Source organism: the organism of the source record quoted next, unplaced genomic scaffold, assembly GCF_019419815.1.
Source record: "Pyrus x bretschneideri cultivar Hongxiangsu unplaced genomic scaffold, Pyrus_bretschneideri_v1 Contig9, whole genome shotgun sequence".
NCBI lineage: Eukaryota > Viridiplantae > Streptophyta > Magnoliopsida > Rosales > Rosaceae > Pyrus > Pyrus x bretschneideri.
The window spans coordinates 2,854,116-2,925,318 of record NW_025999831.1 but is presented as its reverse complement, the minus strand read 5'-3'; the positions used below and the strand labels follow the sequence as shown (position 1 = coordinate 2,925,318).

General features: G+C 37.4%; 6 protein-coding genes across 8 annotated transcripts; 4 read left to right on the top strand and 2 right to left on the bottom strand.

The window, feature by feature from the left end:
- Window positions 1-5,568: 5,568 nt before the first annotated feature.
- LOC103940184 (calcium-dependent protein kinase 20-like) lies at window positions 5,569-11,628 on the top strand. The gene is made up of 7 exons (XM_009350269.3): window positions 5,569-6,749; window positions 8,318-8,461; window positions 8,556-8,708; window positions 9,498-9,613; window positions 10,375-10,542; window positions 10,924-11,148; window positions 11,261-11,628. Exons 1-7 carry the CDS (start codon window positions 5,837-5,839, stop codon window positions 11,354-11,356), a joined length of 1,815 nt encoding a protein of 604 aa, XP_009348544.2. The 5' UTR covers window positions 5,569-5,836; the 3' UTR covers window positions 11,357-11,628.
- Window positions 11,629-26,193: 14,565 nt separating this feature from the next.
- LOC103940192 (ABC transporter G family member 22) lies at window positions 26,194-33,217 on the top strand. Its single transcript, XM_009350274.3, has 11 exons — window positions 26,194-26,348; window positions 26,962-27,340; window positions 29,504-29,577; window positions 30,229-30,464; window positions 30,586-30,741; window positions 30,910-31,093; window positions 31,183-31,494; window positions 31,575-31,862; window positions 32,072-32,356; window positions 32,444-32,551; window positions 32,674-33,217. The coding sequence occupies exons 2-11, from the start codon at window positions 26,962-26,964 to the stop codon at window positions 32,893-32,895; spliced, it is 2,244 nt and encodes a 747-aa protein (XP_009348549.1). The 5' UTR covers window positions 26,194-26,348; the 3' UTR covers window positions 32,896-33,217.
- A 2,486-nt stretch (window positions 33,218-35,703) lies between these two features.
- LOC103940205 (prolycopene isomerase, chloroplastic) lies at window positions 35,704-41,247 on the bottom strand. The gene is made up of 13 exons (XM_009350291.3): window positions 40,320-41,247; window positions 39,231-39,437; window positions 39,021-39,120; window positions 38,594-38,676; window positions 38,407-38,463; window positions 38,184-38,336; window positions 37,998-38,076; window positions 37,737-37,885; window positions 37,493-37,627; window positions 37,262-37,375; window positions 36,756-36,866; window positions 36,552-36,660; window positions 35,704-36,136 (listed from the first exon to the last, which is right to left on the bottom strand). The coding sequence occupies exons 1-13, from the start codon at window positions 41,025-41,027 to the stop codon at window positions 36,063-36,065; spliced, it is 2,079 nt and encodes a 692-aa protein (XP_009348566.2). The 5' UTR covers window positions 41,028-41,247; the 3' UTR covers window positions 35,704-36,062.
- A 221-nt stretch (window positions 41,248-41,468) lies between these two features.
- On the top strand, window positions 41,469-46,342 carry LOC103940216 (probable sucrose-phosphatase 2). 3 transcript variants are annotated; one of them, XM_009350297.3, is made up of 9 exons: window positions 41,471-41,791; window positions 42,261-42,349; window positions 42,435-42,734; window positions 42,893-42,994; window positions 43,149-43,343; window positions 43,449-43,739; window positions 45,279-45,465; window positions 45,809-45,855; window positions 45,938-46,342. In XM_009350297.3, the coding sequence occupies exons 1-9, from the start codon at window positions 41,536-41,538 to the stop codon at window positions 46,031-46,033; spliced, it is 1,563 nt and encodes a 520-aa protein (XP_009348572.2). In that variant the 5' UTR covers window positions 41,471-41,535; the 3' UTR covers window positions 46,034-46,342. The 3 variants fall into 3 exon arrangements, with proteins under 3 accessions (XP_048432321.1, XP_009348572.2, XP_018501224.2); XM_018645708.2 differs by having other exon boundaries at window positions 41,659-41,791; window positions 42,266-42,349; XM_048576364.1 differs by lacking the exon at window positions 45,938-46,342 and having other exon boundaries at window positions 41,469-41,791; window positions 45,708-45,833.
- A 4,897-nt stretch (window positions 46,343-51,239) lies between these two features.
- On the bottom strand, window positions 51,240-55,920 carry LOC125473591 (N66 matrix protein-like). Its single transcript, XM_048576658.1, has 2 exons — window positions 55,805-55,920; window positions 51,240-51,633 (listed from the first exon to the last, which is right to left on the bottom strand). Exons 1-2 carry the CDS (start codon window positions 55,918-55,920, stop codon window positions 51,240-51,242), a joined length of 510 nt encoding a protein of 169 aa, XP_048432615.1.
- A 3,342-nt stretch (window positions 55,921-59,262) lies between these two features.
- Window positions 59,263-60,047, top strand: LOC108866774. The gene is made up of 2 exons (XM_018646013.2): window positions 59,263-59,572; window positions 59,720-60,047. Exons 1-2 carry the CDS (start codon window positions 59,311-59,313, stop codon window positions 59,950-59,952), a joined length of 495 nt encoding a protein of 164 aa, XP_018501529.2. The 5' UTR covers window positions 59,263-59,310; the 3' UTR covers window positions 59,953-60,047.
- Window positions 60,048-71,203: the final 11,156 nt, after the last annotated feature.

Here is a 71,203-nt window from a genome sequence, read left to right as displayed (position 1 = left end):
GTGACGAAGCCATAAAATGTGATAGTGCATAAAAAGTGAATAAATTTGAATCTAAAAGTGTCTAAGTACCAGAGTGCGCTACGAGTGGGAGCGAACCCATTTCACACGCGATGTCAGAGCATAAGTAAGGTGCAGTAATGTGGGTAAGAATCATACCCTCAAAAATATCCATCAATACTAAGATTCGCCATAGATTCTTGTCGATACAAACTCAGCAGCTAAAACCTGGAGGGCACCAAACAGAAGGTGTGAGTAAGCAATAAAACCAAGCTTCCCAAAGATTACTACCTCTCAAAAAGTAATGCCCCTAAATGTAAAACCCGTATCGTTTTCCATAAGACAGTACAACATATATACATATATCCAAACCATACTCGGAAATGACCAAAACCACGGTTTGCCATCACATCCACCATACATTAATAAGTGGGCCAAATGAACTAAATCAATACAAAGTGATATATCAGTCAGAGTCAGCTAAAATGACATGTACAACTTATCCGTATCTCATCAATCATGGCTAGCATATAAGTCGGAGTCACTTATAGTGACCTGTACGACTTATCCATATCTCGTCAATCCTGGCTAGCATATAAGTCGGAGTCACCTATAGTGACCTGTACGACTTATCTATATCTCATCAATCGTGGCTAGCCAATAGCTCAATAAGTATACCTGCACACGAGTCGGAACCACCTAAAGTGGTCTGTACGACAGGCCTGGGTGTAATACATATAAACGCTCTAGTGCTACGATCACGTGAAGGCTGTGCGAATAATCGCGGGTCACCTACGAGTCGGAACCACCTAAAGTGGTCTGTACGACAGGACTATGCACCTACCTTGGATCCAAGGTGAGCGTAAGGTGCGGGAGGTGAACATCACGTGAAGGACTGTGCCCTGGCCACGGGCGGGAGCACGAACACCGATGTGCAGGTTTATGAGCTCTCAATACATCTCAATATAACATGTGCAACTCATGGCAACCAGTACGACCGTATCGAAGTTGCCTAACTCATAACTATAGTCATGCTATAACGCAATCGATTCAACTAGTACCATAAACTCACCTGAACTTACCTGGGTGTCCTGAGTTCACCTTTACACTTGAAAGCATTCCCAATAATTATATGCAAGTAATATACATATGAATATATCATGATGCAATCTACTACTCAACCATGTCGTAGCATTTTCAATTATAAGCAATATAGTGTGAAGTGTACAATCAATAACACCCTAATCCCAAACTACTTATTTTCAAGGATAATTATTCATGACAACCCAATTAACACTAATTTAACTAACTAATTCATAAAACTAAAACTTGCCTTAACCAATTTCCTTCGCATTATTCAATTTCCCAAGCAAGGCTTTTGTCTCAAATATTTTATGGCTGCATCTAACGTCTCGTTAGACTGCCTACGTACCCTAAACAGGGATCAAGCCATTCATAGTTCACATAGTACTTCAAGCATTCACAATAATTATATATGAAAGTAATATGCCTAATCAATTTAAAGGTGTCGATAGAACTCTCAATAATATGTACGATAAAAAGGAAAAGATGCACTCACCTGGAGTCCACGCTATGATTCTCTAGCGCACGCATCGAGGTGTCCTGAATGATTGGTCCCTGTGACCAATTATCAAATCACATCTCAGAACTCTTATCCGTAGAATATGTAATTCACATAAAACACAACCTCAACGACATTCTAAAATAGTTTGAGACCCATTGACCACAAGTCAACCATCGATCAAAGATCGACGGTAGGGTTTACAACCCTGTATAACCTGACCCAGAAGATCCGCATATCAGATTTCCAATCCGCATATCAGATTTCCAATCCGCAACTTCCAATGATCCACAATATGTTTCTAGAATAACATATTAAAATTTCATTACGATCCAACGGTCAGATCTCCGCCAATTGCCTAAAACAAGTGGCCGTGAACATTTATTTTACTAACTTACAAATCCAATTCGGGAAGATCCGTACATCGGATTCCCGATCCATAAATTCCTATGATCTTTAAATATTACGTATTATAATGTACCCAATTTTGGTGACGATCCAACGGTCGGATCGTCGATTCACATTTTCATCAAGCAATGTATCGTAACGAATTTAGGTTCCAACGATCAACCTATGTCATTCAAATAACAAAACTGAATTCAAGACATTCGACATAGCCTAAAAATAGCATTGACGGCCCACTGGCCACGCGCCGCCGCAGGTGGCGGTCGGCAGCCCCGACTCGCCGGAAAATCCAACTATTTCCAAAAATTCTCAAACTTCACAGAAATGAAGATCTCAGTGAGTGGATCAACTTTCATACCTGCCACGAAGTCCAAAAGTGGACGGAAGATGGTCAATTTTGCCCACAAAGCCGGCGGGTGCCTAAAACTTCCCGACGTCGATTCATCGTCTACGGTGGTCCAACGGGGTCAAGGTTGGTTGGGTTTTGCTCCTGGATGATGGGCTACAAAGCCCAAGTGGTGGCATCGGCCATTGCTTTGCCGATTTGCCGGAAAATCGAAAAGGGTGGCCGGAGCACCATTGATTTTCGTCAACTTTCGTGGCCTCAAACCTCCACATCCCATGGTTAATCAAGGTGGTTCTTGGGTGGGTTTTGTAGAGGGGAATGAGAGCTTCAAGATGGTGATGGTGGCATCGAAAAACTCCACCGGAGTTGGCCGAAATCGGCCTTTGAAAATGGGTGGTCGCGAGTGGGAAAACCCACGGGAAAAGCTGGGATTTTTTTTTTTTTTCTTTCTTTTCTTTTTCTGATTGGGCTTCACCTTAAATAACCAATTTCTGATTGGGGATTTAATTTAATTAACACTAAACCTTGAATAACCAATTTCGAACGTCCGTAACTATACCGTTATAATCCGGACTCGCAAACGGCTTTCGCCTAAGTGTTCACATCCACGAGTATTACGAGAATATGTTAAAAGAATAAGTCATACGTCTCTCTAGACGATGGTCAACAGAAGTCAAAGTCTTTGCCTCTAGGGCAATTTCGTAAATTCACGCTTTTAAAATAAAATAAAAACGTAAAATTTGGAACGGGTTGTCACACACACACACAGAGACACTCTCCCTCCCCTTTTGTTTAATTTTTTCCTGTTTCATCTGTAATTATCTTCAAATTTCAAAAGTTATTCCACAAACCACCCCCCCCCACCAACACCACCAACACACACACACACACACTCTCCCTCCCCTTTTGTTTAATTTTTTCCCGTTTCATCTGTAATTATTCTTGCTGAAAATATGATTTTAGCCCCTAAGATTTAATTTTCTCCGCATAAAATCCAACATAAGTTTTTTACTCCAATAAAACTCATTGACTAGATCCCACATTAGCAAAATTCATTAATTATATTTTAACTTTACACATTTAAAATTTTTTGATGCCTAAAATACCCCTATTTGAAGGTTTGATGTACATAATTAATTATATACGGATTGTAAGGAAGATTTAATGATTTTACAAAAATAAAAAATTAATTTCCTAATATATAATAACAATAAAACATGCCTAATATATGTAATAATACGTGCTTTGTTTAGTCAATCAAATTATATTTTACATATAAATGTAGGTAAATTTCACACACACACACACGTATATAACAAAAAAAAAAAAAAACATGCCTGACGTTGTAAAAATTCATGCAAAATAATTTACCTATAAAAAAATGTTATTTGATTTAGTGCACCTACTATTCAAATTTTAAAATGTTAGATGCTTAAAAAAAGCAAAATAATTTACCCAATAAATGTAAAGTACATGCAAAATAATTTACCTACATAATAAAGAAAACCCAATAGATACAAAATAATGTACCTACCTAATAAAGCAAACCCAATAGATGCAAAATAATGTACCTACATAAAAATAATATTTTTTTATTCAATACTAGTTTACCCATTATTTGTACATATAATAATAAAATGTACCCAATATATGATACATACAAAATAAAATACCTACATAATGAAGAATGTTATTTGATTCAAAATTAATTTACTTACAAAATAAAGAAATTTTATTTGGTTCAAAATTAATTTACCTATTATTTGTACATATATCTTATAATAATAAAATGTGCCAAATATATGTATAAAAATACATGGAAAATATATTACCTACTAAATAAAAGAATGTTATTTGATTCAATTTACCTACAAACTATATGTTAGTTGCTCATCATAAATTTACATATAGGTAGATTAATTAGTAGTGTATATATATATATATATATATATATATATATCTTGAGCTTATGTTAGTACTATATACATTTGAACGTGTGTATATATATATATATTATTTCTTCATTGTAATTAAGGTGAGTAATTACATTTATTAATTTATTTTGAATATTGTGGTATAAGCTATAAATATCTTGTAATAATAGGTCAATTATTTTTCTACTTGGTAGTCATTTTCAAATTTGGGTTTTATTTGGAAGTTTATAACTAGGTGGGTTTTTGTCTAGAAAATAAGACTTGCAAGGATCTATATCTAAAAAACCCTTATTCTTGTTCCCAATTGAAATTTGTTCTCTGTACATTTTTCTGGACAGTAATTTTATTCTTTTTTGTTTTAATTTTCCAAATTTCATTTGTATTCCTCAACTGACACACCCCGATCAAAAATTGGAGCGTGCTAGGTGTGCTAGCTGGGGTGTGTCATCAACTCTTTTATGAGTATTTATCAAATATAACCAGAAACTAACTCTTAATTTCAAAAATGTCGCTCTTTATAAAAACTTTTAAATATATCCAAAATTCACTTAAATATACACAAATACCCTCAAATTTGGCAATTAAATAAATTAAAGGTTTTTTAGCTACTGTTGCCTCAAGCTCCTGTCCAACTTCACCTTCGCTTCTACAGTCCACCACCACAACCCTATCCCCTTCAACCCCCTCATCACCGACATTGAGCGCCGTCGTGGTTACTGCAAGTGGGAGCAACAGAATTTCAATCATGCCTTCAGCACTTTTTTTCTTACTAATATCATTTTTAGTTTTAAATATAAAAATAGTTTTTAAAGTTAATCCACATGTCCTTATATGATTGTATTTGTGAGACCCACGTGGCATCACATCATCACACTAACAGAGCAATTGACATATTTTTCACGAAAAAACTAAAATGATCAAGATGGACAAATTCAAAGAAAGACAAAAATGATTCATGATAGACAAATTCAAGAATATTACTATTGATTATCATTAATTGTTAAGGACCATATTAAGGAGTTATGTCAATGTCACGAATCATTTTGGCCAAAAAACCTTTAATTTATTTGATTGTTAAATGTGAGGGTATTTGTGTCTATTTAGGTTAAATTTTAGATATATTTGAAAGATTTTATAAAAAATGACATTTTTGAAATTAAGGGTTAATTTTTGGTTATATTTGATAAATACTCCCATTTTATTGTAATTTTCCCGATTTTTGGAAGAAATTTTTATTCATATTTTATCATAGTTGATTTCCATGATGTATCTCGCAATTTTGCGCCTCTCAATTCGTTTTCGGACGCAAATTTCTCATTTTTGTCAATGAATTTTTAAGTGAAAAATCGAATTTTGAAAGTTTTGAATAGAACAAGGTGCAATTACGGTTTCCAGTCATATGCTGTTGGGCGCAAAGAATCGAGCTAGGGTTTGTTCAGGTCCCTGATCTGACCTGCAGATGTAGGGACTTGATTGGATTGCTTATTATTGTAGTTAATGGGACTGAAGAAGAAGATTGATTTGGATGTTGAAATTAATAGAAAGACCTGAGATTGGTGTTTTTATTATTTGATGGGGAACACATGTGTAGGACCAAATCTTGGTAAGGGTTTCTTTCAATCTTTTACTGTCGCTATTTGGCGAAACCAGCCGCCGGAAAACAGGCTTCCTCCTCCCAATGAAGGAAATAGTAACAAAAGTGGTCCAAGTTCAAATCATGATTCATCTAAAGGAGGTTCTGAAGGGAATAAAGCACTTGATCATCAGGTTCCTAAAACTATTGAGATTCCTCCTAATCCGGTCCAAAGCACACCGCCTCCAGCTGTGAAAATCGGTAATGATCCACATAAAAAAGCAGAACCTGAAAAACCTAATAAGCCGGAGGTTAGGGAGGAGGTGAGTAAGCCTCCTCAGGATGCTGACAAATCGAAGAAACCTGCTCATATGAAGAGGATTTCGAGCGTTGGACTGCAAGTAGAATCGGTGTTAGGAAGAAAGACTGGGAATATAAAGGATGTTTATAGCTTGGGCAGGAAGCTTGGACAAGGGCAATTTGGGACGACATTTCTCTGTGTGGAGAAGGAAACGAATAAAGAGTTTGCTTGCAAGTCCATTGCAAAGAGGAAATTGACAACACAAGAAGACGTGGAGGATGTTAGGAGGGAAATTCAGATAATGCATCACTTGGCAGGTCACCCCAATGTGATACAGATCGTCAGCGCTTATGAGGATGCTGTGGCAGTTCATGTTGTAATGGAACTGTGTGCAGGTGGGGAGCTTTTCGATAGGATTGTACAAAGGGGGCATTACACAGAGAGAAGGGCAGCTAAGCTTGCAAGGGTTATCGCTGGTGTCCTCGAAGCATGCCATTCTTTGGGTGTCATGCATCGGGACTTGAAACCAGAGAATTTTCTATTTGTCAACCAGAAAGAGGATGCACCACTTAAGACAATAGATTTTGGGCTCTCTGTGTTCTTTAGGCCAGGTATAATATCACATTTATGGATTAGATTTGTATCTGGAACCCATATGGAACAAATTAGGTGCAAAGATTATTGACCCTAAATTGTCATAAACCTGTGAAATAAGATATATGCTTTTGATTCATTCTTGAGCTGGTATTTAATTGGTTTTTGGTAGAATTCTCTTACTATTTCTTCCCATATCATTCGTTTACTTTGATGAGTGTAGGATTTTCGATTTTATACTTCTAGATTGAAATGGTAGTTATGTGGAACTGAATATGCTGGCTTGATCATTTTTCTCTGAATTGTTGCTTCTAAATAATTACAAAAAAGGAACCTGCCTTCCTTGCTTTAATATGTTGAATGTTTACGCTTGTGATGTTAGGTCTCATGTTCATGAAGTGAAAAGTAGTCGACCATAAGTGTGAAAATATATTATCTATGTATAAGCAAACTTTCTTTGCATGTGTGAGATCTTAGATGAGAATCTGATGAGAGGAAAAAAGAAGTGTGTAGATGGGGATATACTGGGAGAGGTAAGTGTGTGAAAGGTGATGGCAGGGTAGATATCAAAGTGGTTAAGGGTTGGGGTGTGTGGTGGAGGAGGGTGATCAATTGTTTTAACTGCTTTAGAGATAAAAATAGCCTTAAGTAATATATGAGTATGAATAATTAACTTTCATCATTGTTGAAGCTTGAAAGGTCAATGATTTTTGGTATTCTTTGATGTGAAATTGCTCACTTTTGTAATGGATTGAAATTAATTGTAGTGCTTCTAGTGAATGTTTCAGGTTGATTTTTACGGTAGAATTTGCTTTCTTTGTTTTTTGAAGTCACACTTCAAAGTTTCAAGAATTCACAAGTTTGTTTGAGTTGCTCCTGCCTATAGCCCGTACGACACTTTGTAAGAGTAATATGGACACCATGTGTCATAAGTTTGCCCTCCGTTTAATAACTCGTCACACAAATTTGCCCAATTTGTGGCTTTTTTTTTGTCAAGAATTTTGTGGCTAACCTTTTGGTTTTATCTTAATGCTATGAGGAGTTTTTCATGTATCTGGGCAGAGTTTATTTAATTTTTGAATAAATATGTTAAAAGCAAGGATTTGAATATGAAAGATATGAAACTATTGCAATGGTTATTTGTGCGGAACTATGCTAGCTAGAGGGGGTAAAGAAATACTATTTGTTCATTTTCTTTTGATGGTCGGCTTTCCGTTTTCATTTCATTTACAATTATGTACATGGGGTGTTAGATAACTCATGTTGCTTGTGTAGTTTGCTTGCACCCCTTTTGTCTCTTTTCAAAATGCTGTGAAGAGCACAAAGGATATAATTTTTAGTTAATTCTTCGAATAACCGTGCATTTGATAACCATGTCAAATGTATTGTTTCCTTCCCTTGCCCCATAGCTCCTGCAAATCAGTATGTTTTAAAGTTTCCAGTAAATCTCTGTTGTAAATGATATGTTTTTCTAAAGCCAGCATGCTGTCTGAATGTTGTCTCATTCAAACTTATTTGATCTACTTCACATTGTTAGATTGAATTCTTTCAAAATCTGAATTATAACAAAAACCCATCTTCCCAGGAGAAACATTCACTGATGTTGTTGGGAGCCCTTACTATGTGGCGCCAGAAGTACTACGGAAGCACTATGGTCTAGAATGTGACGTTTGGAGTGCTGGTGTGATCATTTATATCTTACTCAGTGGAGTGCCCCCTTTCTGGGATGGTGGGAATATCATGGCTTTGTTGTATTGAATACTCATTAATTTCATATAAAAGTTACATCTAATCTCTAGTTTTCTTCTGATGTTCTTGATCAGAAACGGAGCACGGTATATTTGAGCAGGTATTAAAAGGCGAACTCGATTTCATATCAGAACCGTGGCCCAGCATATCTGAAAGCGCTAAGGATTTGGTTCGGAGAATGCTTGTGAGGGACCCAAAAAAGCGGCTAACGGCCCATGAAGTTCTTTGTGAGTAAATTTTCTCTGCAAATTTTTAACTTTGTTGCAACCTAAAGGCTCCATTATATCATGCTATTATTGGATTATTTTTCAGAAAGCGTCTCTTAAGCATCAATCTATGTAATTAGATGGTTCAGTATGGAGCATTATTAAGTGTGAACAATTCAAAATCTCAGAAACTACAGTGGAAAGTGGTTTAGAATTTGATTAAGAAAGAAGGGTAAAATATAACACAAGTGGGCGAATTATTACACTTAGGGTTCGTTTGTAAGTGTTTTTAAAATGACTAAAAACACTTTTGATAAAATGTTTTTGGAACCAATCCATAGTAAAAATGCAAGTGAATCTTGGAAAAGAGGAAGCACTCCCAAAATCATTGTTTCTAAAAGTGTTTTCAGTCATTTCAAAAACACTTCCAAACGAGCCATTATCCCAACTGGATTTCTCTTTTCAAACCTGTCACAAGAACTAAGGACTTAATTCGTGGTAGGTTGTAAACTTTTCAAATTAGAAGCATGTGTTGGTCCAGTGATTAATTGGATAATTTCAAAGTGTACTTCATAGTTCGAAGTTAAATAGGCTTTTTGAAGTTCACTTGCGCTTTGGTGCTTGAATATCATGCTTATAGATTCTACTGTTTTGCGCATATCAATGAATTGATAATTGAACTTAGAATTGAAGGTAAATTATTGATCTGGGAGTCAGTTTTCTATTCAAACTGTTTGATCCTTACATGTTTTCGCATTTCTTCTATCATGAACCATAGCATTGCGTTAAGTAGCACTTTTGTCCTTGCAGGCCACCCATGGGTTCAGGTAGATGGCGTTGCTCCTGATAAACCTCTTGATTCTGCTGTCCTAACTCGTTTGAAGCAATTCTCCGCGATGAATAAACTCAAGAAAATTGCCATCAGGGTGAGTATACTCATCCTTAAGTTTTACAACCTTAAGGTTTTGTTTGGATGAGGGCTTTGCAAGTACCAAGGGATTTGGAATAAGTTAGTTAGAAATGTACCATTGATTGCATCATTACAAAGCGTAGGCATGGGAATTACAAATGACTCCTTTCAAGTAGTCATTTGCAAATCCATCTTAATGCATTGTGTATACAGTTTACTTGTTTCAAATCCCCCTCCTAATCTTTTGTAGTGCATTAATTTCTAACTAATTTAGCTTAAATTCCTTGGTACTTGCAAATCCCTTGTCCAAACACACACTGAAGGATTTTACAGGTCGGGTTTGCATGGTTACGACAATGTTACAGGTCGGGTTTGCATGGTTACGACAATGTCATTAAAACTTCTGCAATAGTAATACAACTGCAAAAGAAAGATCTTCTTAAAAGTTTTCTTGTAAGTGAAGTAATCTTCGGTTGTTTGTGTAGATTAAATTTATAGGGTGGGGCTATCCACACACCCTTTTTTACCACCCACACATCCCATGTTAATTTGTGTCCGTTGATCTTCTTCAAATAATTCTGACCTGACTGCCGGAAATTAAGAAGGGTGCGTGGAAAGTAAAAAGAGGTGTGTGGATAGCACCACCCTATTTATAATATGAAGAAGTAAACAAGTTTGATATCATCAATGGTAGCCCAATATTGCTGCTTGAAGACTTGTTGGGATGACTGGTTCTTTTGTTCGGGTATGACTTACCCATCTATGCTTGTTTCGTAGGTCATTGCAGAAAGCCTGTCTGAAGAGGAAATTGCAGGCCTGAAAGAAATGTTCAGGATGATAGACGCAGATAATAGTGGGCATATCACCCTCGAGGAACTGAAGAATGGTTTGGAAAGAGTGGGTGCTGACCTCAAGGATTCTGAAATCAGTTGGTTAATGCAAGCGGTAAGTGCTAGTTTTTGATCCATATAGAGAACTTTTTGTAGTCTTGTAGAATACCAAAAATATAGTTTTCCTTGTCCTGATGGATTTAATTGCACACATGCTATCCTATGCCTGTGGAGTGTAATGGAAGTTATAACAAGGGAAAAAGTAGGGTCTGCGAGAGAGAAAGTTGGCTTTTGATTACCATATTATCCTTAGTTTTGAATTTATCGATTTCTTAGTTTAAGAGAGGCCAAATCATGTTTTCTTGCGTTACAATTGATGGAGTTTTGTCGTCAATAGTATAGGGAAACGATAAAGTGATGTCAGTTGCAAGATCAGCAACAGTTTTTTGTTTCCTGATTGATGAAGGGTTTCCTTTTCTTATAATAAAATTTGCAGGCGGATGTGGACAACAGTGGTACCATAGACTACGGTGAATTCATAGCAGCAATGCTCCACCTGAACAAGGTCCAGAAGGAGGATCACCTGTATGCAGCATTCTCGTACTTTGACACAGATGGAAGTGGGCACATTACTCGAGATGAGCTGCAACAGGCCTGTGAGAAGTTTGGCTTAGAAGATGTTCATTTAGATGACATAATACGTGAAGTTGACCAGGATAATGTAATTCGACTTCCCTGCCAAAATGCATGCTTGATTTTCTTTCTCCTTTTCTTCATATGAAATTCTTATGGATATAAAATTGTTCACGATAATTTACCTTTAAACTTTTCAGGACGGGCGCATTGATTATAGCGAGTTTGTCGCGATGATGCAAGACACAGGTTTCGGCAAGGGGTTACAAAGTAACATGAGTAGAAAGGTAGCATGAGTATTCGAATTCGAGGAAGTCCTCAAGCATTAATACCTGATGTTATGTCTAGTCAACAACACAGTCCATATAGTCAATATGTACTAATATTTGCTTCTTAAGAAAAATTAACAGAAATAGAGATGCATACTGATGTAGAGATCAGCCAGATTTCAGGGGGTGAGAGAGTGTTAGGGCCCTGTTCTTTCTAGTGCTTTCATTTTGTATTTACCATTTAGTTTTGTATGAAGTATTTTCACTTTTGAAATGACTGCAAGTCATTTGTTCTTGAAGCTATTTTTGTAATTGAATCTATGTTTCCTTGTACTTGTTCGCTTATGCCCTTAATTCCACCATATTTTTCAGTTTTCCAAACTCCGTTTGATCAGAAAAAGAGATTTCGGAACTCATGAATCACTGGGTATCGTGCATCTTCCATTTACACCCATTAATCTTCATTTTTTCTTACACCGGAAATTTATCCATGACGAACACATATCCTTGAACCAAGTAGAGGTTAGATGTCACTAGATCAGATGACCATTATCGTAACCATTCGTTCGTTAAGCCATAACAGGTAATGCCTACCATCGATTTTTCATGTTGTACAATCCATCATATAATAGTGAGATTATGTATGGATATTTGCGGGAGAAGGTGCATACATTCGTTTTAAGAGAGGATATTCAGCATATTCCTCGTCCCCACGATTTGGCATAATACCTTTTTTTCTCTTAAACGCGTCGATTTGGGGGTTTAAGTTCATGGCTTAGCTTATGTTAAAAAATTCTATTGGATGCACCCGTCTATATCATACATCACACTTGTCATGCTGATGTAGTATATAAAACTCATATTTCGTTAATTCTAACCACAAACGCTAGTATGTGGACTAGTCGGACTTGCAGATCGTTTTCGGAGGTAAATGTAAACTTTTCCAAAGAAGGAAGTTGTAATTCAAGATGCATGCATCGTCGTCCTTTAAATTTGATGCAGTCACCGTGTGCGCTACGGCGAGTCCTTGAGAGTTGTATGCATCGACGTGCTTATATTTGATGCAGCCACCGTGTACGATACGACGAGTCCTTGAACAAGAGTTGTATGCATCAACATGATATAAGCTTAATTGTCATCTTCCTACATATGAATCAGCTTGCATATGCTAAACACACGTACAGAGATGTACAAGTATATATAATAGTCCATTAGCAGGGGTGCAGGACTAGCAGCCACGGTTAACATTTAAGTAGTACGTAGTCACGAATGGGGCCTCTCACATTCAAATACTAGGACCATCAATGCATATTTTTTTATTCTTAAATATCAAATTTAACAAATATTTGTGCATTGAAAATTTTGGAGACCCTGTGAAGTTCAATCTTGTGCGGTCGCTCCAGTTGCTCATCACCAGAACCGCCTTTGATCATCGTGGAGTACTGGAAAGTAAGACCCTGTATGTTGTATGCTGCTTCTTTATACCACATTTCAATTTTCACGTATGTATTTGGTGTAAAAATGAATCTGCAGTTGATTTAATTTGTTGGTAAAAGGTAAAGTTATCCCTAATATTTGATGCACCCTTGTATCTATGCATATATGCCAGTGGAACTGAGAGAGTGCAATGTCCACATCCCACAATAGTGATAATGTGATATAGGGCCGAGAGAGCACGTACTGAACAATCTAATTTGTCTAATGGACCAGCCATAGCTGTTGGCCAGAATGCTTGAAATGGAACCATGTGAATGTGATATATCCTACAAACAGGGGAAGAGAACGATATGCTTATGGAGTTTCAAGAGGCCGATTCAGTTTGTACGGGCTTTTCCAGACAATGGCTATATACTTCACTGTCATATTCTATCCGATCATGTAGACCAAACAGCGAACCGTATGCATTCATTGTATGCAGTAATTTCTTATTCAAATGATTAAAGAAATTAATGAATACCCTTTCCATTAAAGTTCAAAATTTGTAGTGTTTTTTGGTTAAGAAAATGTTTTATACTTTCGACTTATGTTGTTAGACAGATGCATACTTAATTAAGCAAATCCTTAATTTACCTAGTAAACCAAATTGGCAAGGATTCAACCCCAAATTTGGTAGTCTAATTTTCTCATACAAGCGATGTATTAGTCTGGAATGCGAGCCTTGAACTCAAAACTTCATGTGTAATTTGCTTAACTGAGTTACAAGCCCTTTGCTAAAATGACAGTGTTCTTAATTGCTACAAAACAGAAGAAAACGAAATTCATAAATTCTTTGATGGTCACTTGGCTGTGTCCCCATATATGCTACTAGACGAAAACCAACATTATTAGGATAGTTTGAGTACGTAGCATTTTCAAAATAAATAAATAAATAAAGGAGAAAACCGACATCTCCTAGTTGTCAAGAGTAAGTATAGTTTGAAACTTTGAGCAGTATTTTTACAAATAACAAGGGTTTTCTCTCAAATTTTGGCAAATTACTCCTTAAACTTTTATAATTGGCCAATTTATCCTAAATTTTAATTTTAGCCGATTACCTTTATGAACTTTTATAATTGGCTATTTTAGCCGATTACTCTTATGAACGTTTACGGGAGTCATGTAATCAGCTAAAGTTAAAGTTGAAAGCACAATTGGCCAATTATAAAAGTTTAGGACGACAATTGGTTAAAATTAAAGTTTAGGAGGAAAATTAGCCAATTATAAAAGTTCAGGAGGAGATTAAAGTTCAGTGAATAAATTAACAGCTCTTTACAAGTTTAGAAAAAATTGACGTCTCCTTACAAGCTCCTTCAAGTTCCGCGGTAAATCCAATGCATTGTGAGTAAATAGGACCGTAATTGATAAGCCCCTTAATTATTTCCCAGCAAAAGATTCCACCTAGGATACTTGTTATTTCTCTTTTGTTTTTAATTATTTTTAAAATTTTGGTTTGATATCAATAGCCCGAAGCACATGATCCTTGACCTAGCACACACCATCTTTTTTCCATTACATGTACATCTTTTGATGAACTTTCTAAAAACTTTAAATCACACCAACCTTTTAATTCAACCTTCGCTTTCAAAGCCTCTTTTTTCAGGGGATGAAAATGAGAGAAGAAAACGAACGAAAGCTGCAAGTCCCTAGACTCCCTACCATTTGACACCCTTTATTTCCTGCTGTCAATTCCTCCTCTGCATTATTTGGACCACTTAATAATTTTCGTTTTTACACTAATTTCCTCCTCTTAAAGATAGAACAGATGATAGCAAGAAAGAAACAGGCTGGTGGATGAAGGTGTCCGTCCAATATAGCTTTTTCCCTGATCTCTCCCTCGTTATCGTGGGCACCATGCATATGATGCTTATACGTGTGTTTTGTTTTTGTTTGTGTATTATGCAGGGCTAAAGTCAAATAATTGTCCAGACTTCATTTGTTTTTAATTCTCTTTCTCTATGTGAATATGAAGTAGTACTACTTGTACCCTCTCAAAGTGGATGTTCAATTTTAAATAGCAGAGGACATAAATCTGCAATACATTTTAGTGATATATTAATAACTTTTGGTTTGATTATAGGGAGAGATTATTCAATATACACAAAGAACACCGTCAAGTAATACTGTTCAACCAAAATTATAACACGAGTGTTTGTTTTTTATTAACATACTCTAAAAGTGAGACATATCAACTATATTGCGCATTCATACTATATATACAACACGTAATATAATACATCACGTGAAATGTATTATCTGAACACATACCAAATTTTCTTAACTAAAGGTTATCTGTGAAACCCTTTACTCAAAGAAGTTTCTTCAGTAGAACTAATAGTCTAATATTGCAATTATAGAGCGCAAGTGTCACCTTAACTTAAATTTGGCTCCCTTTCCTACTGTAGTGGGTGGGTCCAACAAATGATGTGAAAACCTTTGTATTGTCTTAATGGATCGAAGTGGTATACATGTTGGAATTTGAGACTCGATACCCATCACTAGTTATAGTGCCATAGCCACTTCTACCCCAATTATGTTGCCTATTCCACCATTTTCTTCCACTAGGGTTTGGGGCATTCCACTTCTACTAAATAATGGAGGCCATTTGTATACTTTTATGGGTTCATAATTGCTAAATCTTTCTTCCTATCCATAATACAAAGCTTTCTTCACATTTTAAGCTTCTGACCGTTTGAATATTTAAAAAGATATGCAGAAAGCGAAGTGTAAATTCAGTTCTAAATTAAGAAATTCATTGTAATTAATATGCATGAATTTTTTTCAATGTTGTCTGTTTAATTTATTAGTGCGCATATCTAATTTTGTTTAACATTGTATTTGATAAGATAAGAGGATGGATAATATATTTTCGTAAAAAAGAGAATTCTCCAAGGTCTGCTACGTTCCGCCGTGTTCACCTTTTTTCTCCCGTCCAATTCCTTCTGTGCTGGCTTTCTTTTTATACAGAAAGGGGGATTCGACCTTTATTGCTTGTGTATGGTCGGCATTATTGAATTACTATGCTATCAGATACGTGATCTTGAGATCCACGTGGAAGCAGCTGCTCGGGATCAACCCAATTGATCAGCTAACGTGTCATGGCAATTGTGGTGGTGACTCCACTGCCGTCAAGTCGATATGAATTGTAAGAAAGCAATTCGTGGCCCTACACGTGGCAAGGGAAGGACGGCTAGCTAAAACGTATGTCTTGCGACGATCTCTTTAGGGTTTAGCACGGTCTCTCGACCTAAAGGCTAAAACTGGCTGTCTATCCCTTACGGTCACGTCTTTGTCGCATGCCTTTCCCTCTCAAGGACGGCACCGGCCTTCGGATTTGCGATTTGGAGGCAAAAAGCTTCAACAGATTTTTCCCCTTCTGTTTTTGTTGTTATTTTGAAAAGGAGAAAATTAGGTAATGTATTCCAGGTGGAGATCATTTAGAACCTGTTTGATACTTTTCTTAAATCCAACTTTTAAACTCAAAAACAATTTTCAAGTTTTAAGCTTTAAAAATTTATTTGGTATGACTATTTTAAAAAACTGAACTCAAGACTAGCTCAAAAATATAGTCTCTTATCTAAAAACACAAAAAGTGACTTTTTAGAGTTTTTAAACTTAAACTCACTTATTTCTTTTTTCTCTCTCCTCCCCCACACTCCAAATTTATCTCTCTTTTCTTCTTTTTCTCTCCCCCTTATTACATTTTTTGTCTTTCCTCCAATCCGCTCTCTTCATTCTCTTGGTTCTTTATCTCACTCATCTTCCTTTCTATCTCTTCCGATCATCTCACTTCTTTCTCTTTCCTCTAATCATCTCTTTTTTCTCGCTCGGCCCCTTTTTTTTGATTCTCTTTGTCTAGTTTAGGTTATAAGATTTAAAATTTTTAAATCGTATACCAAATAAGTTTTTAAGTCTTAAAGAAAACTGTTTTCAAGAAAAATTCTTAAGAAATGTTTTGAGAAATTATAAATTTTTTTAAATAGGATACCAAATAAGAAATTATAAATTTTTTTAAATAGGATACCAAATAAGCCCTTAGTATTTTCCTGTACTACAGAGCAATATTGTGAGGTAGAGTTGAACACAAATCTTAGTGTGATACAGTAGGAGTATAAGCTCTTAACTTGTTAAATTACAAGCTCTTTTTAGTGATAATCATTAATATCAAACATCTCGGTCTTGTTATTCAGGAAAAAAAAAAATCTCGGTCTTATTAATCAAGAATTATGTATATTAGTATAGCTAGAACAACCTTCACAAGTTGTCGTTGAAATGATTATATTCAAAATTACAACTCTATACTGAGAATAATTTTCATCCACACTGCTATGAAGTTAAAAATCTTGTAACTTTATTTCTTGAATCAGTATTATACCATAAATTAATTTTAAATCAACCACAAAATATTATTAGTTTAGATGACTGTGGAGTAAAAAATAATCGAGAAAAATATGAAGGCGACACGTGAATTCTTGGGTGAAAAAGATGAAATTACTCTCGAGGCACACTGGAACTCCTACGCGCAAGAAGTAGACAATAATAGCTTAATCAATGTCAAAGGTGATCAAAATAGGTATTTATTCAAAATCTATTTCATCACTCCTCGTCAAATCCTCCCCACAAGGTAACCCATATTTATTCTTTTCAAATTAGGATTAATTACCAAAATTAATTGATTAATTTCCTAATTAATTTCCCAATTAATTGATTACAAGATATTATTTTGACATAATATCTTGCAATTAGAGCAAAAAACCACCACAAGTGGCCGGACCCCTTTTCTCCAAATAGGGTCGGCCACACCCCTATATATAGCCCCCCCCCCCCCCCCCAACCATTTCTCCAAAAACGTAAGTCCAATTCTCTTACAAAATTCTCCAAATTTCTCTGAACACTTTCTCCCTCAAATTCTAACTTTGGCATCGGAGGTTCTTCGGCCAAAGCCCCTCATTCATCATGGGCGCGCGAGACTCTTGGCCTTGGCCTTAGGTGTTAATTGTTTTGCAGGTGCATTTTCGTCCAAGAAGGAGAAGGCGGAAATTTGCATCCACAAATTGATGCTTTCATTGAGAGTCTTGATTTACACACTCGTAGAAGACTCTCGCATTCAAGGTTTTTCGTCTTCTTGTTCATTTGTAGATTTTTCGTATGTTCTTATTCTTGGAATTTTTATTTATAAAAATTCTTTGATAAAACGTAAAATAAAAGTGCAATGACTAGAAACTCAGAAACCACGACGAACGAAAATTCTAACGTTTAAGAATTGGGACCACGACAATCCACAAGGCTCAACACAAAGACAAATGGAACAGCACCACCACCACGAGGTGTCACTGTAGCAGCCACCACGACAGTAACCACCATGGCCACCCACGATGAGATCCAGACCCATTGTGAGCAGGGTACCTCGCAGCAATAGGCCCAAGCCCATGCCACAAGGCAGCCATCCCAGATTGAGCAGGCCACAGCCCAAAAGGAGCAAGCCTTGAAGGCAGCCCAGCTTGTTGTCACTTCAGCAACTTAAGCCCATACACCAGCAGCCGAAGCCTAGAATGCCCAGGCCCACACCACGGAGCAACGCCAAGCCCAGGCCTAGGCCATTTTGCAAGGCATGGCCTAGGCCTGCACTACACAGCAGCCGTCCCAAGCAGCGTCTAGGAGGAAACAGGCCCAGCGCCCAGGTGCACAGCACGTGGGGCAACCCACGTTAATGGCCCGACTTGCTCTAGCGATCTGACCGGCTCATACGACCCAATTCGAGATCGAACCCACTTTTGTGGCCCAGCCCATTTTCGTGTGTTCTAAGTAACCCAGGCTGGTCCAAGACCGGTTCAACCGTCCCCGTTTCAAATTTCTAGGTCGACGATTAAATCAAAGGCATTTTCACCCTATTTTTCTGCAGATTTGATATTTCCCAACTCAAATCTCTCTTTTGAAGTCTACCACACTTCCACTACTTAAGGAAATGCATTCCGTCTAAGCTCTTGCAACCTAAGTGGTGAACAACACTTGTCCCGACAAGTAATAGAGCTGACAAGCCCCTTCGCACAGTAGACAACCTTGGTGAATCAGCTCTTACAACTTGCCCTAGACGAGGTTTCTTGTAGTAGGACAAAGGCAAACGACGAACTTCTTCAGCAGGGTCTCGGCAAGTAGCTCATCGAACAGCCACAAACCGAGCGTTCGAGCAATGTACACTCTCGGCTAGGCTCTCGAGATAGCATATACTCTCATCTTAGCACGTGGAGGAGCGTGCACTCTCGGGTAGGCCCACAGACAAGCATACATTCACGGTTAGGGCCACACTCCGATAATCAACATGAGCAACCTTCCAAGCGAAGTGTTCATTTGCGGCTAAGCTTGCAAGGAGTGTCATCCACCTCACATCGGAATAGGCAGCACCACAAATAGAGAGAAACAATCACTCAATCTGGTTCAAGTTCAACCGGTAGCCTGCGAGAAATTCGCTCACCTATTAGGAACATACCACATGCAACGCAACCGCGGCATAGACGAGCTGAACACATGGAAGAGCAGCCTAGACCAGCAGGTCACGATCGGGGGCAACCGAAAGCTCCGCTGCCATGCTAAAGGAAAATTCAGGAATAAGTTAAGAGGTTCTTGATCGAATGATTGCGCGATTTCCAGTTCAACGAAGTTACTGACGAGGCTCTCCAATAAGACATGACCAACAAAATTGGGTCACATTTCATTAGCAGACGGGGCTATCCTACATAGATTTTCTGATACAAATATTACTTATGTTCCGACAAACGCACCAGCTCAGCTTAATGGCGCATTGAGGGCAGACGAGTACCAAAAAGACACACCAGCCCAATTACCAAGAACCAAAAACAAGGTTTGTTCTCAACACTCCAGGTAATTCAATACTGAAGTAGCACATTGCCAGTAGCTAAGCATCACAGACCTAGTGGTCCAATTCTTCCTGTTGCGCACAACCTGACCCAAGCCAGCCCTAGCTCTGCGCTCACAGTCGTGCCTACCTGCTCCACCGCTCCCGGCAACCCTTGATCTACCACCATGGCTCTTAACTATGCCGATCTTGCACCAAGGCTCCCAGCCATACTGATCTTGCCATGTGGCTTACGTCGACTAAGCCCATGACACTTCAAACTTCAAAGCATCCAACGACGGAGCAGAAGACAAGGCTTTATTAGTAGCCCTTGCTAGCGAGTGCCTTAGCGGTGAAAAAGCTTGCAATCTATTCAGATTCTCAGCTGATCACCAACCAAGCCTCAGAAAGGCGTAAGCCAAAACATCTAACGATGGTGCAATACTTGAAGAAAGTATGGGAGCAGTTCACTGCGCTTCCCACGTACACTTTTATGCGGGTTCCACAAACAGTTCAAAGTCTCGAGCAGATCATCGAACAAAACCTCACAGGCTGAGGATTATTTCAGTTGTCCAGCTCTACTCAGCTGTGCTCACTATAACGACTTCCATACTCTTCAGTGCGAGAGAGTAAACTAATTCCCTGATACCTATCTGTGTCTGCTCTCTAGTGCAAGAAGATAAACTAATTACTCTATAATGCGAGAGGGTAAACCAATTCCCCAACACCCATATGGGTATGCTCTCTAGTGCGAGAGGATAAACTAATTGCTATTCAGTGCGAGGGTAAACCAATTCCCCGACACCTATATAGGTCTACTCTCCAGTGACAGATGATAAACTAATTGCTCTCGAGAAATAATAAACTAATTGCTCTCCAGTGCGAGAGGGTAAACCAATTCCCTGACACCCATATGGGTCTGCTCTCCAGTGTGAGAGGATAAACTAATTGATCTTTAGTGTGAGAGAGTAAACCAATTCCCCAACACCCATATGGGTAAACTATCCAGTTCAAGAAGGTAAACTAATTGTTTTTTAGTGCGAAAGGGTAAACTAATTCCCCGACACCCATCTGGGTAAGCTCTCCAATGCGAGAATGCCGCATAGCTCAAAAGATTGAATACTTAAAGACCAACTAAGCAGCAAATGGTTAGGGGGCAGTAACCAATTTGCACTCAACAGGTCGCTCATCCGAGACTTCATCTTCAGTAGCTCCGATCTTGGCAGCTCTATCCTTAATTGCTTCATCTACGGCAGCTGAGAAATCAAACTCAAGCAGTTTCCTCGTTTTTGATAAGCAACCTAGACATGGCAGCCCAAACTATGGCCCATGCCACGCCATTTCCTCGGCCTATGCCGAGCTAGTCCTTGACTTCAGTTAAGCCGAGCAGCATAAGTAATGGCCCCTGCCATGCCACCTCCTTGGCCCATGCCAAGCCGACTCCTGGCCTCTGTCAGCCGATGTGCTGCACCACCCTGACGGCTGCCCCATGGCAGCACCACCCAAGAAGAAGACAAGGAGGATTAAGTATTTCTTACATTGATGCAGCGCGGAGAAGACAAAGAAATCAACGAAAGACGGTTCTTTGCATGGGCAAGCAAAAAAGAGTACTAGGGGAGGGGGAACAAATATCCTATAGTTTTCTCTCGTTCTTGTAGGGATAAAAAATTTCCCTCTAAGTTGATTTAATCCTCTACTTAAGGTGTAACACTCCAGCCCCGAAATACGTTTTATTTCAAAAAATAAGCATATTGGTGATAGGCCCAAACTAAACTCTTGTTTAGTTAACATACCATTAATCCCAATTAAACCCTTTAATTTCATGAACCCTCGCAATAAATTCATAACCAACAATTAATTATCAAAGCTTATGGATAAAACTCAAGTTATTAACCCAAACTCTCTTCTCTTAGCACAATCGTTCAACAAAAGATTTACCTCGATTAATTAGCTACCACTTAACGTGTTTCTTTATTTATAATTATGCTTCTGAGACCTAACTGTTGTGGTTTACATATCAATACGATTGTGGTATATGTTGGACTAAATGAATATATTTGGGTTTGGTTTGCATTTTTGAAAATGTGAACTACGAATGACTTGATCCTTATTTAGGGTACGTAGGCAGTTTAACGAGATTTTAGATGCAACCATAAAATAAGTGAGATTAAACACTTCGAGAATAAATAATTAGAATGAGATTTGATCTATAAAGGAAGGTGGTGACAAAGTGTGAAAAGAAATAGTGCATTTGATATAGAAATTGTGATTGTGGACCATGGATGGAAACAAGGCTTATAAATAAAGAAACACGTTAAGTGGTAGCTAATTAATCGAGGTAAATCTTTTGTTGAACGATTGTGCTAAGAGAAGGGAGTTTGGGTTAATAACTTGAGTTTTATCCATATGCTTTGATAGTTAATTGTTGGTTATAAATTTATTATGAGGGTTCTTGAAATTAAAGGGTTTAATTAGGATTAATGGTATGTTAACTAAACAAGAGTTTAGTTCGGGCCTATCACCAATATACTTATTTTCCGAAATAAAACATATTTCGGGGCCGGGGTGTTACATAAGGTAGGCTTAAATAGGTTTTGGATGTGATTTATTTCCTTTCCTAGAAGAATCTAATTCTGAGTTCAAGTGAGAATTTGCATTAAAGTTAGAGATCTCTACACATGCTACCATTTCCTGGGAGCAGCCCAGTAGGTGTGGGGGCATTTGTGGAGTTAAAAATAATCGAGAAAAATATGAAGGCGACATATGGATTCTTGGGTGAAAAAGATGAAATTACCCTCGAGGCACACCGGAACTCCCGTGCGCAATAAGTAGATAATAACGGCTCAATCAAGGTCAAAGGTGATCAAAATAGGTATTTATTCAAAACCTATTTCATCAATCCTCATCAAATCCCCCCCCCCCCCCCCCAAACCAACAAGGTAACCCTATTTATTCTTTTCAAATTATGATCAATTACCAAAATTAATTGATCAAGTTCCTAATTAATTGATTAATTTTCTAATTAATTTCCTAATTGATTGCAAGATATTATTTTGACATAATATCTTGCAATTATAGCCAAAAACCACCATAAGTGGCCGGACCCCTTTTCTCCAAATAGGGTCGGCCACACCCCTATATATAGCCCCTCATTTCTCCAAAAATATATGTCCAATTCTCTTGCAAAATTCTCCAAATTTCTCTAAACACTTTCTCCCTTAAATTCTAACTTTGGCATCGGAGGTTTTTCGGCCAAAGCCTCCCCATTTATCGTGGGCGTGTGAGGCTCTTGGCTTTGACCTTAAGTGTTAATTGTTTTGCAGGTGTATTTTCGTCCGAGAAGGAGAAGGCGAAAATTTTCATCCACAACGATCTTATTCTATTTCCTGGAATATCACGAACTAAATTCTAAGATGCTTAACATAATTGAACTATCTTATTCTACCTTTGCTTGCCTTCACTTGAGTCCCACCAAAACCATCTTCATGGATGTGCCTTCGTGTTTGTTGAAACCCTAAAAACAATACTAATTGAAGAAAGTTAAAGTTGCAGCATAAAATAAATTGACAATATGAGAATTAGTCCTACTTTTCATAAGTTTATAGAAGGTTTGTTCTTCCATCAATATGAAATTCATTCTTAACACGCCCCCACGTGTAGCGAATTTTCAAGCCTAGCACGTGAATAATACAAACGGGGTGACGTGGAGCACGTGTGGTCATTAGGCTTGACACGTGAGACAACTTGCTTTGATACCATGAAGAAAATTGGGGTTTCATCATAAAACCAATTGGTACTATTTACGAAAAGTGGCCCAATTTCTTATAAGCGTAGCAAGATCATTTCTCCTATCAATGTGAGATTTATCCTCAACAGTAATACATGTACACATAAACCCTAAAAACAATTACTAATTCTCAAACCATACGTTATATACCATTAGGTGTCTATATATAGTCTAATAAGTTTAAATTATGATTAGTAGCTTATTAAAATAGTTACTTGATGAACACTATATAATAAGTTGACCACAAAAACATTCTAATTTGATTGATTTTTCCTGCTAAAATGGACAATCCATGATTAGAATAAAATGAGATTCATGCAGCTGGTTAATTATTAGGACAGTTAATCTTACGGTCCCAACTGCCACGAGGCAAGGGTTTGGTGGAGCAATCGAATTCGAGGGTGACCAACTATTTGGAACAAGCACCGCAGCAATGACCTCCTCCCTTAATCCTTATCATCAGGAACCACCAAAACCGTCCTTTTGGGGGCTACTTTTTCTTCACACCTCCAGCTATTTCCTGCACATCCTCCTTCCTTAATCCTTATCATCAGGAGCCACCAAAACTGTCCTTTTGGGGGCTACTTTTTCTTCACACCTCCAGCTATTTCCTGCACACCCATCACCCAATGGTCCATCATAGAGGAAAAGTTCCGGATCATAGAGGTAAAGATACTCGCCAGGTCATTTTTCTAGAGATATTTGAGATTCTATGATCATTAATCATACATCGTGCGATCAATTTTTGTTAAGTATTATTTATATTCAATTTTAAAATTTAAATTTTGAAATAATTTCTAATCGCACGATGTACAATGAACGGTCACAATCACAGAATCCTAGGATTCTCAAGACAAGGATCCGTCGTAGAAACCCTTGAAACCCTCCAACCCTAAATACTACGATACCCTTCAAACTCTATACGAAAATTATTTGGTATCATGTATCAAATTTTGTTTCTTTCCTTTTTTTCATTTATCAAGATATAAAGAAGCAACTAGGAAAAGGAATTATCCCTACTCAGCTTGGCAAAATAATTTCGATGATGCTACCTACAGTTCTATTCAGATTGCTCTGATTAATACTTTCAGTGGGGAGAATATTGAAATTTGGCCAAAGACCACAACCACAGAGCAAATTCAATGATTTTGAATGACCAAGTTGCATTCGTGAAAATTCTAACATGTATAGCACCAAAAGAGAACTTTTGTCATTCTGTCGATATTTTGTGTAAATTTGTGGCTTGTCCAATTCATATTCGTATTTTCTTTCGTTGATGTGGTGCACAATATATACTATATAAGTTTTTATCTTTAGACCATTGGCCTAATACAACCTATCCAACAAGCTAAAGATGCAATTGCCTAAACTTGTAATAACCCATTCATCCAATAAAAGATACTCGTAATAATCCATATGGTGGAGGAAAATGGAGAAAATGTCGAATTATACAATTTTCCCAAACACAAGACTATAAGACCAATGGTAATCTACGTAATTTATGAGCACTTTTTTTTAACCGTTAGATGTGACGAATTTATTCTATATTTAAGATATAAAAGGGTGACTACCACTAAATGTTAATATAAAGGTTGAGTTATATGCTTGCATTGCTCTATGGCAGCGATCCAATGGTCTGGAAAGAGTGTATAGTTTCCCTCTTTCTTTTGTTTTCTTGATACAGCATGAATTTCTCTTTGCAAGTTAATGCGTATGCATGCCAAGGGATAAGATATAGCAATCTGTATTATTATTTCTTACTCCGTTTAGCTTTTCGTTCATATGTCTTTCTTTTTTCTTTTTTTCTTTTGTCAAAAACTTTCGTATAAGTCAAAAACAGTGTCTAAAAAAATTGAAAGTATCCTTTCAAAGTTGATTGGTAAAAAATTGTGGAAAGTCGGCCAATTACAATGGAAATTTTAAATCTGAACTTACAAGTTTAAGTTGTTTTACGTAAATAAGTGAAAAATTTTAAATTTGATTATTGATGATATTTATGTAGATAATATAGCATATATTAAAAAAAAAAAACTCAACATGTTATATTAGTGACTGAACAATGTTATAAAAGTTCAAGAGAATAATTGAATAAAATTAAAGTTTAGAGAAGAAATTAGCAGCTCTTAACAAATCGGGAGAAGAAGAAAAATCGATGACTACCTCAACAATTTTTCAACAATGTATGAGCATATGTTCTAAAATTAATTATATTTGTATATATATTGAGAAGGAAAAAGGTGAGCCGTTTGTGAGCAAAATACCAAAAAGAATTTGGTGCCCTCTTTAAAGGGTAACCTGAGACCAAACCAAGACCTCATGTTGCGCAGACATGCAGGCCCTCCAAACGAAGGAAACAAAATTCATGGTCTCTTTCTGCATTTGGGTTACTTGAGAAGGCGGCACATCATCCATCCTAAAGAGGTTAAACATCATCAATGTCAGAAGTTTCCCATTTGATCACTCACAGTAATGTTAGCAATTGAACAAAATCTGCAGATTCAAATTCAATTCCACGAAAAAACAGCTCCACAAAATCGTCCTAACACGTGTACGACAATGATGCAGGGATGGACTCACTCAACAACTTCAGATTTTGATTGATTGATTGATTGATATTATTGGTCCATCCATTTATCATATCTCATAATATTTTATATGTTCGAGTCAAGTTAACATCAATATTATGGAATTACGTGTTTGATAAATAATAACCCAGGTCAGGGGTACTTTGGTAATTCCAATTCCCTCTCCGATTGCATTTTGCTCTATTTATAAGAAGGGGGTGGGGGCGAACCCGGATCATGTTCTCATAACTCCAGAGACCAAAGGGGATCTCTCCTTGTAGCTAGTAGTCTTCTTCTACTCTCAGCTCATTCCTTTTCTGTCAAATAATTGAGAATAAGGTATGGAGCGATTACTTACCTGCATTTGCATGTTTTTCGTTCGATGTTCATTTGGACTTACAAAATCTCAAATTGACAAAAAATAACGGTTAAATTACTACCATGTTAAGTATATTACGATGCAAAATGAACCCAACCATATATCTTTTGATCTAGTGTTTCATTGCATTTTGATTTTAAACTTACATAAGTAAACTATGATGCTGGCAAACTTATTTTCTTCTAAATCTAGATATTTAATTTGTTTATATACATACTAAGGACATATATAGAAGATCAATTTATGATTAGGTTTCTGTATATGAACCATGCACCCCTACTTTTCCCTCTCCTCTCCATTTATCTAGTGAAGCCCCAGAAAGTTTTCTCTCTTTAAACTTCCAACAAGACATCATAAATGCTCCTACCCTAAAGTTCCCATGAGGTAGATATACACCTACCTCATCAAAAAGTTTACAAAAAAATGGTGCTTCTGGTTTCCAAATTATAAACCCGTGTAATTTTATCATCACATTCACTCATTGAGTAAAGGTACATCTCGTTTTTGGTCAATTATATATCACCTGCATACACAAGAAATTAACTAAATTTGTACTTATTGTTTTGGTGAAAGATGGAGAAACCAAATTCATCTGGGTTGGCAAGGACCAAGTCCGAACAATTGGTGGAAACTATAGCATCGGCGTTCAAGTCACCTCCGTCAGGCGATGCCACTTCAACTGTTGAAGGCGGATCAACCCTATCGAGGAAGTCAAGCCGGCGCATGATGGGGGCGTCACCGGGGCGTGGTAGTGGCAGTGCTGGAAAAAACACACACATTAGGAAGTCTAGGAGCGCCCAAATGAGGCTGGACCTCGATGAGATCGGCAGCGGCGCTGCCTTGAGCCGCGCCTCTAGCGCCAGCTTAGGGTTTTCATTCTCCTTCACCGGTTTCACTGTGCCCGCTGAGGATATCGCCGACTCAAAGCCTTTCAGCGACGATGATGATTTACGTAAATACTTAACACTACAGTAAATTTCATGCAAGTGCTTAGTAATTTTCACACACAATAAAAAAAATAAAAAATAAAAAAAGGTCTCAACAATCAATTAATATAGTCCATGCTCTTCACCCACATGCATATATCGATTAAAAATACTACAAGTTGAGGAAAATTTACAAATTAGTTATTTACTTTTGATCTGTGTGCGGTGTGCATATGTATTATGTATTCACATGTTTTTGCATTTAATATTTTTTTGGCTATGTTTGTTATTTTTATTTTGTAAATTTATGGTGCATGTTACTCTCCACTCTCCTAACCTTTATTTCCCAACATGTGACTCCACTCAATAAAAAATTTAATTCAATATTAATTTCCGGGTTTTATATATAATATTTTCGATTTGAATAAAGTATAATATAAGTTGAATATAGATGTATAAATAATGTTATTATTAACAATTCAAACGATTATTCTGAAATCTTTTGTGTAAACATAAGTAAGGAATTTCACTTAATAGAATATAGGACAATTTTTTTTAATTACCATTTACAACTTCCGATAAATGCAATATCTGTTTTGACATTTGGGTCATTTTACAAAGTGTTAAGCTAGCTAAATGAAGAGGATGGTGTCTGAGATTGATTGGTGAGTCCTAGCTAACTAGGATAGAGAAACTATCTAAAAGCAACTCTAATGATACATAACATTGAGTGATATAAAAATATAAGACACAAAAATCCACATGGCACGTAGCATTGAAACACCAAAAGTGAGCTTTTGATTGGGGCGTTCACTTGGTAGCTAGAGAGAAAGAGGCCACGGAGGCAGCTTGTGAACAGTGCTTTACAATGAATTGGAAATGTGAATTAGTTAGCGCCACTGCTCCCAGAAAATAGGAAAACTTTGTCTTCCTCCCACACACTGATTAAGAAATCTTGCCTACAAAAACAAAGGGCAATTTTCATTTTCTTACTTTTGAAATTCTCACTTTGTTACTCTTAATTATTTTCATGTCTAAAGTAACGTCTTTTTTCTTCTTAAAATCATACATATGTTAGTCTAGCAGTTAAGTCATCTGTTAAATGATGATGTGGTGCATGACTAGACATTGACTGTGTAGAAATGTGACCTTGTGGGCCCCACGTGGACATATAAAACAATTGAAAAAAATTAGAACTTTTTTTTTTTTTTTTTTTTTTACAAAGTGAGAATTACCGAAAAAATTGAAGAAGAATACATTAATTCAATTTAACATTTTACATGAAACTGTTTCCTTTAGAATTACATAAAATTAAGTATTAAGTCTTGTTTTGTTCAAAACAAAAAGTATTAAGTCTTGTATTGTTTGTGTAACTATATTTTCCAATTTTTCCTTGTTTTACTTCTCTTTGAAACGTTAGGATTGGATTGAATTGAGAATCGACTTCATGTTTTTTACTAGAACAAAAACTAGTCATATGTGGGTCCCAAATATTGGTGAAATGAGACTAATCTTATACCTAAATAAGACTTTTGTTCTAAAGAAGATGCTGAACACTAAAATATTAAATTTAACATTAAGTTATAGTTTAATAGAAAATATACTTATATATTATTGTTAAAAACAAAAAAAACAAGGATAAGATAGATATATTTTTTTAACTCATTATTATTAATGAAAAGGAAAAGGGTTCGAAAAAGTTAAGTGCAAACCGAACTAGATTATGAAGGCCTTCAAACTCTGCATAAAAATTTTTCTAGCTGTAATTTGTGCCTCTTTCCAAACACAGGTTCATCATCTAAGGAAGAAATGATTATTGCATTCATAAAATCAAGCATTATAAAATGTTGATACTACTCAAAAAAGAGTAATGTTAGGGAGAGTAAATTTTTAGACAAAATTTTGTAAACTAAATGATATATAAGTTGATGATTGAATTATTACTTATGCATTGAGAAACGTGATCATTCATTTTGGTGACACATCATTTAGTTTGCAAATTTTGTCAACAAATTTAGTCTCCCTAACATTAACCCTCATAAAATCATCTAAACAATGTTTATTGCTTGTGGCACAAGTAAGCACTGTTTTTTACACTTTAGTATTCAGCTGCTACCAGTGAAATAATGCTAATTAATAACCAAAAAAAAAAAAAAAAAAAAACCCTTATTATTCAATGTGTATTGCAGGAGAAGACCTTGAAGCTGGCGTCACCAGGAAGCCAAAATTCCAAACAGAACCCACACTGCCATTATATCTCAAGGTTTTTCTTCCTTTCAAGTATTTACGTACAAGTTACAAGCTTACGAGTTGCTATGTTTTCCATGTATGCTTTTCTTCTCCCTTTTTCTCCCAAAACCCTTGCAATATTTGCAAACTGCATCTGCCGGTGTACGATTCAAAAACCTGTTCGTGTTCAACCTTAGCGTCGAAGAGAAATTGATGTGATACTTACTGTATTTGGGCAGGCAAGGATGGAGATTGATCATCTAGCTAAACACATCAAAGGGCGGTCCATAGAACATGGCTAGCATTATATTAGTATGGTCAGGTTCAGTTTTGTACAGAAATTCATTACAAGTCTTGCCCCTTGTTTCCAACCCAAAAAAGGTGCTACATATTCATCATATAACTAAATCACATAATCTACTTTTATCTAGGGTTCTAGAACTAAGGCGAATCGCGGGTTTTACACCCTTCAAAAACTAGTTTAGAAATCGGCATTGATTAGGATTTAGGGACACCAAAAGCATCAAAGGAAAGAAGGGTATGGACAGTCTGTTTGTTAGCGTTCTGGAAAAGGAATTAATTCCTTATCTTTCGACTTGGTAATAAATTCGAATCATTAATATAAGTAACTAGTTAGGAATCCTAGTAATGAAGGCTAAATCTTGCTGTTGTTTATTTATCTCAGTTCACAGATGTGACATACAAGGTCATTTTCAAAGGAATGAGGACAGCTGAAGAGAAGGATATCTTGAATGGGATTACTGGTTCGGTTAACCCCGGTGAAGTTTTGGCCCTGATGGGACCATCAGGAAGTGGAAAAACCACACTCCTTAATCTTCTTGGGGGCAGGGGAAGCCAAACCAATGTTGGCGGTTCAATTACCTACAACGATCAGACATATTCCAAGCACCTAAAGAGCAAGTATGAATCTGGAACCAAAATTTTTCACCTTGATAATACTGAGTAAAATGTATAGGAGAAACAGAAACTATGTGGATAGGTGTTATAATGATCATGCATAATGACATGAAACATATGGCAGGATAGGGTTCGTGACTCAGGACGACGTTCTATTTCCTCACCTTACAGTGAAAGAGACATTGACATATGCAGCCCTCCTACGACTGCCAAAGAAATTGATGAAAGACCAGAAGGAAAAACGAGCGATAGAACTCATCTATGAGCTAGGCTTAGAGAGGTAAGTTCTCCTTCTACCGGTTTCTGTTGGATTTTGGGATTCCTTTGGGTATTGTCATCAATGGAATACCTGAATGATAGATATAGATATGACGAAGACTATTTTAGGAACTACCGATTTTGTTAGTAGATTAAAAATCCAACCTGCAAAAATTCTTGATATGCACAGGTGTCAAGACACTATGATCGGTGGCTCCTTTGTCCGTGGGGTATCGGGTGGAGAGAGGAAGAGAGTTTGCATTGGCAATGAGATCCTAATCAACCCTTCCCTTCTGTTTCTGGATGAACCAACTTCCGGCTTGGATTCTACAACTGCATTGCGAATCGTTCAGATGTTACAAGACATAGCAGAGGTATGCAATTAGAATAGACATTCACAGACGCCAATGGTGTACTAGTAATATGAACACAAAGAAAAAAGTGAACTTTATTTGTATTGCAGGCTGGCAAGACTGTGGTGACAACAATCCACCAGCCATCAAGTCGACTCTTCCACAAATTTGACAAGTTGATCCTTCTCGGGAAGGGAAGCTTGCTCTACTTTGGAAAAGCATCAGAAGCAATGGTGTATTTCTCATCCATAGGATGTTCTCCACTTATTTCCATGAACCCGGCAGAGTTCTTGCTAGACCTTGCAAATGGAAATTTAAACGATGTTTCTGTACCATCCGAATTAGAGGATAAAGTGCAAATGGGAAATTCAGAAGCAGCTGATACGAGAAATGGAAAGCCATCTCCAGCAGTTGTGCAAGAGGTAAATCTTACGAGACACGAGTGATTTTTGTTAACAAGAGATGGAAAGTATACTTATATGGTGTTTCTATTTGGAAGCAGTATCTTGTGGAGTGCTACGAGACACGAGTTGCAGACAAGGAGAAGAAGAAGATTATGGTTCCCCTTCCCCTCGATGATGAACTGAAGTTGAAGATTTCATTTTCAAAGCGAGAATGGGGAGCAAGCTGGTGGGAGCAATTTTCTATCTTATTCTGTAGAGGAATTAAAGAAAGAAGGCACGACTACTTCAGCTGGTTGAGAATCACTCAAGTTATCTCCACCGCAATAATTTTGGGCTTGCTCTGGTGGCAGTCAGATGCCAACGATCCCAAAGGCCGGGAGGATCAGGTAAATTCTTCTCTTGTCAAATCAATAAAAGTTAACTGACCCGTTCAATAAGTAATGTTTTGATTGACCGTCGCACTGAAAACTCTCTCCCTTGATACTCAAACCATCCTCAATTTACATCAAAAGGAAACCACCACTTAACAGAAAGAAGGCCACTTCGTGGAGTATACAATCAGTTCTAAACGTACAAACTTAACCCTAAATTGCAGGCAGGGCTTCTTTTCTTCATGTCGGTCTTCTGGGGATTTTTACCCGTCTTCACAGCAATCTTCACATTTCCTCAAGAAAGAGCAATGCTGATGAAGGAACGATCGGCTGACATGTACAGATTAAGTGCATATTTTGTTTCTCGGACCACAAGTGACCTCCCACTTGATCTAATGCTACCAGTTCTGTTCCTCGTCGTTGTATATTTCATGGCTGGCTTAAGGTCGAGTGCTGAAGCCTTCTTCCTAAGCATGCTTACAGTTTTCCTCTGCATTGTGGCTGCGCAGGTATGCCTATTTTCAGCTACTAGTTGAGAATATTCTATGAATATTTGCACTACCATACGTAACTAATTACAAATGGATTTGAAATAGGGACTCGGACTTGCTATAGGAGCTACGTTGATGGACCTAAAGAAAGCCACAACTCTTGCTTCGGTAATTGTGATGACATTCATGCTTGCTGGAGGTTTCTTTGTGAAAGTAAGCACACAATCGTCTATTAAAAGCCTATATTTTGTCAACAAATGCATCAGTGAAAATTACAATTCATAAGATGGAAATTATTAAGAGTCTAACTCAACATGTTATTCAAAATGTTGTAGAAAGTTCCGGTGTTCATATCTTGGATTCGCTATTTGTCTTTCGACTACCACACATACAGGCTTCTTCTTAAGGTGCAGTACGAACACATCACACCGACCATTCACGGGTTAAGCACAGACTGCGGTTTAAGAGAAGTTGTTGCCCTTATAGCCATGGTGTTCGGATACCGGTTCTTGGCATACCTTTCTTTGCGGAGAATGAAGCTTCAAGGCGGGGCATAGAACTCAAGGAAGCCTACATCTTTTAAAAGCTATTGTCTAAAGCATGAGTTTCGATATTAACTGAGGAAAACCAGTGAGGTTCCACTGATCTGCAATGTATGCCTTCTCTGTTCTAAGAAGTTTGTTAAATTTATCTCATGCAAAATGTAAAAAATCAGATAGATTGGTTAGCTGGCTAATTGCCAAAACACCATATCGAGAGAGAGACTTTGGAGTTGTTTTTTTGGAATATGTAAACTCTAGGTAACAGTGGGATTCATATCAGAAACTGTACTTTGTATGTCAATTTTAATCGATGAAAACTCAGTATGATTTTACTTGACTCATGAATGAACTTTATTGAACTACCGGATATGTTTTGCGTTCAAAATGCTAAAGCTTTGTTTCTGCGAAACGATTAATTAAGTAGGTAACCAAGAACTTCAAACTAAATTAAATTACCTCAAGCTGTCACCCCATGTTAAACAAAATTAACCAAAGGTATTCCCCTGGTAGCATTTTATAATATGGTTTTGGCAAAGAACCCGTCTGAAAGCCTTTTTCCGATGGTCCGACCTTCATGAACACCAAAATAACATAAACAAAATCATCTTTCGACAAATATAAATACTATTATATTTGCGTCACGGGATGATCCCCGCGTGCAGAGGGAGGACTGGAAAGTTTGTGTAAAGCATATAGTTTGGAGTTGTCTTTTTAGGCATTCAGCGTCCTCTCCGCCGGCCTGCTTAGCGAGGAAGCCATCTTCCTTGGGGTCAGTGAGGACTAAGGAGGACAGGACAAGAGCTTCCACTCAAAGAGGAAACCCCAGCGGAAAGGTCAACTAAGAACTGGCACCTCTGCCCTGAAAAACTATGATGTTAGTAACATTGTCCCTGTAAACAAAGAATAGATACATTTCGCTAAGGACTCTGCAATTCCACCAACACCACCAACAGGGTGGTTAGTGCAACCAGAATGCTTATCACACGTAACCTGTCGAAAACATAAATGAGGAAACAAGAGGAAAAGCGCAAGATATGGCCCAAAAAAATGGATAACCCATCACGTAAGCTTTGAAATCACAGACAACAGGTTAGTGTTAGGAAACAGAAGTGCAATAAACCTCGCGACGAACGAACCCAAGCACAAGAAGAATAACAATCATCTAAAAATATCGTTTTATTTTTGATCTTTTCAAGTAACTGCATCAGATTCTATTTAGGACTGATATCTCAAAACTTTGAGGGTTTCAATATTGTCATCTGTATCAATGACACCAGTGCTGCAATCAATTGTTCTACCTCCCCACGGTGTTGCGATCAAAACTTGGACTCCAAGCTTCCTCTATTCCCCCTCCGTCATCCACAATCCCATAAGCGGTTGGAGCAAACACCTCGTGGGTTTCAGCAAGTAATTGCTCTGTGAAACTTGGACTCCAAGCTTCCTCTTGTACTGCTCCGTCGACAACAATTCCAGAAGCAGCAGGCGAAGGTACTTCTAGGGTTTCGGCCTCTGACATACTTGGAATCCAAGGTGGCTCGCCTACTGCTCCATGATAATATCATGAGTAGTGATCACATTCACATGTTGTGAATACGACCCTAATTTCTATGATCCCACTCCATCCTCTTTCTTGACCTTTTTCTTTTTGTTTGTGCAGCGCTTGCGCTGCTTCTCCGAATTCGAAGTCGACTCAGAAATGTGACAACCGGTCAACTCAGAAATGAGTCTTATGATCGTCAATAATTTTAGTAAAGGGTAAGTAGGTCAAACAACTGGAAGATTGAAATTACATGATTTTAAAATATTTAAGTCCATTTGTTCAACAACAGCAAGTGGCCAAGTGGTGAAGGCACGGATTGTGGTTCTCTAATAAAACAAAGAAAATGCAAGAGGTTCTAGGCTAGATGATTCGAGCTGATGAGTCTACTTGATTGTGGCCACGAATAGGGTGAAATTCTTCATAGCCTTTCCAGGTCTAGAAAGGATAGATAACCGTAACTTACCACCAATTGTCTCCTTTCTTTTTTCTTTTTTCTTTTTTTAATTTTATTTTAAGTGCATGTGTTTGAAAAAAAAAAAAATTAGTGCAATATGTGAGAAACTTGAAACTTACTGCTCATTTTGAAAACCACTGTGAATCTAGATGGAGTAAATTGTAATTAGCGCAATTTTTTTTTATTTACTTTTTTTTTTTTGAATTGTGGGGATGCAACACGAGGACTTCCCAGAATGTCATCCATCCTAGTATTACTCTTACCTAAACTCATTTAACTTCGGAATTCTGATGAGATCTAATGCATGTGAGTTATAGTGTTAATGAGTTAAATTGTTAAATGTTAGGAAGCTTTCCCCAAAACCCTTAAAATTAAGCTAACAATGGAGATTCTAAAGAAAAAAAAAATATAAATCGATCCACCTTCTGCCAACAAATTTTGCAATCTTGAGATAAAGTATCCCAAGAAAAATGGGAGTTCTTTTTATTTTTATTTTTTTCTTAAAAAGGGAACAATTGGTGGCAAACCATGGTTATCCATCCTTTCGGGGGGGTCGGGAAGACTTTCATCCGAAAAAAAATATCTTAAGCTCTTTCCCAACTAATGTGATCAAGTCTTCAAGGAAGCCTAGATCAATTAAAAGAGGATCGTACACGCATTTTCACTTGTCACACAACTCTCAATTTTTGACCGTTGGATTAAATGAATCGAAGAATATCAAGGGCCAAAAATTAACAAGGATATGTGAGAAGTAAAAATAGGTGTGTGAATAAAACTATCCTTAAATGAATGAGTTTCAAGTTAACTAATCTGGAACTTGCACTCTCCGTTCTAAGAAGTCGTAAAATTTATCAGCTAACAGACTTGGCAGGAAAGGATTATACTTCATACAGCACGGAGACCACTGTACAGTTTCTCTATAGCTCATGTATAAACTATATGACAGATACCGCGTACATACGCGTCTACCTGCTACACAAGAATGCTACTTACAAGCAAGATATCTACCCGCCATTCCAGCCAAATGACCACAATGATCTTATATTATCCCATCGAAAATCGCTGCTAAATAGTATGGATGATATATATCCCAACTGCTGTTAGAGCTACCGTGGTATGTGATAAAGAAGATAATGCATCTGCAGCCAAAATGCCAAGCTGCATTACATATTGTCCTGTATGAAGTCCTCACGCTAATGTCCTTAACCATCCGAGTAGTCGAAGGAGGGCAGCATCCAATACTGGGGACTTCTTCTCAAGCCCTGCCAAAGAAATAAAAAATTGAGGAAATGAAATAAATAAACCAACATAAAAGCTCTAAACAGTTCTACACATCAAATCAGCTATGGATTGCTGCATTTGAACTCCTTCTGTTCGCTCCTTAATCACCCGATGCTTTTTTTTGTTAATGAAAATATACTGTTACCCTTACCAATACTTTAATCCCACATCTTTTTACTCTAATTTCCTATGCTGTAAAAAGAAAAGACTGCCCATCAAGACCAAACTTGGCAGGCTTTTTTCTAGGGACGAGGAGAAGGTAGGAGGTGCCCATGATCTTTTGGTTCAGAAAGAGGAGCTGCCAGTGGCGCCTTTGTTCCATTAAACTTCTTTTCAAGAGTAAAATCAGATTACAAAAGCAACCCCAAAAGGGATTAAAAAACACTGAGAAAATACCAATATCAGCGGCTACTCGATGAGCACACATTACTCCTGAGAAGGATACGGCTATAACTCCTTGTCCCGGAAAGCAGCTATCACCAACACAGTAAAGACCATCTATGGCCTGCATTTTTATCATCGCATAGCACACCTAGTTTAGTATGCTTAAAATCAATGACTACTAGTAAAACATCCATTTGATATTGCAACTGAACTTACGGTTGTATTGAACGGCATTCCCAATAATCCCTTAGGAGTATTACGCGGTATTGGTCCGTAAGTACCCTTGTCACGAGCCAGGTATCGCCTGTGTGTCTTTGGTGTTCCCACCTGCCAAGATTGGAGAAGCTTTCAATGATCATATCAAATTGTGTAAACTAAAAGTTGTGGAATTCTAAGAATCCTAAGCATACCAAAGTATTCACCCACAGAAGGGAATATTTTGTGGAATCAGCTTAGTTAAGCTCATAGAAAGCAGGGAGCCTAAAAATTCAAATGCCCCTTAGGAGGAACATTTGTTAAGTTAAAGAAAATAAACATGCATTTAATAAATATATAAGTTCTAGGGAGAGAAGTGCTAAGCCCTCAAACATTTTTTTCTAATTTCCTCCCATCTTCTGCTCTGTCTCTCTCCTTTCCATGTCACAAGGATCACAACCTTAACACTATTTCAGATATCTCAACTGCGTGAGTATAGATTAGAAGTGAATAGGGTACAATATTACCTCCTTAAAAGCAATGGACGATTTGAGCCCTGGAAATAGTTTATTCTCTAATCTGTGAATGATTTCATCTGCTACAAGCTCCTTCTTTGCCTCATAGTCCTTTCGAGACAGTCCCTATAAAGAAATCTCCACCTCATTGGTTACTCAAGTTACAATTACAATGTAAAAGGAGGGGCTGGCTACAGAAAAAGTGGAGAAGGAATCAATGTAACTTTGACAACAAATGGTTACCTCCCAGTCCTCTATGGAAGAGGTTGTAAATATGTGAAGAATATGGCGTCCTTCTGGGGCCAATGATGAATCAAGAACAGTTGGAATGCTTAAAAATATACTTCCATAAGGTTCTTCTAACCTCGTCCAATCATCCTGAAAAACATGCAAGACAATGAAGAAAAATGAGCAAAAACATTCCTAGTTCAAAGCCCAAAAACGTTTCCTAGCAAATGATGGTACTGAAAAGGAAAAACAAAAGTACCTCAAGCACAAAATGGTGGCAATCTGTTTCTGGTGGCAAAACCTCAGCTTTCACCCCCATGTGAATGGAAAGAAAAGATGGGGCCTTAACATAAACTTTCTGAAAATCTTCCTCTTGTTTCGGGACCTGGTCTGCTTTTATCAGTTTTCCTAAAATAAAGTTGAAGGTGATTAGACTTCCTTTAAACGAGCTACATATAACAGTGCAACATTCGGCAGCAAACAACGATCATCCAATAAATTAACTGCTGGTCGCACTAACCAAAGGTATTCCATCTTGTAGCATTTGATATTATGGTTTTTGCAAAGAATTCCCTCCCGTCTGAAAGCCTTACTCCAACCTACACGCACACTGAAATAACATAAACAAAATTATCTTTGACAAATATAAATGAAGCAAAGAATAGATATCTTTGCATAACTAATCCAAGACTAAATTTGAACTCACCGCTCTGCCCTGATCAACTATGATGTTAGTAACATTGGCCTTGTAAAGTATCTCACTGCCCTGGTCTACCAGACCCTTTGCTAAGGACTTTGCAATTCCACCAACACCACCAACAGGGTAGTTAATCCCACCATAATGCCTATCACACATAACCTGTCGAAACCATAAATGACAAGAGGAAAATACACAAGGTAGTACCCAAAGAGCAACTTGAAAATCTTACCATGCTTGCATTGATCATTGGTGTTTGCAAAGCCTTGACTGTACTCACAATAAAACACTGGATACAAATGTAAAATTTTTTATGAGATGGAGTGGAAGGAAGACCATTCGTAGACCACCAAAGATGAATAAATTTACAAATGATATAAAATCGTAAATACGAATTTCAATAGGATCGAAAAACCCACCTCCGCATCTATGAAAGACAACAGCTGGGGGTCCTGAATGTATTTGCGAGCTATATCCCCCGCATTTTGAGGCAAATAGTAGGCTGCAATAGTTAGCCCATCACGTAAGCATTTGAAAACACAGATAACAAACCGAAGTCCTAGACTAAAAGTATCAATTTCTTTTTCTGTTCAAGTGACTGCATCAATAGATCTCATTAAATAACTGCAAGCATCGATCAATTAGGGATTCAAAATTTTCCCATTTTCAACTACTTTAACCAATAATTTAATCCTATGGACATAATAACTATAACGTTGCCCCGAAAAATATCCAAGGTAAAGCTGGAAAGACAAACCAAGGGCTAAATTATATCTTGCACAATGACTCGAATTTAGGTTTGAAAATTCATTGCAGTGAAGAAAATATACAAAAAAAAATGCTTACCAAGTGTCAAGCATTCAACAGGCTTTTGAAAGAACTGTCCAAAAAGGTAGATTGGCTCCTCAAGTGACTTCAGTTCCAATGAGTTCAAGGCATTGAAAATCTATACATATGTACACAATGTATTAGTGTCAGTTCGGAATTACACGTAAAAATATCCCAAAGGAACTCCCAGTCAACTTGAAAAGTAAATGAAAAAAGAAAAGAACAGACCTTCCAACATACACCATAGAATTTGAGAATCCCTTGCTTTTCATGGGGAAATTTATTAGTAAGTTCTGAAACAAATTCACTGTATTCTCTGTGCACTACGACAGAAAGATTATCAGGTAGATGGTAATGGACAGTAGTCGGATCAGGTATCACCGGCATCTCACAACCTACAGCTGCCAGTGCTTGGGTTATCAAATTTAGATTGCCCTGCCATATTACAAATTCAGTGATAATAGTTCATGAGAAAATATCAAAACTGACAAAATGCAGGCCTCACTGAACCATGACAGATGCAGGACAAATAAAAGTTCTTCAACCAATACAAAATGCCAGCAAGATGGAGTTCATGCTTAGAAAATCAGAACCGCATGCCATTACCAAAAGAAATAAAATGTAAAGTTATACCAAAATATACAACATACACGACAGTTAATTATCTTTTACATATTTGCAGACCACCTTGCTGTAAATTTAAACACTTTCAGTTAATGACTACTTTCCGATTCAGACATGTGTCTGCCCTTGGACAAATCCCTCCTTTTTTCCCCGGAGTCCTTAAGCTCTATATGTCACTTGTTAACTAACTGTAGCATGTCTATGGGAAATACTGTAATGAATGTCTGCTGTTACATTCCCATGCGTACAAGTTTCTACAAGGACACAACGCTCTTCGTGGTAGTAACTCCCAACCTCCAATAAGTTTCCACGAGTTCTTTTGATTAAGAAAAGAAATTCTTCAAACTTCTGCACAATTATTTCTGTCACAGATATCGAGCTACTTTCACAGAGAGTCAAAATCATAGCGCAAAGTAACTTTTCAATCAGTCAAGAAAGAGCCACTGATAACAATGTGTAATATACAATGAATTATTCGAAAGAGAGGACTAATCCTTTCTACTTTTAGTGATGTTTTTTTCCTTTCAGTAGGATAATAATTTTTTTACTTGTTTTACATGATTTATGACGGACAAGATTTTTGATATATGGAATAATCAAGTTATATTCGACCATTTTCAACTCAACTCATATAGCTATCAAGTAAACCGCAATGTATGCAACGAAAAATCAAAACTTTACACGAAAGCTGACCTTATCGCTGAACCCGAACATCACAGAAGATCCAACATCAAAAGTATAACCATCCCTCTCATAATACCCAGAGCTCCCACCAGGGATCACATACTTCTCCAAAACCAAAACCTTTGCACCCTTCACAGCCAATTGTGTTGCTGCAACCAACCCTCCAATTCCTGACCCTATAACAATGGCATCATAATTTTTCTTAGCGCCACCTTCCTCCCTTTCCACCTCTTTCTCCACACCCAATGTCGAACTAGACCTCACAACGAAACTAAAATTCCTCGAATTCGCCTCCTCCAACTCCAATTCCACTCTCCCATGCATGTGCCTACTAAAATCTGAACCCCCCAAATGACTCCCTTGAAACAATTTGCTTCTGCAAAACCCTAAATCCAATCCACTGAGCTTGCAATCATTAGTAAGTGAGCTTCTACCATGCCCAAAGGAGAGAACATTGAGTTTTCGGCTTCTGGGTCCGACTCTACCCAACTGCAAATTACATCCATGGCCAAAAGCTTGAGAACTCTGAGACCCCAATTGGACTCCGCAGAGGCTGACGCCATTTCCCTGAGAGCCATGCTGCTGAAAACTGTCATTTTGAACTCTGGGTTTTGAAGAACTTAACTTGGTGATGCAGTGGCGACTGGGAAACTGATAAATCTCCATGGAAGGAGAGAATCCAAGCTCAGGTATGGAAAGTGAGTGGGAAAAGCGCATTTTTTGTATTTGGTAGGGAAAGCTGTGGTGGGAGAGGTGGTGATATATGGAGCTTGTTTTGCTGGGTTTTGTAGGCTGAATTCAATTGGAATTGGGTTGTGATTCCACTTCAGGATTCCTGGAGAAGATGGGACAAAGGATTTTTACTATTGGTGAATGGGACAAAGTGGGTGGTTTGTTCATTTTGCGCTTTGTTGGCACATGGCCGTTAACAAGTTTAGAATTTGGTGAGTGACCTGTTTAAATATTTATTTTTAGGAAATACAATTATTTATTTATTTTTTAATTTTTAATACAACAATCTTACAGGATAATTGGGATAAGCCACGTAACGAACGAATCATAAAAAGGTATCAAACTCAGCACAAAAATTATACGTTTTGGTCATGCAAGTAAGTTCACTCGAGCATGGGAGCCTCCTGGGTAACAAAAGCAATCTTAGAAGAAGCGGAAGCCACTGAACTCTTGTTTTTCCTTTTGACCCCGCAGTGGTCTCCACACACATCACATGTCAACCTCCCCTCCGCAAGCTGCCACGTGTCCGAAGCACAAATGTAAGCTCTCTTTCTTCACAAAAGAGGCGCCAGGGAATTTGGATCCGATTCGCTTTCCGATATCTGCTTCGCTCGTTCGTTGTATGCATACCTTTCAATCACTCACTTCGGCATCTCACTCTCTCCTTCCCCCAATTCCTCGAAAACCTAATAATCCCAATCTTCGATTCCCAATCGCTTCGAATCGGACTTTTGCTCTCAAGTTTCCAGGTGATTTCTGCAATTCCCGCTAATTGTTTGTCGCAATTGTTGTTAATTCGTTGCGTTTAGTTTCAATTTGTGGCAATCTGTTTGGTTGCCGGGAAAATTGTGTAGGGAGTAAAGAAAACTTGAGCTTTCGAGGTTGTTATTCGTTTTGAATTTCTCAATTGTTGTTCATCGCAATCGTGTTGATTCATTGTGTTTAGGCTCATTTTCTGTCTGACTGTTTGGTTACCGGGAAAATAGCGTCGAAAATGAGAGAGAACGTGGAAATTGGAGTCTTTGTTAATAAAAGACTCAGATTGAACTTCCGAAATTTGTTGGCTGAAGAAATTAACAAAAAATATGCTTTTTTTTTTTTTTTTTTAATTTCAAACTTTGTATTTGATTGAGGGTCATCTTAACGAATTCGGATGTTTGGTTTTGGATTTGGAATGGTTTTTACAGATGTTTGTATCTCTTGTATATTATAATTCAGTGCAGGTTTGCGTTGGATATAGGATAGTCATGGATCGGCTCGAAGCTCCTGCCCGGCTAATGATAGTTTCAGATCTTGATCATACAATGGTACGTTCTGTAACTTGTTTTGTCATTGTGGTTTTGCTTCGTTCCCTTTCTGCAGCGATTTTAGTGGTGAATGCTTCAATTGCAGGTTGATCATCATGACACTGAGAACCTTTCCCTGCTCAGATTCAATTCCCTGTGGGAAGCGAATTACCGTCACGATTCTCTGCTGGTTTTTTCAACTGGAAGGTCACCGACACTGTACAAAGAATTGAGAAAAGAGAAACCCATGTTAACTCCCGATATAACAATAATGTCTGTAGGAACCGAGATAACATATGGTAACACAATGGTTCCTGATGATGGCTGGGTTGAGGTTCTGAATCAAAAATGGGATAGGAACATAGTCAAAGAGGAAGCCAGCAAATTTTCTGAACTTAAACTTCAGGTATATTATATATGTTACTGGCGTTGATTAGTGTCTCTCGTGGTGTCATGCCATGAATTCTGTTATAGACATGCATTGGAATAAACTGAAGTGAAATTCAAATAAGAAACTAGTTGTATATGAACTTTCTGAAGTATTAAACTTTATGCGGAATTCAGGCAGAAACAGAGCAACGGCCACACAAGGTTAGCTTTTATGTTGAGAAGGCCAAGGCTCAGGAAGTGACAAAGGCTCTTTCAGCAGTTTTTGAAAAGCGTGGGGTAAGATATAAATCTTAGACAGCAATTTTCATTTATACTGCAGACCTGCGTTGAATCTTAGTTTTTGTAAAGTGTTAAAGGTTATTACTTTCAGAGTACCATAGGTATTGTTGCTTTTGTTATTGACCTAAGTTGTTGCTTTATCTTTGGTAAGTTGGATGTGAAGATAATCTATAGTGGAGGAATGGATTTGGATATATTACCACAAGGTGCTGGCAAAGGACAAGCTCTTGCATATTTGCTTAAGAAATTTAAGAGTGAGGGAAGGCCACCTGTTAACACTCTTGTTTGTGGTGACTCTGGAAATGATGCTGAGCTTTTTAGCATTCCAGAAGTATATGGTGTCATGGTTTGTAGCTCAATTTGTTTCTCTTCATATTTAAGCACTATTTTCTTACAGTGAAATGTGTTTTCCTCGTTAATCGGTTTTATTTTGTTATTTATGATCATACAGGTTAGCAATGCCCAAGAAGAATTGTTGCAGTGGCATGCCGAAAATGCTAAGGGTAACACAAGGATTATTCATGCAACAGAGAGATGTGCAGCTGGAATCATACAAGCCATTGGCCACTTTAAGCTAGGTCCGAGTTTGCCCCCAAGAGATATTGCAGATTTTTCTGACTATAAACTGGAGAATCCAAATCCTGGTCACGAACTAGTAAAGTTTTTCTTGTTCTATGAGAAATGGAGACGCGCAGAAGTTGAGAATTCAGAGATCTATTTGGCAAGTTTGAAAGCAGATTGTGTATGTTTATATCTTCCTTTCTCCTAAATACTGAGTTTTAGGAGATTACACCATCTTATATTTATTGCATAAATTTATGCTGTCAGAAGATATTATCATCGTTTCCATTTCAGATTTGAACATCTTTTGAAATACTTCAAAAATTTTCTAGTTCAATTTGTAGTTAACAGATTACATGAGTTCTGGTTCTTTTCGTAAATTGTGTAGAAAGAAAAAGTAAGTCACTTCTCATTTTGGATATGGCCTACAGGTTAGTAACTTAGAATTCATATTTTTTTCCCTTCCTATTCTTTTTTTTTGGTACAGAGGAGGGCAAAGCCCAGCAAGCAAAACAAAAAAGCTAGGCAAGAACAGCCCTAGGAAGGGCCCTGCCAATAGAATCAGAAACTAGAAAATTAGTAGCAGTGGTAGGAGGAGAAGCAAAAACATGAAGGCCAAGGGATAACCCATGACCCAAGTCAGCCATGTGATCAGCTGAGGCATTCTTTTCTCTATAGATATGAGTGACTTCACATCTCCAATTTTTTTTTTTGATGGCTTCTTTGCGGTCAATAATGAGATTGTAGAGCGGGTGCGAAACCAAAATAGGATTTTGGATCAAAGTAACAGCATCCCAAGAATCACATCCCTGCAACCCTCATCCCAAGCTATAGAAAGGCCCATGAAAACACCCCAAAGCTCAGCTTCCATGATGGTTCCTCTACCCAAATTAGCAGCAAATCCCTTAATCCATTCCCCTTCAGAATTACAAATCAAACCTCCAGCACTTATGTGGCTAAATGGCTCTTTACAACTCCCATCTGTATTGGTTTTATATCTACCAATTGGCGGGCAGATCCAATGGATTGAGATGATTTGTGTAGGAGGCTTTTTCAACTACATAATAAATCTATGACTCAAGCCCAGTTTGTAACACTTATTTATATACAAATAAAACTTGGTCGTGTTGTGATCAGACAAAGCAGTGGAGGTGAGTGTGTATGATGCCATATTACATGAGAGGTGAAGTTTTGGGGATCTTTTGACGTTGACAGTGCGTGCTTCATGTTTATCACTATTGTCATTTTGGTATTTTGTTCTCTAAGACATCAAAATATGTGAAGATAGTGAACAGAAAAAATGAAATTACCTGTCTACAACATCTGCATGCCAGAGTGTGAACTTGCTCAATTTTCTTATATGTATGTTTGCATTGTCCAATTACAACATCTTTGTAAATAGAAATCATTCCTTTGAAATTATTATTGAACCCATAAAATTGTTTGTTAAATTATTATTAAACTCGTAAAATTGTTTAGTGACAACATTTGGTTCCAATTGACGGAAAAAAAAAAGACTGTCGAAACATTATTTTTCTGGTTTAATTTTGGGTTAAATCCTTGGATTGAGTAAACTTCTTCTGTGTACTTTTGTAAAAATAAACAGACCTTGGATATTTTGGTATTTAATTATTTCATATCATGTGTTGCCCTTTTGCATCACCTTAATTGTGTTCGTCTCATCAGCTGCTAACCTTTAATTATGTTTTCTTTGGGTCAGTCTCCATCCGGTACATTTGTCCATCCTTCTGGAGTTGAGCACTCTCTTTCTGACAGCATAAATGGTCTGAGAAACTGCTACGGAGACAAACAGGGAAAACAATTTCGGGTTTGGGTGGATGGGGTATTAGCTACACATGTTGGTTCAAACACATGGCTAGTGAAGTTCGATAAGTGGGAATTATCTGGTTAGACGCTCCCCCCCCCCCCCCCCCTTTCTCTCTTCTCCTTCTATTTAAGCAATCCAACATGTTTATACTATTTGATAAATATATGTTTAAAATTTAACAACATTAATATTTCTGAGAGACGGCTTTGTGGAATATGCTGCATGCGATATCTTACTCATATCCAGCATTTGACGATTTTAATGAAAATAAAATTGCATCCTTTTTCTGGACAAACATGACAATCATGGTCATTGACGTAGGAAAAAGTTGTATATATTTTAGACACATCATGACTATCTAAGTTGTAGCACCATATACGCGCAACTTGCTGCTGCTCTGTTGACTCTCCTCCTCATTGCAGGTGAAGAACGTTGTGCAACAAAGGGAACAGCTGTTATAAGTTCAAAGGTGAGATATGAGATTGTGATTGGTTTATGTCCTCCAGCACTCCCGCCTTAACATTTTCTAAGATCAGATTATCGGGTTTCAGGGTTCCGGTGTGTCAGTTGGTTTCACTTGGATTCGAGTGCACCAGACGTGGTACAAAGGATACGAAGCAAAAGATGATTCAACGTGGTTCTTCTAAATTGTGATTGCAGGTTCATTTCAAAGATCTACAGCGCCCTGAAACTTCCTCTGTGAAAATAATTGCGTATGTTAAATATTCAAGTTTTCGGAAGTCACGTAATCATCAACTACACGGACATGGTTACGAGATGATTAATTCAGTTAAAAAGAAATAACAGTAAGGCTGGTATTCATAGTCTAACGGCTTCCTTCGACATAAACGTTTCATAAACTTGAACAGATGACACAGAAGAATGACAATGATGTCAATGAATACTTACCCTTAATAATGTAAATTTGGTATTTTACGTAAAATTTACATATGCTATCATGTCTCCTAATTTCATAAATTGTAGCGATTTTGACAGTTCTTGTTTAACTGTACGCACCTCAAACTCAGAGGCTAAAGGAGTGTTCAAATCGTGAGGGACATGGCAAGCAAGCTTTCAGTTTTGTATTGGTCTTTAGAAGAAAAACCCATGAATTCGAGTTATAGATGGTAGCCCATAGTTGAGTTGGGTCTACTGGGCTGCATCCTTTAGGGAAGTGTGAGTGGGAGCCCTTCATGAACGTGTAGAAATGGTGTTTCAGATGAAAAAAAAAATACTAAAGAGATTATTTTTTTAAGATCATATTTTGTAAATTATATGATGTGTCAGTTGATTGTTGAATTATATTTTTAATGATTTACAGAAGAATCCAACAATCATCCGTCATATCATGTGATCTACAAAATACAGTAGTTTCTCTAGCATTACCCTTACGAAAATAACCACTCATGCAATGGTGGTGATGAGTTATTTAATATTCGTAATGAACTCTCTTTTTTTGGTCAAAATTTAAGAAGAAATCTTTATGAATACATGACGTTGTAAACTCCAACTAATTTTGGTTGATAATTTTTTATTGGTAAATAAAATAATGCTGCACCAAAGCAGCAATAACCCACACTAACTATTTATGGGGATATTCCATTCTCGTAAATAGACCATTAGCAGCGAAATGGGTGATTCTTAAGGAACTCAACTGAAGTCTAATAGTGAACTTAATTGAGTTGAGAGCCACCATATCGGATTGACACAAATTCTTGAATCTACGGTTGTTCTGTTCTCCATACATAATACATGGTAGCAATAAGACATAACTTCAACACTATCAACGATAGAGATTTTTCCTTCCACCGGCTAGCATGCCACACAACAAAAAAAAAGGCCAAAGGAGCCTTAGCCACAGGACACTGCACTTGAACAACACCGAAGACCAAATAGCTAAAAAGACACTCAAAGAAAAGGTAGCATTGAGACTCCATAGCACTAGAGTAGAGGACACAAGTGACATGAGCCGATGAAGCAAATGTCAAAATCCTATTCATAGTACAAAGCTTGCATTTAATGGCCAACCAAAGAATGAAACACATATTGAGAATATTTTGATTATACCGTACAAGTTTTGACCAACCTGCATTAGGCTTAGATTGCCAAAACCTATCCCAAACGGAAGCGGCAGAGTAGATGTTAGATGATGGAGTCCATTATCATATCATCCAAGTTAGTATTTGGAACAATCTTAGACGTTGAGATTTGACTTTCCAACAACTTTTGAGAAGAATTGTGAGGTCGACACCAATTAAAACCATTCAGAATATTGCAAATCAAAGCAGTTTTAGGCACCCCGAAATCAGCAATGATATTGCAACCCCAATTGACAAAAAAGGACCTAATTAATGTCAATTGTTATAGCAAAGAGAGGTTCTCCTACGATCCCTAATTTTGTGGAAAACAAGAAGCCAAACAAAATCTCTCAAATGGAAAAACTTCGTCCAATTCGAGAAATTTTTTATTGTGACCGAAACACAGGTGATACACCATATGTTTTTATACAAGTGATGGTAAATTGTATTTTTTAAGTTATTAATTTTTTAACACACACATCCCACCATTTGTATAATGACAAGTGATGTACCACCTCTTGTACCGGTCACATGAAAAAATCTCTCGTCCAATTCCAAGAGCAATTAATTTTGGGGGATCCCAATCTGCCAAAAATTCATATTCTTTAAAAGATAGTCCTAGCCTAGGCCAAAATCTTTGGTTATGAATGGTAGACCACGTGAGTAAGAAGTATCTCTCTCTGAAAGAAAACCTTAACCTAGCAGCATCTCGCACCACTGGCCCTTGGGAAGGCTTGGACTGGCGGCATCCTCACCTTTCCTCCTCCTAGCCATTTCCCCTTTCCTTCTACGCCTTCTACAGCCGCCTCTCCTCCCCTCTCCTTCTTGCTTCCTTTTTTCCTTATTTCTCCTTTTTTTTTCCTTCTTCACTGTTCTCAGCTTTCCTTGGGCTTGGTCCCAATTTTCTTTGAGCTTGTCTCATATATGAGTTTCATGCCCGTTTCTCAGCTTTCCCAGCAGGTTTCAGTGTTTTCCCGTTTCTCTCTCACCCATTTTTCTTCTCCATGCTTTCCCAAATCCCATTTTTGATCTAGCCATAAGCTTGCTCTTGAAGTGTTTGACCCGATTGGTTCCCTAGATCCACACCTCACAGCCCCTTGCCTTACCAGCTTGCCAGAAAATCTGGGTGAAGTGTGGAACGATTTGCATCGTAATAAGGGTGTTTTACATACCCCCTTCAACCCTCTCTTTTTTTTCTTTTTTCTTTTTTTTGTTTGGTTCTCTGATTCTCTTTGCAAGTTTTGCTGTCGACGGTTTGGATCTCAGGGTTTGATTTGGTTCGGTGTTTCAAGATTAATATTATGGTTTGTGTGCATTGTGGATTTGGTGCAAGCATCGTGGTACGGCGAGCTGCTCTTCGATGTTGGAGATTAGGGTTTCTTTTGTTGCTTTGTTTCTTTTGCTGGGCATAAACTTGGTTGGGCTTCCCTAGACGTTTTGGGCCTCCCTACATTAGTAACACCTTGACCAGAAAGCTTGCTAAGGACTTTCGAGCCCTTTGCTCAATGTTGATGAGAATTTTCTTAGCTAAATGATACTCTCCACAAAACATATACGGTCCAATAACATGTAAGCTTAAATATATGACCAAGTGATGGAAAAAGAAAAAAGAAACACTGAGTAGGTACACATGCATTGAGCGGTTGGTCGTATATTTAGGACTACGATTCTCTTTCATTTTTTTTTCATCTCCTTTCATCTTCTCTTCTTACATTCTCTTATTTTATCTTTCTTTAACTATAAAAAATTAATATAAAATGCTAATATGGCTTAACAGTAATCGTTCAAATAGGAAATGAGGAAAAAAAAAAAAAAAAAAAAGGGAAGATAATCTTACTCCGAATATTTAAGCTTACATGTGCAAGCACGCATACAGGTGCACTAAACCATGCCCTCATACGTAAACACTCCCTCAATCCAATTTCCCACTCGTCAAAGTCAAAGTTGCCCTTCACGACACGTACGTACAGTATGGGAAAACATAAATCAAACATTCAAAGTATCACTTACTGTCCAAATTCCAGTGGTGGTTCGTTGTTTGATTGAAATCTTATTAGTTTTTAGATTTTGATCGAGCTCTTTAACACTAATGTAATAATGAATTTACATGTCAGTTGCATAAATTTTAAAATAAAAATTAATAATTGATTTAGGATTTTAGTACTCACACCTTTATTAAACTCATAACTAATTTTCAATTTTCCAAAATAAAAAAAAAATAGAATAAGTTTGTACCCCTTAATTTTTTTTAAAAAGGTTTCCAATTTTTTAATCTTATATGTACCCATTCATGTAATTTTTCAATTTTTTAATCTTAAAATATACCCATTCTTAAATATACCAATTTGTTGTAATAAAATGTACATTATATATATATAATCTATTCAATTTTTTTCTAATCCATTTTCAATTATATATATATATAATCTATTCAATTTTTTTCTAATCTATTCAATTTGTTGTTATTAAGCATAATATCTATTATTTTTTGTGTGGATTTGAAGAATGTACCTTTATTTTGGTACAATAATTTTTTTGTTAATTTTTTATGAATGTACCCATGTTTATATACATACATATATATATATATACACACACACACACAAAATATATTGGAGAGTATAATTTATATTTTAATAATTTTAATCCACAAATTATGGGTTTTATTTATTTAAAATCTCATTAATACAAACAACTATAAATTTCAATTTTTAATTTAAAAAATATAATAACCAACATAGAAATACATTATCACATTAATTTCAGGGACTTCGATCAAAAATTAAAAATTAACAAGGTTTCAGTTAAAGAATATTGATTGTTGTGGATCTCTTATCTGAGAAAGACTGAGAGACCAATAGTAGGGTTGTTATGAACTCGCAATATATACATATATGGGTTTTAGAACCGTGTACGGGCTGCTGTTCCTGTCCTTCTCGTGCGCCTGTATCATACTCATCCACCTAATGCTCCACCCAGTATTCTACAACACCACCTGAGAAACTCTCAGAAGTGAAAAGTTGATTAGAGCTGCAGGTGAAACATGGGTTAGCGCACAAGATTCATACTTATCGGTTTTGTTTTGTATTTATACTTCAATATTTCAATTGGGTTGGTATTTGTTTATTGATGCATATATGTGTGTTGTACTAGCATATTACAATAATTCAATTGTATATTTGTGAAATTAGTATATGTTGTAAGTGAGGATGAATTGTGTGTGTGTTTGAATTGTTAAATTGGTGTGATTTAATATCATAGGCATTGATCATGTAAGTTAATGGCTTGATCTATATTTTCTCTTACTTTCTTGACAAAAACTTGGCGGTACCTGATTATGTACGTATTGTATGGTGATTTTAAGTACGTGTAAGTAAGAAAACAAGTAAATTTCAGCCGCCCATGATTGATGGGCTTCAACCAAAGTTAGGAGAAATACTCTGGGGATACCTAACTATGGTATTCATGATAAACTTGTGACACTCTCTTATTTAGGCTCCATTTGATATTGATTTTTTTTTGGTACTAAAAATTACTTTACTTTAAAGTTAAGTATAAAAAATGTCTACTAAAAATAAAATATCATATTTATTTTAAAAGCAATGATCTATAGACAGACATGTAACGGAAGTTGCTTTTAAAAGCTATTTTAATAAAAAAGCGAAATTGAACCTTTAATGAATATTTTCAATTGCTATCATACCTTCATTACTTTTTTTAAAATAACATTATTTAACCTTCTATGCACATTTTGTCCCTTAGAGAATAAATTGACCTAACCTCTACCACATACCACAAGAAATACTAACCTTACACCATCACTACTATTACCATCACCATTGTTACCACCATCACCACCATCACCACAACCTCCATAGTCACCACAACCACAACTGTCACTAGCATCATTGTCACCACCATCACCGGTAATCCAGTAGATAAAGTACATTACATAGTCCGTTTTAGGGATTGACGACTTACTATTGTCACCACCATCATGACCACAAACTCCACCACTGTCACTACAACCACAATTGCCACTACCACCATTGTCGCCACCACCATTATAACCACAACAACCACCACTACCACCACAATCAGAATCGTCATCACCACTACCATTACCACTATTGTCCCCACCTCTGTTGTCGTTGCCCTCACTCCTACTACTATGTCCATTTTGTCATTTTATACAATTATATTAATTTTATATTAATATTTACCAAACATTACATTGCCTTTAATACTATCAGCACTTTTAAAATACAGTTAATCAAACGCTCATCTACTTTATTTTACAGCTGATTAATCTTCAAGCGCAACATAAACAGTTTTTTAAAAAAGCACATCAATCCCAAATTATCCCTTACTCTCTTATTAAGGTCTTATTCTACTCGTTATTGGTTCTACTCGGAGTGAAAATTTTCCTAACAAAGCAATCCCACCCACATATGTGTTTGATATAGTAGACAACAATATTCTAAAAGACACTAGGCACTAGTCGGGAGGCGGGTTGGGGTCTAGCGCCTAGGCAGACTAGGTAGATTTAAGTAAATCTATTATATTTCGTGTAAATAAGTGTCTCTTTATACTTAAAATATATATAATTACATCATAAAATATAAAATAGAATGACATATATATTATGAAGTATTGGAACGTAATGAAAACATGGGGAACAAGCATATAATGTGTGTTTGTTTAAGTATTCAACAAATCTCTTAAAATTTATTGAAAAAAAAATAAAATGCAAAATGAAAGTTATCTATTTTATGTCGAAATGAGTCGCAATCTAGGCAGATGTCTAGGCGGGTTTGTGCGGTCTAGGTGGGCGCCTTCGTAGGTCTAGACGTCCTTTCTTAATTTTCAAATACCTAGGCATTAATTGGGATGGTGACCAGCCGGCTAGCGCCGCCCAAAACAATGGTAGGTAGAACAGAAAATTGTCATGACCTGTCTTGAATTTCATTTTGTTTTATTTCTCTTAAGTTGTTAAGTTAAAAAATGCTTCTAGAATGGATAAATAGAAACACCACCTTGTGTATTGAGTATACTAAAAAAATTCTCTCTTTATGTAAGTCTTATTGATTGATCGATGTTATGCAAGTCTTGTTGATTGATTAATGTTATATATGCAAGTCGTGTTCATTGATTAATGAAATCCCAACAGACCTGAACAAAAGCAAACAAGAAAATGCTACATTATTCTAAATCGACTTTTTTTCTTTCCAAGCCACCAAATATATAAATCATATATACGAATGTGGATTCTTTAGTCTATACCGTGAAAAGGTCAATTCTTAAGGGATTGTTGGCAATAATTCATAATTTTCAAGTACAAGGAAGTTATTTAACACGAGAACTAAGGGGCAATTTGATAACTATTTTTTTCTTAGTTTTTACTTTCTTTTTTTTATTGAAACTTGAAATCTTGTTTTTATTTTTTGGTTCTCAGTTTTTGTTTTTAAAAAAAAAACTAAAAATTGAAAGCAGTTACCAAACATGATTTCAATTAAAATAAAAAAAAATTGCAAATGAAATTGGTTATCAAATGAATTATAAATTATTCAATACTTATTAGTTTGTTTGTTTTTGAGAAAAAAAATATATAATATTTCATCATTAAATAAAGGACATTATATAGACATGTTCGAGAACAATTCAATGCCCAAAGATTTGCAAACTAAATCTACAAATATTGTAATAAGTATGACTAATTGCAATGTAATCAGCAGACTTTTAGCACTTCATTAAAGTAAAAATACAAATATAGACCAAAAATCTCAAATAGATTTGGTTTAATCTTTTTAGCCAGGCAAATGCCATACTACTAATAAACCTATCCTACATATGGATTTCGTGGATTAAAATCTTGGGTGGTGCTATGTTCACACACCTCTTTTACCGATCTCCACATTTTTCTTAAATTTTCAACGTCGGTTCAAATGGTTGACGAAGATTATAGGACAAAATTAACAAGTTGTGCGAAAGGTAAAAAGAGATGTGAATATAACACCACCCTTTCTTTTTACTCACAGATCTAAGTACTAATATATCGTCTTCAAAGGATGTATCCTCCTGGTAAACCTACCTTAGATTTCCTTGAATTGCTCATAATGCATACTCATGGTTACCCTTTCTTTTTATTATAGTCTCACTCATGCTTACTTCAGTTAAAAAGAAAGTTTATGGAATGAAGTGTCGTTGGCATTGACCCTTGATATTACAAAGGATTGTGTGTTTGTCAATGCTTTTCATAATCAAAGGCAAACCCCACACACGTAGAGATAAGAAAAGATTAAACTCTAGAAATTAATCTCTGTAACTTAATACTTTTTGTGAATGATGGAGAGAGGAAAAATCATTTTTAAGGATGATAATAATTAGTTATATCTTGAAGAAATCTTCTCTATTTATAGAGAATTAAGTGACTTTCTAAATTGATTGAGTAGCCATGCAAAGCCATGCAAATGTGCAGGCATATAGTTCAAACCTCTTGATCCCCCTTGATCAAGAGGTATCTGCTCGTTTGAATTATGTCAGATGGCTTTTTAGGTAGAATCATCTGTAAAAAATTTATGTTAAATTAAGGTTATTTTTGTTCAATGAAGCCTTTTACTTTTCATTTAGGGGTGTGATATCCACACACCCCAGGTTACTTCTCACACACCCTTTTAATTTTCAGCCGTCAGATCAAATGATTTGAAGAAGATCAACGGACAGAAATGAACAAGGGGTGTGTGAGAAGTAATTTGGGATGTGTGGATAGCACACCCCTTCATTTAACGGAGATTTTCCATGAAATGACCAAAATGATAAACAGTGGACAAACTTAAAGACCGCTTCAATCGATTTTCAATGTCCATAACCAAAATGAGGAGTTATATTAATCTCAATGACCATTTCAGTTAAAAAGCCTAATTCATATTGTTTCGTTTCAAAACTCTTTAATTTTTTAATTTAACACAAATACGGGCAATCGGTCGTGAGACACAAAGTTTGAAAACTTTGAGAATCTGTCAAACCCATTGACCTCCATAGTGGTTGGCCAGTAGCTCTTGTATTAAGAAGAAGCAAAGACTTAAGCGCTAGCCCTAGTGGGCGAGGGTGGATGAAAATGCCAAGAGTTTGTTTCCCATAACAAATTACAAAAACAAAGACTTGAGACTAAATTTATGATTTTATCATCATTATTGGAGAAGTCTTAGATGCGTACAATTCATTCAAGTTAACCTAAATACGTATTTTTTTAAGATGTATAATTCAAACACGACTCAATGGTATACAGCATAATTAACGACAAAACCACTTTATTTATTTGTTTCTTTTTGCTAAAAAAAGAAGGTAAATACGTACAAGGCACAAGTACAAATTAGAAGTCATTTTCATTGCTTGTCACTCTTTCATTTTCCTTTTCTCTATAGAATGAATTTATTGAACTCCTTTTGTTTTTGGTTGGTGTCTAGGCCTGTTTGATGAAGGTAGAACAGAAGTTTGGCACAAAAGAAATAGTTATATCAAACAAACAAAAGAAATAGTTTTCTTTCTATTTTTTTAAATTTATCACCAACTACAAAAAAATAAAAAAAATAAATTGTTGCAGTCCTATTGGATTAGAAATGTGATTGTATAAATCTTAGTATATCTAGGAGTATCTTTGTATATTCCCTTTAGTAGTTTAATTCCTATTAGAGTTGTAATCCTAATAGAGTAAGGATTTAACCTTCTCCACTACTATAAATAAAGGCACAATGAGGTGATACAACACACACCTCAGAATTACATCTCTCTCTTCTCTCTATGTTGCTGTCGACCCCTCTCCCTCTCTGTCCTAAATACAGTTCAGTCAAATAGGCCTACAACACGTTACTGTCAGAAGCTAAGGAACTGAAGGATCGTGGAGGAGGTTTTCTTCTACAATATCAAAGGCTTTCAATTATTTTATGCCAATCAGGTTCTTCTCAAAATAAATTAAGATATTTGAAAAAACCTTGAAGCATGAAAACATTTCCAATGATGCATGAACCCCTTATATTTATATTTTCCTTCCAATTATATATATTGTGTATGTGTTCATATATTTTGTCAATATATATTGTTCATGCAATACGCAATTATGATATGTGGAATTTGTGAGTCAAAGCATCGAAATTTATTTAGAGGCAATTACGGTTTTACACTAGATTTCGAAAAAAAATAAAAATAAATAAAAATAAAAGAAGAAGAAAATTTTGGGATTTTGCGATATAAGCCGCAGCTCACTGCCGTCATGCCCCGTCGCTAGCTTGTAGCCCAGCTGCGTGGAGCAACTTGGGACGACATCGTTTCGACGCCATGAACCTCGGCAGCAGCATGACACCCAGGCCTTTTTGAAACGAGCTTGCAACCCTAGCCCATTCCAGCAAGCCGGCAGTTTTGCTGTGCTCGCCCATGCGCCCCTGGCCCATCTCCAGCATGCCTGAAACCTACTAGGCTCGTCCCCTTGCCCTGGCCCGCCTGCAACAACTTTCTTGGCTGCTAGGCTTGTATAGTCACCGCCCAACCACAAAGCCAACTTTGGCTGGGCTTCCTCAAATATTACATATTATAACGTATCAAAGTTTAGTGACGATCCAACGGTCGGATCGTCGATTGCTATAATAATCAAGTGGCGGACCTTAATGGAACTAAGTTCAAAAGATGGAAATTCGTCAATTAGACTTCACCAATGGAATCAGGGTATTCAAATTTAGCCTAGGAAGGTCAGGGGATGTCTCGGCCCACGCGCCTCCGCAGGTGACGATTGGCCATCCCGACTCGCCGGAAAATTCAACTATTTCTAAAAATTCTCAAACTTCACAGAAATAAAGATCTCAATGAGTAGAACAACTTTCATACCTGTGACTAAAGCCAATTTGGCCAGGAAATGTCCCAATTTCACGAAAACCCGCCAGAAACCCTATAAAGGGTGATTCTTGATTCAACTCCAAACAAGCTCCTACGCCTCCAAGGTTGATTGGGCTTTGTTTTTGGGTTCATGGAGAGTCTATTAGTGGTGTTAATTGAATGGAAATGTTTCAGGTTTGGTGGATCTCGATCGAGGGTCCTCACGACACCTATAGTTCTCGTAAGGATGTTTTCCCCAAAATACAACCAAATTCTTTATAATTTTAGGTGGAAAAGGAAGAGGGAGGGTAGTGGAATGTTTTCCAGGTGATGGATGGCGACGATTTGACGGAAAGCCCGACGAAAATTGTTAGAAACGATGGCGGAACCCGGTTGGGTCGCTGGTCAATGGGGAACCTAGCGGGTTCCTCTCCTTTTCTCCTTTTCTCCTTTTTCCTCCTTTCCTCTTTTCCCATTAGTTCTCCTCCTTTTCTCCCTTCCTCATTGGTCTGGTTCCTCCCTCATTTCTCTTATTTATGCTCCATCTCTATCTTAACCGACCATCTTTTTTTCTTTTAATCTGGGCCACACAAGTGGCTCCACAAGATTTTGCTCCAAAAATCTGGAGCATTCAAGAAAATAACTAATTAACTAAAATGCACCCGACTTTAAACGTTAATATCTCCTTCGTTATAACTACAAATAACGATCTGTTTGTGCCCACGCGTCCGTAGCGACGAGTACTATGGGAATACTCCAAGAAAAAGAACATTACGTGACACGACATGGGAGTCAACAAAAGTCAACATTTTGTCTCGAAGGCCATTTTCGTAAATTCACCTTTTTTAAAATTATAAAAATCATAATAATTGGGAACGGGTCGTTACAACGCCTATGGTCGTTTGGACTCTAGATGCTAAACAAGATCCCTTTCGTCTCAAGGAGGATGAGGAAGAGATTTTGGAGCTTGAAGTTCCATACCTAAGTGCAATTGGTGCTTTATTGCATTTGGATTAATGCACTAGACCCGACATCTCCTTCACTGTTAATCTTTTGGCTAGATACAACAATGTGCCAACACGTAGACATTGGAATGGTGTTAAAGACATTTTCCGCTACCTCAAGGATACGATAGATTTGGGCTTGTTCTACACCCACGAATCCTTGAGAGGAGTCGCCGCCCCCCTTGGTCGTCGGGTTGATTCTCGCCTTGTTGGTTACGCAGATGCTGGTTATCTGTCTGACCCACATAGGGCACGTTCTCAAACTAGCTATGTCTTTACCGTTGGAGACACCGCTATATCTTGGAGGTCTACCAAGCAAATGCTAGTTGTGACTTCTTCGAACCATGGTAAGATTCTCAACCTGCATGAAGCATCGCGTGAGTGTTTTTGGTTGAGAGTAGTCATGAAACGTATTCGAAGCACTAGTGGTCTTTCTTTCATCATTAACCTTCCTACGATGATCTTTGAAGACAACGCATCATGTATCGAGCAGTTAAAGAGATGATACATTAAGGGAGACAACACCAAGCATGTAGCGTCGAAGTTCTTTTATTCTCACCAGCAACAACAACATCAAAACATTGAAGTCAAGCAAATTCATTCCCAGGACAACCTGGCCGATTTCTTCACTAAGTCATTGCCCAAATCTACTTTTCAGAAGCTCGTCCAAAGAATCAGTATGTGTAAATTATCTGAGTTGAATTGCTTGTAGTTCTCTTATTTGGAAGTTATGTCTAACTCAGGGGGAGTATCCTGAAGCATACTCACTTGATCTTAATGTACTATTTTTCCTTTGATTAAAAGCATTTTTCCCACTGGGTTTTTGCTACCTAACGAGGTTTTAATGAGGCACCCATCCTGAGATGATCATACTCCATTGAGTTCACTATTTTCATTCTGTTTGACGTTTGTTTTAAGACATTATGCATACTTCTCACTTTTCTCCTTAGTCTATGGGATTTTACCTACCTTAGGTTTACCATAGTGAGGTTTTGTGAGTTTTACTACCCATGCATACTTTCTTTTAAATTTGAGACTTGCATTCACCCGTTGTGTCGACAACTTCATCAACTGTTCTACCTTATCTGCTGAAGATCTGATGCGATGTTTTGTTTGAGTATTTACACACTCAAGGGAGAGTGTTGCAGTCCTATTGAATTAGGAATGTGATTGTGTAAATCCAAGTGTATCTAGGAGTATCTTTGTATATTCTCTTTAGTAGTTTAAGTTCTATTAGAGTTGTAATCCTAATAGGGTAAGGATTTAACATTCCCTACTACTATAAATAAAGGCACAATGGGGTGATACAACACACACTTCAGAATTACATCTCGCTCTTCTCTCTTTGTTGCCGCTGGCCCCTCTCCCTCTCTGTCCTAAATACAGTTCAATCAAATAGGCCTACAACAACAATAGTAAATTGGATGATTATTCTTACACAAAATTTATTTTAAGACATTTTTTTCCTAGTAAATTTGTTTTATTTTAAGACTTTGTACCCTATAAAGAATTGAATCTATTATTTTCCTGGTCACCAATATTATAATTAAAAGTAGTAACTGACTCATAAGGCAACTCACCAAGTTTGATTTGCGGTTTTAACACCAAGAATCCAGATAAAAACAGCAGGTTTGTTACTTGTTGCCAATTAACGTTAGCACTTAAAGGCAGAGGATAAATACAGGCAGAAAATAAAAAAACAATTAACTATTAACAACACTTAATTAATTCAAGTCTTAACCAATGAAATCAGTTAAGCCGTCTTTTTTTTACTGGGTCGTACAATTTTAGGCACATTCCTCATTAGCATGGTCAATGTCATGTTTTCTTGTATACATCGCCGATTCTAAACCGCTTTATTTTTCTCTTTCTCTCGCACTATATATACAATCTCCCACCAACTTTCATTCCTCACCAGTTTCTTATTTTTCTCTTTTTTTGTAATTGTTTTACTATGAATTTCTTGGGTTTTTTTCCATGTCCTTGTTGATACAAAAAAAAGCTCATGATAGTGTTTGGTCCAAATTAGACATTTTGATTCTAGAGAGAGAGAGAGAGAGAGAGAGAGAGAGAGAGATGGAGAACTCTATTGGTGTAGGGTTCATGGCTGTTTTTGCTGTATCTGGAAGCGTGGTTGTCCTTGCCCATCAACTCCACAAACGGCTTCTCTCCGATTTCATGAAGAATATTGAATCTGAACTTGGTGGTTTTCTCTCCCCCCACAAAAGATTGGCAGCTGGTAAGTCAACCTTCACTAATTTTCTCGTCCTCGTATTTTGTTTCCAGAAAATTTTAGCAATGCCTTATGAACTTCTGACTCGCGTCACCTTTCGCACGAACCGAAAGTCTAAATTATATATTTTTATTTTTATTTTTGGGTACTTAGGAGGATCTGAGAAAGTGCAAACCAAGAAGAGTGTTAGGTTTGCAGAGGATGTTGTGGAACCATCATCAAATAACAAAGAGTACCGCAAGAGGAGGTCCGGTAATAATACAAAGCAGGCTAAAGAGGGTTCTGGGAATCATAAAATGGAGGACAACAGCATGCCACTCAATAGGCAAGCTCTTTACAAAGGGATCATTGAATCTAAGGCCCTCAAGGGCACAGATGTTTTTTAATATATAATCGTTGTTGGTTTCGAGTCGTGTTAACTTGCATATTTTCATTTTGTAAATTAAGAGTTCTTTTGTATAAATTGATTTTTTTTTTCTCTTTTTTTTTGGTCGAAACTTTTTTTTTTTTTTTTGTATGAATTGCATTTTTTTTCTCTTCAATCCCTCTCTAAAAAAACAATAAAAGGTGATGAAGAAGTTACGGGGAGGTCAAATGTATATATTTTCTCTGTACTCATCATTTAATTTTTATATGATGATGAAATTATGAGACGAAAATGTATACCTTCTGCTGTACTAATAAAGACTTTCTCAAGATTTTGTGATCCATAGATTTAGTTCCATGGATGCGAAAAGTCTTTTAGGTAATGTGGGAGATGGAAGAACAAACATTCTTTGTTTGAATAAAAGGGTAATTTGGTTGTTCATTAGTTGACCAAAGCCTAGGAATTGTCAAAGATGATTCCATCGAAAGACTGGCACGTACTGCAGGACTCAGTCTTTGCTTGTATTTGTACTGTGTTATGTTTCTGGATCTCGTACATAAAATGATAGAAATAATACAGTCTGCCTGCATTTTTTTTTTTTTAACTTTAACGTCCCCGGTGATTTCGTAGTTTGATTTTGTTTTATAACCGTATGCTTCAAATAGGAGCAGTGTTCTCTTATTTTCTTCAGACTAAATTTGGGTTGCACATTATAATATTTTCACACGTTAACAAATAGTATGGTACGAGAACACTTTCGTCGATATGATAATGTGCATAGAAAGACCATAAATTTAGGAAAACAATTTTTCTTAAACATAATAAAATGCATGAATTGATCATCTTCACGATTACACATATTTGGAAATGTAAAACCAAAAACTTATTGCACACACTATAATAACAGGAAAATACAACAAAAATTCAAAGGATGATTGTCACATCCCGGCCCGGGGCGGATCACTTCCCGGGCCCGCTTCCACTACCGTAGCACGATATTGTCCGCTTTGGGTTTACCATTCCCTCACGGTTTTGTTTTTGGGAACTCACGAGCAACTTCCCAGAGGGTCACCCATCCTGGGAGTGCTCTAGCCCTCTTCTCGCTTAACTTCGGAGTTCCTACGGAACCCGAAGCCAGTGAGCTCCCAAAAGGCCTCGTGCTAGGTAGAGATGGAATATACATATAAGGATCAGTCCCCTGGGCGATGTGGGATGTTACAATCCACCCCCTTAGGGGCCCGACGTCCTCGTCGGCACATACGCGACCAGGGTTAGGCTCTGATACCAATGTCTCATCCCGGCCCGGGGCGGATCACTTCCCGGGCCCGCTTCCACTACCGTAGCACGATATTGTCCGCTTTGGGTTTACCATTCCCTCACGGTTTTGTTTTTGGGAACTCACGAGCAACTTCCCAGAGGGTCACCCATCCTGGGAGTGCTCTAACCCTCTTCTCGCTTAACTTCGGAGTTCCTACGGAACCCGAAGCCAGTGAGCTCCCAAAAGGTCTCGTGCTAGGTAGAGATGGAATATACATATAAGGATCAGTCCCCTGGGCGATGTGGGATGTTACAACCCGGCCCAGGGCGGATCACTTCCCGGGCCCGCTTCCACTACCGTAGCACGATATTGTCCGCTTTGGGTTTACCATTCCCTCACGGTTTTGTTTTTGGGAACTCACGAGCAACTTCCCAGAGGGTCACCCATCCTGGGAGTGCTCTAGCCCTCTTCTCGCTTAACTTCGGAGTTCCTACGGAACCCGAAGCCAGTGAGCTCCCAAAAGGCCTCGTGCTAGGTAGAGATGGAATATACATATAAGCATCAGTCCCCTGGGCGATGTGGGATGTTACAATCCACCCCCCTTAGGAGCCCGACGTCCTCGTCGGCACATACGCGACCAGGGTTAGGCTCTGATACCAAATTGTCACATCCCAGCCCGGGTGGGACGACTTCCCGGGCCCGCTTCCACTACCGTAGCACGATATTGTCCGCTTTGGGTTTACCATTCCCTCACGGTTTTGTTTTTGGGAACTCACGAGCAACTTCCCAGAGGGTCACCCATCCTGGGAGTGCTTTAGCCCTCTTCTCGCTTAACTTCGGAGTTCCTACGGAACCCGAAGCCAGTGAGCTCCCAAAAGGCCTCGTGCTAGGTAGAGATGGAATATACATATAAGGATCAGTCCCCTGGGCGATGTGGGATGTTACAATGATACATGCATTCACATTACCAATGGGGATGGATAGGAATCGTTGTTTTCTCTCTTAAATTTTCTTATTTGGGTAGATTATTGTTTTGGACTCTATGGAAATCTTCAATGGAGAGGGATTCAAAAACTAAAAAATTGTCTGATTTGTGCAAAAGTTCAACTACAATGGAAGGTTGGGCTATAATTTTGTGAAACCCACCAAACCATTATTTGGCCGAAAGAGCTGGCTGGCTAAGGGCTAGTTTGGTATTGTTGTGCTTTAAAAAAAAACTGCTTCTGCTGTGCTGTGAGAATAAGCAGCAGAATGCTTGGTAAACTTTTCTATAAAAGTGCTTTTGTTATAAAAAAAAAAAAAAAAAAAAAAAGCAATATTATAATGTTTGATAAACTTTTATGTAAAACAAATGTGAAAAAAACTGGTTTTTTAAAGCTGGGTTTTGCAGCTTTGTGTTTTTGGTTTTTTTTCACCCAAAACTGTGAAAAAAAAAGTTGAAGTTGAATGTTTACCAAACATAAAAAAGCTCCCAGTTTTTTTTGATAGCCATTTTTTTCAGAATCACCTCAGTACCAAATTAGGGCTAAGTCCAGCCTCCCTCCCAACCCGTCTTCTAGGGCCCAACTCATCTGCTTCAATAAATTATTCAAATTCAATGGCTAAATTTCAAAGCATCCAACGGCTAGGCTTGGAACAACAGAGTAGAGGTCATGAACATGTGAGTTATTTGGCTTCAATTAAATATAACTCGTCTGGATACTTTCTTTACCTACAAATTGAATTAGTCTCCTAGCATAATTTGATTTGGAAAGACCAAGGCCGAAGACCTACCTACCAGAGACAGTAATTTGATATTTATTTTTCTCATTTTGTTTCATTTGCTTTCAAAGTAGCAATATCGTACTATACACTAAGAGTTGATTTTTATTGGAATTAACTAATAAATTTAAAGGTAATAAATTATTGAGGGGTTATATATTGTCCATTTTGTTGGCGATGGTATATGAATATGGCCTAACAGTTTTACAATATTTATTTAAAAATAATTTATTGCAAGACTATAATTCAGAACGAGACTATATTTAGTCTCCCCGGTTAGAGGTTACCTAAGAATAAGTTAAATAGCCCTTAATTCTATATAGTCTAGGCCTCTAGGGCCTCCTCCTTTGGTTTAGAGGATTAGATTGTAATTAACAACCCACTATATTCATGGTATCTTGAAAGAATACACAAAAAATTGTCCAACTTGAAAATGGAAGATGAAGTACTAAATAAGAAAACTTATTCTTTCAATATAACTTGAATACGGAGGGTTAAAACTCTGTGAATTTAACTCGAAACTCAAATCGAGTCGGAAGGACCATGAAAATCCTCTTGTTCTTGATTGTGATAAAATAAAAAGAGTGGGTTTTACAATCTTGATCTCGTTGAACTAGTTCTGCAATCAACTAGTTTTTTGCAAACACAAGATGCACAGCTACAATTAAAAGTTGAATTAACCACTCCATGCCTATACGTGTTCCTTGAGTTGTTTAACTCCTCGCTAGGCCATCTCTAAATCTCTAATACCACAGGGACGGTAGAACTGTTAACATCTTGTTGGGAGGAGGCAATGTTAACATTTTTTCTCTTGGAATTTTTAGTGTTGGGTAAAATTGCCAAGGCCCAAAAACATGTGACTCGTCTTCCCTTTTCTGCAGCCCAATGTTAGTGGGTACTATGACAGAATGGTTGCACGTTTCTAAGAGATTTTTCAGCCGAAAGGAGTTTTCAATTATTTTAAAATCTATTAAAATATAATTCGACTTTTGAAAAATGTAGATTTTTTTTTTCAATACCGCATTTAATAATGACAAAATTGCATAAATTAGCTAGACGTAAAGGTAATTTATCTTATTAATTAGTAAAAACGTAATACTAGAATCTACAGGAATAGATTTTTTTAACTTTATATATATGAGTTTCATTTAAACGGCTTGCATCGCTGATTTGTCTAATTTTCCTATTTTGTCCTTAGAATAAAGTCGGTAAGTCATATCTTTGCTCCTACTTATACCTTATCATGTGGGGGCATTAAGAGCAATAAAGTTGGCTTAGAAGTAGAGAGATCTGACTAAGAAAACACATCAGTCATGACTAGGAAGAAGATGAGACTCGCTTGGATAGTGAATGATAGAGCAAAAAAAACCACATTACAATAGAGAAAGGCAAGCTTGTTGAAGAAAATGAGTGAGCTCACCATCTTGTGTGCTGGTAATGGCTTTACCATTGTTTACGGCACAGACAACGACGAGCTGACTGCATGGCCATCAGACCCAATTGTGGAAGAAAAGCTCGCAAGATTCTAGAAACTAGATCGATACAAGAAGATTACAAATCAAAGGCTTACCTTAAGGACAGGGCTCGCCTTTGACTGCCCTCTTCTGAAGGTAAGTTTCGTGGTTTGTCATCTTCTTTTTCTGCTCCACTTCTGGTATTTCAAAGAATCTTGCAATCAGTTCTTCCACACCGTTGGCTCGTTGTTGTCTTGGTCCAGAAGGTGGTTAGCTCCCCCATTTTCCTTCCCAAGTTTGCCTTCCTCTTTCTAAAGTAAGCTTTCCTAGCCCTATCATTTTCTACCATGCACGTTTCACCTTCTTCTTAGTCATGGTTGACGTTAATGTTTTCTAGTTGGTATGACTATTTTTTCTCTAGGCTTAAACTCTATCATGCTCTAAAACATACCCAGCCTAGGGGTATTTATATATTTCGGATTATAGAGATAAGACTTACTGTTTTTTTTTCTTTTTTTTTAGAAGAAACGATAGCGGTTTTATTTAAAATATTAAGAATGCATACAATCATGCATCAAGGAGAGCATCCAGAAGTAAATTCGTAAGCTCCTCAAACTAGCAACTTGTAAAATTAGACAAAATAGCCAACTTGGACATTCTATATATGCGCTGCATCATAGACGGATTGGTGAACATGGCAAACTTTGGACTTGTCAAATCCCCGCATGCGAGTTTTAATATCATCAATCAGTAAATCAATGGCAGAATTACCACTATGTAAACTGCCTATAGCTTGGACTACTAGTGGCGCATCATACTCCAATATAACAAGCTGCCAATTTTTCTGTGCAGCCAACTCAAGCCCTTCTCGAACAGCGAGAATCTCAACCGTGTTGGGGCTAGTCACGTGAGGTACTTTGCGAGCGAAACCTCGAGCATGGCCACCGGCTTCGTTGGGAATACCACACCGACGCCCCCATAATTTGTAGACGAACGAAAAGAGCCATCCACATTAATCGTGATCCAACGCACTGGGGTAGGGAGCTAACGAGAAGGAGGCTGCACAGTTTTTTTTTAAAGCAACGATCGTAGAATTCCATTGATAAAAAGCCAATTACAAGAGGGGCGGAGTCCGGCCAAACAAGCCACCTATTTACAATCAGAGGAAAGCAAGTCTAAAATAAGGTCAAGTGGCTCTTCAAACCATGAACAGGAACTACTATCCATGCGAAGGGCGGAACGGGCAAGGAGATGAGCAACACCTTTACCTTGGCAACGGGTATGGGAAACAGAAGCTCCAGTGATCCTGAGAAGGGCATCCTTAGAATCTTCGATGATATGACCCTCATTGGACATGTCCGAAGAATTCCAGGGGAGCGCTTCCACAATCTGGAGAGAATCACACTCAAGAATTATATCATTAAAACCCCCTTCCATCACCAAGAACAAGCCCTCACGAGCAGCCACCGCTTCCACCTGAATGGGGGAGAAAACAAGTTTATGTGGGTTTTGGTCCAATCTTGGACCACCAATGATTTTCAACGCCTGATTCTTTTTAACAATGTTCTAAAAATCGACCTAGGGGTAGCCACCTCGACGATGGGCAGCTAACTGCAAGATGTATCAAACAACTCAAGAAGGGATACATAAAAGGAGACAACACTACACATATTGTGCCGAAGTTCTTTTTCTCTCATCAACAACAAGAACATCAGTACATTGAAGTCGAGCAAATTTGTTCTTAGGACAACCTGATCAACCCTTTTACAAAGTCACTGCCGAAGTCTACTTTTCAAAAACTTGCTCAAAGAAATGGTAGGTGTATACCTTCTAAGTTGTAACATTATTAGTTATCTTTAGAATTATGTTAAACTCAGGAGGAGTATCCTGAAGTATACTAACTTAGCCTTAATGTACACTTTTTTCTACGATTACGAACATTTTTCCATTTGGGTTTCTACTACTTGACTAGGTTTAACGAGGCATCCATCTTGGGCTGCTCATACCCTTTTCGTGGGCGCTTAAATTGGCTTTGCCTTACATCACATTTTTCCTTGGACTATGGGTTTTTGCCTCATGTTGGGTTTTACCATACCTGGGTTTTGTAAGACTCATTTTCATATGCAAGTTCCATATTCGAGACTAGCGTGTTCCCAGATCAATGCCGACGAGTCGACTTCATCAGCTTTGCCAAACCTGATGTTGCATCTACTTGAATATTTACACATTCAAGGGAGAGTGTTATAAATATTATCTAATTGTGATTATGTAAATCCTTGATAGATCATTCCAAAAACCCGCAACGTTTTAGTATCATTTTAAATTGGTCTCAACCTTTTTATACATTCTAAACAAGTACCAAACCTTGTGAAAATGTCACATCTGTTAAGCCCAACTAAAAATATTTCAAATTAATTAGGACTTACTTTGTCTCCAAAATCAATAGAAAGTCATGGAAGCATAGCCTCCACCAACTAACAGTCGCCACCACCCCCATCAGGCCATCACCTCTAAATTCAACGCAAAACCACCAACTCTACCCTACAACTCAAGCCGCAAACATCGAGAAGAAGGTCATGGAGGTTATGGAAATGGTATGGACCGCCATGATACAGGCACCACCATCTTCACTGCCAATAAAGAAGAACTGGAAGCTTTACGAGTTGAGAATCGATGAATGAGGAAATCACATATACAAAAACATGCTCCTTGAAACCCAATTTGAATTCTTAACCCTCTTCTTCTTAGGAGATTGCCCTTCTAATGTATTTCTATTTGGGTCCATTTTTCAATTCAATTCAATACTCGTCTGATCATTAGGTTCTATATTATATAAGCTATATTTGAAATTTAGATTTTGAGCCAACTACTATTAATGTTGACCATGATATACCCATTTGATGGGTTTTGATATAATCTATGTTTAAAAAATTAATTGCAGATTAACGGATCTAACATTTTCAATAAGTTAGATATTTGTTTGAAATGTTTAAAAAGTTGAGACTAATAAAAGGTTGAAGAGTTTTGAGTACTTAATCCTAAATTATATAATCTAAGATATTTCCGGGATTGTGTTTGAAAGAGTGGATTAATGATTAACTAATTGAAGGATTAGTAAAGCTCTAAACGGAGCTTCTCCTTGGTGTGACGTTGATTTTGATCAATTTTGTGGAGGCAATCGGATACAAATAATTAACCCAAACAAAACGTTGGATGATTAAAGTATATAATGTGAATGTGACAGAGATCATGGACTCCTTCCCTCACGTGGCATCAACCTTAACTTTAATAACAAACAAGTCTCGTGCAAGGCCTCAATTGCGTTCTTGGTATTCAAAACTTTTTGGCCTACGTTTTGGATATAGGGATTTTCATTACTATATTCACAGAGATAACTTGCTTTGCAAAATTTTTTGGGCGTCAACGCTGTAAAAAGCAAAAATGTTCACAAAAAAAAATAAAAAATAAAAAAAGGGAATTCATTGAAAAGTGATTTTAAAATGATTGAAGATGTTTTCGGTAAAAATGTTTTTGAAATTAATTTTTAATAAAAAGTGCATCCTATAAAAAGTATTTTAAGTGTTTATTGCAAGAAACACTTTTCAAAAAGTACTTAATGTTGTAACCTATTTTATCTGACAAAGGGAATAAGGTTGGCGGCAAGGGTAGAGAAATTGAAAGAGATGTGTTTGTAGAATTGTAGGGGAATGTGTGTTATCCCTCCCACATAGTGCCTTTATTTGTAGTAGTAAAAATGAGAGAAGATATTCCTTCATCCCTAAGGAATACAAGTTGTAATAGGAAAGGATAACTAGAATCAAATTTAATCTAGGATTTACACAAGCACACTTAAACTAGGAAAGTTTACAACACTCCCCCTTGAGTGTGTAAATACTCAAGGTAGTATCATGCAGAAGTTGAGGAAGTCGACTCGTCAACACTGATTCTAAGGAACAACACTTATTCTCAATAAGGTAGGAACTTGCATAAGTAAGTGAGTCTCACTAAAAAAAAACCCTAAGGCTATAGCAAAAATCTGAGGAGGGACAAAATCCATAGTCTAAGGAAAAATGTGTGAGAAATGCAAAGTCAAAAGAAACGTCTATGGGACGTCATCAGGGATATGACCAGCCCAAGGTGGGTGCCTCGTTAAAATCTGGTTAGGTAGCAAAAACCCAGTAGGAAAAATGCTCCTAATTGTAGGGAAAAAGAGTACATTAAGATCAAGCAAGTATTCTTTAGGATACTCCTCCTGAGTTTGACACAATTCCAAAGAGAAATAACAATGTTACAACTCATAAAGTTTACGCATACCAATTCCATGAACAAGCTTCTGAAATGTCGTCTTTGGGAGTGATTTGGTGAAGAGGTCAGCCATATTGTCTTGTGAACGGATTTGCGTGACTTCAATCTTCTGATGTTCTTGTTGTTGATGTGAAAAGAAGAACTTCGACGCAATGTGCTTGGTGTTCTCTCCTTTGATGTAGCCCTTCTTGAGTTGTTCAATGCATGCTGCGTTGTCTTCAAAGATCGTTGTCGAGGCAGCAATGGCGGGGTAAAGATCGCAGGAGCTTCGAATATAGCCCACTACTACTCTCAACCAAAAGTATTCCCGAGTTGCTTCATGTAAGGCGAGAATTTCAACATGGTTAGACGAAGTGGCAACTAAAGTCTGTTTAGTTGACCTCCAAGAGATTGCGATGCCTCAACAGTAACGACATAACCCCGTTTGAGAACGCGCCTTGTGCGGATCAGGTAAGTATCCTGTGTCGGCATAACCTACAAGGCGAGAATCGACTCGAGAAACAGAAGGTGCGGCATCACTCGAGGATTCGTAGGGATACAACAAGCCCAAATCCGTAGTAACCTTAATGTAACAAAAGATCTCTTTCATGCTAGTCCAGTGTCTGCGTGTAGGTGCATTACTGTATCTTGCCAAAAGATTAACAGCAAAAGAGATGCCGGGTTTAGTGCATTGAGCTAAGTACAATAAAGCGCCTATCACACTTAGATAAGGAACTTCAGGCTCCAAAATCTCTTCATCATCCTCATTTGGACAAAAGAGATCTTTTTTTACATCTAGCGATCGAACGACCATATGAGTACTTGAAGGCTTCACTTTATCCTCATTAAAGCGGTGCAACACTTTTTGGGTGTAGTTCGATTGATGTACTAGGATTCCATTCAAACAATGCTCTATCTCGAGACCGAGACAGTATAGAGTCTTACCTAGATCTTTCATCTCAAATTTCGACTTCAGGTACGCGACAATTCTTGCAAACTCTTCAGGAGTTCCAATAAGGTTCATTTCATCGACATATACTGCAACAGTCGCAAATCCAGAATATGACTTCTTAATAAACACACAAAGGCATAGTTCGTTGTTCACATATCCCTGACTAGTAAAATACTCACTCAAACGGTTATACCACATTCTTCCGGATTGTTTCAAACCGTAAAGTGAACACCTCAGCTGAATCGAGAGCGTGTTTCGGGTTTGGAAATATTTGAACAAGTCAATGTAAGTCCTTCCGGAACTTTCATATAAATTTCCATATCAAGATCCCTATAGAGATACGCAGTTACTACGTCCATCAGCTGCATACTCAGTTTTCGAAAACTACCAAACTGATAAGGTAACGAAAAGTAATCACATCCATAACAGGTGAATAAGTTTCGTCATAGTCAATCTCGGGGTGTTGTGAGAAGCCTTATGCAACAAGATGAGCTTTGTAACGCACAATTTCGTTATTCTCATTACGTTTTCAAATGAAAATCCACTTGTAGCCAACGGGCTTAACATATGGAGAAGTATTAGCTATAGGCCAAACACCTTATGTTTCGCAAGCAAATCGAGTTTAACTTGGATTGCTTGTTCCAGTTTGACCATCATCTCATTTCTATACCATATATCATCTAAGCTAACATAATAAACCGAAATCTCACTATTCTCAGGATGAGGATTCATCTATTCAAGGACACTTCCTTAATCTAGAATTTCCTCATGAGTAAGCGATAGTCGGAGTCACGGTAAGCTCTTGGGACCTTGTATCGTGGATTTCCTCTTCCGGGGGTGTGAATCATTTGAACCAAAGGGTCTACCACGTTTTTATGTAGGGGCAGATGATTAGCTAGCCGCTAATGTACATGGATCACCAAGATTGGCGTTCCAGGTTTCCAGGAGGGAAGTCCATCATATATTTGGTACATCCATCTTTGCAGGTGTATTCGCAGCTAGAATATGTGATCTTGTCACGCGTGCTCGATCGATGAAAGCATCTGGCATGCTCTAAGCTATGCTCTAAAGATCTAATATGCGTTGTATTTCAGTTTCAGACAGCGATGCAGGGATCTAAATGAGACAAAGTGGGGGTCATCCACGATAATTTGCGTCATTCTTCAGGAACGTTGACATTTTTATCTCCCCCTAACGATGGGAAGACCGTCTCATAGAAGTGACAATCCGCGAAACGAGCGGTAAACAGATCGTCTGTCAAAGGTTCTAAGTAATGAATAATCGAAGGAGAATCATATCCGACATAGATTCTCATCCTTAGCTGAGGTCCTATTTTTGTACGTAAGGGCAGCGAGATCGGCACATATGCAATATGTCGGGTTTGTATCCGGTAACCAACTAAAGGGCATTAAATGGTTGTGTAGCAACAGGCCTTAGGCGAACCAATTTTACTGCGTGCAATATTGCATGGCCCCAAGCAGCGATCGAAAGCTTGGTACGTATGACCAACGATCGAGTAATCATTTGTAAACGCTTAATGAAAGCCTCTGCCAAGCCGTTC

Coding starts and splice junctions, on each gene's coding strand:
- LOC103940192 (XM_009350274.3), top strand. CDS start 26,962: ATGGAGAAACCAAATTCATCTGGGTTGGCAAGGACCAAGTCCGAACAA. Junction 30,742..30,909: donor TATGAGCTAGGCTTAGAGAG/GTAAGTTCTCCT, acceptor TGATATGCACAG/GTGTCAAGACACTATGATCG. Junction 31,495..31,574: donor CTCCAGCAGTTGTGCAAGAG/GTAAATCTTACG, acceptor ATTTGGAAGCAG/TATCTTGTGGAGTGCTACGA.
- LOC103940205 (XM_009350291.3), bottom strand. CDS start 41,027: ATGCGCTTTTCCCACTCACTTTCCATACCTGAGCTTGGATTCTCTCCT. Junction 39,438..40,319: donor TGTTCGGGTTCAGCGATAAG/GTCAGCTTTCGT, acceptor GTAATATGGCAG/GGCAATCTAAATTTGATAAC. Junction 38,464..38,593: donor TGTCTTTCATAGATGCGGAG/GTGGGTTTTTCG, acceptor ATTTGTATCCAG/TGTTTTATTGTGAGTACAGT.
- LOC103940216 (XM_009350297.3), top strand. CDS start 41,536: ATGTCAACCTCCCCTCCGCAAGCTGCCACGTGTCCGAAGCACAAATGT. Junction 43,344..43,448: donor CAGAAGTATATGGTGTCATG/GTTTGTAGCTCA, acceptor ATGATCATACAG/GTTAGCAATGCCCAAGAAGA. Junction 45,466..45,808: donor CGATAAGTGGGAATTATCTG/GTTAGACGCTCC, acceptor TCCTCATTGCAG/GTGAAGAACGTTGTGCAACA.
- LOC125473591 (XM_048576658.1), bottom strand. CDS start 55,920: ATGCTGGAGATGGGCCAGGGGCGCATGGGCGAGCACAGCAAAACTGCC. Junction 51,634..55,804: donor GGTGTCATGCTGCTGCCGAG/GTTCATGGCGTC, acceptor AAATGGACATAG/TAGTAGGAGTGAGGGCAACG.
- LOC103940184 (XM_009350269.3), top strand. CDS start 5,837: ATGGGGAACACATGTGTAGGACCAAATCTTGGTAAGGGTTTCTTTCAA. Junction 9,614..10,374: donor TCAAGAAAATTGCCATCAGG/GTGAGTATACTC, acceptor CTTGTTTCGTAG/GTCATTGCAGAAAGCCTGTC. Junction 10,543..10,923: donor TCAGTTGGTTAATGCAAGCG/GTAAGTGCTAGT, acceptor TAAAATTTGCAG/GCGGATGTGGACAACAGTGG.
- LOC108866774 (XM_018646013.2), top strand. CDS start 59,311: ATGTCCTTGTTGATACAAAAAAAAGCTCATGATAGTGTTTGGTCCAAA. Junction 59,573..59,719: donor CCACAAAAGATTGGCAGCTG/GTAAGTCAACCT, acceptor TTGGGTACTTAG/GAGGATCTGAGAAAGTGCAA.